Source organism: Aptenodytes forsteri, unplaced genomic scaffold, assembly GCF_000699145.1.
Source record: "Aptenodytes forsteri isolate BGI_AS27 unplaced genomic scaffold, ASM69914v1 Scaffold26, whole genome shotgun sequence".
Classification (NCBI taxonomy): Eukaryota; Metazoa; Chordata; class Aves; order Sphenisciformes; family Spheniscidae; genus Aptenodytes; species Aptenodytes forsteri.
The window spans coordinates 5,710,791-5,774,712 of NW_008794125.1; the positions used below are offsets into that span (position 1 = coordinate 5,710,791).

Consider the following 63,922-nt stretch of genomic DNA (forward strand, 5'->3'; position numbering starts at 1 on the left):
AAGTCTGAATCAAATAGTGAGGTATCTTACCCCATTTGAAAAAGTAAGTAAGAGAAAAGAGCTGGATTCCATCAGGAGAGCAGCTAGTACTGACGTGTAGGAAGCTGTGAAAATACAGGTAAGTAATGCAAAAATGACACATCAGGAGCACTGCAGCTTAAAGACCACGAATACACTACACAGATAATTATCAATGTGGGCCTATCACCTAGGGAAGGGTGGATATGCTTTAAAACTTACGTAACAGATTTATCTTTCAGGAGGCTGAAAACACCCTATTCTTATTCCAGACTGATCTGCTTTCAAATTCCTTTTCTTTATGAACAGAAGAGGTTGCCTTAGGGGTTGGAGCTGCTACCAACTTTAAGTAGATAATTCTACCAGCCACTGCTCTGTGGCTTGAAAACCATACATCTCTGTCCCCTCTTTGTTTCTGAATTTTGTGATCTGTTTTATCAGATCACAGTCCTGTTCCCTGAAATGATGTCTATGGGCCAGGAAAACAGAGAAAGTGATATATTTTCTTAGCCATCTGGTGTTTGCGCAAAAATAACAGTATGCTGGGGGTTTTCCAAAGCATGCAAAGTGTATAAAACAGAGAATATTGTCCTAAACAGTTTCTGTGGCTTTCAGACTCTTTTTCTGATCTGTGGGAGTAGGGTTCTGTACTGCGTCCTTGTATTAGACTGTTTGTCTTTCTTTTTGCAAAATATTTTACTGTTCATTTCCCATCTCTTAGTTAGCCAGACACTAGAAATTCCGCAGAAGAGTCGGGTAGGAACCTTGGTTATGTGTTGCCGTTCTTGGTTATATGGAAGAAGGTGGTTGTCTCTCTTGCTCTCCAGTGGAGGTATGTCTGTTTGCAGCAGAGAGAACATTTTCAGAGAGTGTGATTTTCTTTTGAAAAGAAATCCCACTTTTTGCAGCATGAAGTTTATGTTCTTCCGTCCTAGTTTGTGGATTTGGAGTATTTTTGTATTTTGTGCGTGGCAGCTTCTACAGTTGTAAATTCTGTTGAGGAAATGAATACATGTTCTGTCTTGGGCTGGATAGTCATTTAATTATTTTACTGCACCAGCTAGCAGCTGATCTCACTAGCTGCCTTTGTGAAGGTATATTGCAGTCGCTTCTGAAGCTGTACTTCTGAAAGCTTGACACCTGCAGTGTCAAGGACACAGGTCTGCCCTAGCGATGAACTTACTTTTTAAAAAATGATAAAGCTGCACTCTGCTTGTTAATGTGAGAAAGCACTAAAACCATTCAACTAAAAGTACTGCCTTGGTAAACGAATGCTGCCAGCTTGAAGAAAAGGGCCAGGAATGTGAACTCAGTTATTCAAACTTAAGTGATTCCCCTTTATATTGTCTATTGCAATTATTGTAGTGAATCTCTCTTTCACGCAGGAAAAAAGCATTTGCGTAGATAAGTGCTTATATTGTGCTGTGTCAAACTCTTATTTTGGCCTCTGGCTGAAAGGCAGTCTACTATATAACTCTCTCTGTGGCAAGGTATAAGGCACTTTAAAGGCAATAAAGCTTCAGACTTGGTGAGTTTCCCATTTAGATTTTATGATTTCACTGAAATACAACTCAGCATTGGCAGGGAGCGGAGCTCTCCAAGAAATGTTTATCTTCTTGTGACTCTTGTGAAACTCAGAAGTTTAAAAATTAAAATCTAATTCTGATGGTGTTTCTGGGGGCAGTTTAGAGTAATGCAGCTTGCTAAAGATTTCATGTAAAAAGTCAGTATGTCTTAAGTACACTCCGGGTGACAGGATGAAGTGCCAAACTACTGGTTTAGCTGTACAGCTGTAATTCTGAGAGTAAAACAATTTCTAAACCTGTCTCCGGTTTTCCTTATCTCAAACACTTAAAAACATTCCTTATTCCAGATGGAATTTTCCTTGCCATCCCCAAGCAAAGTTCAGTTTTTAATTTTACAAGTGAAAATACGTTGCTTTGCAACTGTTGTACCCATATATAATTCTATTTTACATAGTAATTTTCTAGCAATGTCCTTGAAATGCCTGGTGTTTGAAACCTGGCATAGTTCAAGTACTTTTTTTTTCTTTTTTTTTCCTTTTTTAAATGCATTCCTAGCTAGATCTGGAGCAGAAAATTGCCTGGATAACAGCAAAGAGATTGAGTAATCACTCTTTGAGCAATTCTCACCTGGCACCTGCTAAAATACACTAGTAGAATCCGATTTAGCCTTGGCCTGTTTGGGATATGACAGTGTACCCTTTCCCAGCCTAGCTTGGCAGGCGCGGGCGGCTGCTGGGAGCCTCTGCACAAGGGCGACGGTAGTGGGAGTGCATCACTGAGATGGGGTCTTCCCGAGCAGAAAGCTGTACCTTAGCCACAGGAGGAGATGGCTGTTGTGGAAGAAACCTGCCTGGCATAGTCAAGTACTTTTTTTTTCTTTTTTTTTCCTTTTTTAAATGCATTCCTAGCTAGATCTGGAGCAGAAAATTGCCTGGATAACAGCAAAGAGATTGAGTAATCACTCTTTGAGCAATTCTCACCTGGCACCTGCTAAAATACACTAGTAGAATCCGATTTAGCCTTGGCCTGTTTGGGATATGACAGTGTACCCTTTCCCAGCCTAGCTTGGCAGGCGCGGGCGGCTGCTGGGAGCCTCATGCATTCCTAGCTAGATCTGGAGCAGAAAATTGCCTGGATAACAGCAAAGAGATTGAGTAATCACTCTTTGAGCAATTCTCACCTGGCACCTGCTAAAATACACTAGTAGAATCCGATTTAGCCTTGGCCTGTTTGGGATATGACAGTGTACCCTTTCCCAGCCTAGCTTGGCAGGCGCGGGCGGCTGCTGGGAGCCTCTGCACAAGGGCGACGGTAGTGGGAGTGCATCACTGAGATGGGGTCTTCCCGAGCAGAAAGCTGTACCTTAGCCACAGGAGGAGATGGCTGTTGTGGAAGAAACCTGCACATGCTTCCTTTGGTTTATAGTGCACTCGTATTTTGTGCTGACTCCCTTGTGATACTTTTTTCTGAGTCGGCTGAGAGATTTGGGTTCAGGTGCCCGGGTAAAAGTCTGCTCTCTCTTCCCCACTGACAGTGCCGCTTTCATCGGCCGTGTTTGTGAGCATGGATCATGGCAGCAGGATCAGCGCGTCTTTCTCGCGTTTCCTTTCATCTCTTCTGCCATCTGCATATCACGAGCACCAGATTTTCCTTCCTGAAGCCTTTTAGCCTGCCGCAGTGTCAGCATGACATACTCTCTGTTTCTTCTGGTCACATAGCTTTCCAGCCCTTGTGTTTACTGGTACTCTCTGTTTCTTCTGGTCTTCCCACATAGCTTTCCAGCCCTTGTGTTTACTGTGTCTCAGATCTGTTTTAAGGACTCTTAGTCCTACCCGTCAGCTCTAAAAACAAGTGCTTTTGACTGGAAGACCGTTATAGCTCTGTAGGAGGTATAGCAGAACGTACGCTAGCCTGTTGGATGGAAGACTGGCTCGTGTGGAAAGGGAAGCTGGAAGGGTGGACAGGGTAAACTGAAAGAAAAAGTGAGGAGAGGTGCTGTCCTGGCAGCGATGTTAGTGGGCATCTCGGCCTGAGTACACAGGTTACTTGTGGGTCAGTTGGATGGCTAGAAAGCCCTGTGATATATTTACGGGTGTGGAAGAGTGTTACCGAAGAGTGTGGATTTCCAGCACAAGGTTTTCTTTCTAGTTGTTTGTTGGGGGGTTGTTTTTTGAGGGCTTTTATTTTTTTCCTCCCCTTGTAACCTTGGTTTCATCACTGGTTTCTCACAGAACAAAACAGTGGGTGTTGGGAGAAGACATAAATTAGTAATGATGTTTTCATGATGTCCTATTTTTGATGTTTGGCTCAATTCTAAAGTATCTAGCTTCCATCTGTAAGCCTCGTGCCAGGCAAAGCACAAGGCAGCAAGCTCTTCATGGAAATCTGTACCCTAGTGCTGGATGATTTCATGCTAGGTTTCTTGCCTGTGATCTTGGTATTAAATCTCCCCTTCCTCTTCCTCCTTCCTACCCAGCAAATGAACAACCCTACAGATTTTTTTTCACAAGAGATGTCATCTCTTGCCCTTCCAGCACTTTTCCTTTCTGAATGAAGTAATGCAAGAATATGGGCTTGCAGAAGCCACTGAGGATAACAGGGAGGTGGGGAAGTCATTCGCAGGGAAAGGAAAGAATAATATCCCTCATTTGTATTTGTATAGCATCAGGCTTAATCTTGGTTAAAGACTTTGAACATCACAACAGCATGCCAATTTTGGCTTCCTCTTTTAGCGAAGGATAGAGGTTCTTGGCAGCATCCGTTGACAGTAAACACGACTGAAATCAACTCGTATGTTTTAAATTGGTCTGGCAATAATACAAAAATGTGAATAAGTAACATAAATAACATAAAAATTAAGTATTTTAAATAAGCTTGGTGTAACTTATTAGCAGTCATATTTTTTGTTTGTATTATGTTTCCTCCAAATCTGTCTGTCAGGCTTTCTTCATGTTAGATGCCAAATAATGGGAACCAGCCATCTTGTTCTTCTCTGTCACTTCTCTTTCTGCATCTGGCATGAATGACACGTGGTGTCATTCATTTTGCCAGGTGCTTGTGTGGTGGGTTGACCCTGGCTGGACGCCAGGTGCCCACCAGGCTGCTCTATCACTCCCCTCCTCAACTGGACAGGGGAGAGACAATATAACGAAAGGCTCGTGCGTCGAGATAAGGACAGGGGGAGATCACTCAGCAATTACCATCGCAGGCAAAACAGCCTTGACTTGGGGAAATTAGTTTGACTTACTACCAATCAAATCAGAGTAGGATAATGAGAAATAAAACCTAAATCTTAAAACACCTTCCCCCCACCCCTCCCTTCTTCCTGGGCTCAACTTCACTCCCCATTTTCTCTACCTCCTCCCCTGCAGCAGTGCAGGGGGGACGGGGAATGGGGGTTGTGGTCTGTTCATCACACGTCATTGTCTCTGCTGCTCCTTCCTCCTCAGGGGGAGGACTCCTCACACTCTTCCCCTGCTCCAGCGTGGGGTCCCTCCCACGGGAGACAGTCCTCCACAAACTTCTCCAATGTGAGTCCTTCCCACAGGCTGCAGTTATTCACAAACTGCTCCAGCACGGGTCCCTTCCACTGGGTGCAGTCCTTCAGGAACAGACTGCTCCAGTGTGGGTCTGCCAGCAAACCTGCCCCAGCGTGGGCTCCTCTGTCCACGGGTCCACAGGTCCTGCCAGGAGCCTGCTCCAGCACAGGCTTCCCAAAGGGTCACAGCCTCCTCTGGGCTCCTCCACCTGCTCTGGTGTGGGGTCCTCCATGGGCTGCAGGTGGGTATCTGCTCTACCGTGGACCTCCATGGGCTGCAGGGGGACAGCCTGCCTCACCATGGTCTTCACCACGGGCTGCAGGGCAATCTCTGCTCCGGTGCCTGGAGCACCTCCTCCCCCTCCTTCTTCACTGCCCTTGGCGTCTGCAGAGCTGTTTCTCTCACGTAGTCTCACTCTTCTTTTCAGCTGCAGTTTGTTGCACAGGTTTTTGTTTTTTCCCTTCTTAAACATGTTATCAGAGAGGCGCTACCACCATGACTGGTTGGCTCGGCCTTGGCCAGTGGTGGGTCCGTCTTGGAGCCAGCTGGCATTGGCTCTGTCGGACATAGGGGAAGCTTCTAGCAGCTTCTCACAGAAGCCATCCCTGTAGCCCCCCCGCTACCAAAACCTTGCCACGCAAACCCAATACAGCTTGCTTGATACTAGTGTTGTGATGTACACCAAAAAAAAATTAGGACACTGGGAGCAGGATGGAGGGAGTAAGTTTGTATTGAAGCATTTTTAACAGCTCACTGTATAAATCTGATGACATAAATTATTGCCTCAGTGGGAATTAGAGAATATGGCAGGTTAAAAAGCTGTTTAGAAACCAAAACAAACTGCTCTGGCATGGCAGGACAGATTTCGGGCATAAGATGCTTCCTGGCACCAGGCCAGAGCGTAATCCGGCCACACGGTGCTGCGGGCAGGCTAGAGGCCATGACTGCTGAATCCTTAACGATTTTATCATTTCAGGCGAGGCATGCTGCTGAGCACACTGACAGTGATGGTCCCCAGGCGGCAGGCATGAGGGATGTGTTTTACCTCTATGGATCATACTGCCATCCACCTCGATGTTCTCTCATCCCCGTTCCAGTATAAAGCAAACCTGGTTTTTTGCTCCACAGCTATTGCTGCAATGCAGCTTCCTGGAGAGGGAAATAGGATTACACAATCAGAATGTGCTGGTGGAGGTAGGAAAGCAAAGGATGAGCTTGGCTCAGATGAACTCCGCGCTCCTTGTTTGCAGTGCAGTTTTACAAGGTCATGGAGTTATGGGGGTGAAAATCTTGAGTTTGTTCCGTGGTTTGGGCAGCGGGTATTGTAAGGGGCTGGCATAACTGCTGTAACGTGATGCTTCTGCCTCGGCTGTTGTAGAAAGCAGCTGAAGGAAAACATAAAAAGGGCTAGCATGTGTCACTAAGAGAGGGAGTAGAGGCAAATGGAGATAATGACAAGCAGTGCTAGGGGCTGGATTCGTGATGTTATGGGGCCTTTGACTGGGAAGAACTTTTATGATCCCAGCAACCACCTGTGCATTGCAGTAACTATAGCTAACAAGTCTTGTGCTGTTTTTCTTCCAATCATGAAATCAAAAATGCGAGTTCTTTTAGAATTGCCTTTTAGCAGTAGTAGGAGATCAGTGACTACTTGCTTAAATTCTTATCAGTAATCTTTATTTTTCCTTGGCCAAGAAGGTGATTGGAAAATACCTCTTCTGATGCAACCTGTAAGATTCCTGGTTTTAATTTATTCATAAAAATTGGACCATTATGTGATCGTGAATAAGTTCAGTGTTTGTTCTTTTGCTTCTCTATAGATTTTGGTGTAGTGGGACTTTGTTCAGTCAAAATGGTAGTCAAAATGGTAGGACTGATGATGAACATGGGTTCATGGGTAAGTGATGTTTCAGTAGTGAGTCAAGCGTGGTGGCTACTCTGGTTGGACCTCTCTTGTTCCTCACATTGCTCAGTTGTTTCCTTTCACTGGTGTACCTTGTTTTTTCTGAGCTGAACTTGTGTCTACACTGGATGCTGTGAAGGGTTTGGTGATGTCCCTTCTCCAAACTGGGAATCTCTGGTGTGGATGGGAGACTGAGCCATGCAGGTGACAGGAGAGCTAGATGAAAGTGGAGTTCTTTAGAAAAGAGGCTAAGAAGATGCTACTACCCTTGCAAACCCAAGGTTCGTTGGGTGACACCATACATCGTTTCTGGATGCAACACTTGCATGACGTGTATTTATTTTTGCAGAAAATACGCAGGGAAAATCATGTTCCAGAGTGATCTGATAAACAATGGGAAACAGCTCACGGGTCCAGTTTTACTGTTCTGAATGGAAAAAGGAGGAGAAAGGGACTGTTTGTTACATCTGGTCAAAATCCATATGCAGCCTTGCATAACTGATCCTCTGCTCTGGCTGGTAAGCGAGCTTTGCAGGCTTGCAGCCACGTTCCTCTCATCTGTTGCGAAACTTCAACTTCTGATTATCTCTTTCAGCTACTGTCACTCGTTACCAGCAAAAAGGGAAAAGGGACAGCTTGAGATAATACTGACATAGTGCTTCTAAAGGCTAACAAAGCACGTGCTTTAGTAACCTCTGTGAAGAATTATCTGATTACTGATAAATCCTGCAGTTGCATCCATTTGGTGAAACCCTGATTTTATGAAGGAGAAGAAAAATTTGCCCTTTTTTTTTTGTTTTTCCTTTTTCTGAGCTGCTGTGACAGTGCTCTCTTGGGGCCTCTTGAGAGGGAGAGGTTAAGTACCACTGAAGGAGGATGGAGGACAGTGCTCTGAAGGGAAGTGCTCTGCTGTCCCATTGTGCTAGCGCTGCTTACTTTCATGAGCTATCCTTAGAAAGATAAATATTTCCCTTAACAGATTTTTGTTAAATAAATAAACAAGCTGTTTAACCTAACTACTAGCTCCTTATTCCATACTGACTCTATTCATCCTGGAGTAACTTGGGGAAGCTGCTTAAAATTACACCGGCAATAGACTTACCTTGATCTCTTTTTGATACGGCAGTCATTCCTAGTGTTTATTAGTGCCTTTGTGGCAATATTGTAGTCACAGAGGCAGGCTTGTCTGACAGTGCAAGAAGGGAGGATAGCTGCTGCCCCACGCCACTGGACAGCTTACGTTAAGATGCCTTTCTCTGCCCTTGTTACAGCATTTCTGTGGTATTTGACAGAAAGTGCAATCTCCTACCTGTCCCAACACACTAAGGCTAGTGGTATTGCCAGCTGATTTGTTGCTTAGTATTCATCGTTACAGCCTGTATTTGCAAGATATTTCCTTGCAGCACCCATGGATGTTCCTCATGGGATATCTGCGGGATGTCCACTGGCTCTCTTGGTTGCTGGAAATGAATAGAGCCAGCACAGAGCTGCTCTGAAACTGTTGGTACGGGAGGTGAGGTGTGTGGCACTGACACCGGCTGGTGGTGGCACAGACGCTGGCTTCGGGTACTTCTCACAAGGTTTCAAAACATGCTTGGAGTGTGGGTGCAAGTAGATATTCCAGAAGAGGTTATCTCCCAAATCCTTAAAAATCAGTTGTTTTCCATTCCTGCTTTTAGCTTGTCTGTAATTCCAGTCCAATAGGCCTTCTCCTTTATGAAGTGGAAATAGTGGGTATCTTCTGTGATTCCAGAAGCAGCTGACATAATATCCTGGCTTTGTGTCCTCACTCCCAATTTGTGCAGCCTCTCTGAACATCGCAGTTACATGAGGACTCCTTCAGCAGTTTCTTGATTGCTCTTCTGTGACCCCAGCACAGCTGGACTTGCTCAACTTGTAATAGAAACTTTTATAAAGATTTGCCCAGTACTAGCAGCCTTCCTAAAACTGTCCAACCCCTTTTAGCTACCTAAATGTGACATACAGAATCTTCACATTCATGTGATTGATAGCTTGTATGTACCAGACTGAAAAAACAGCGCTCAGTCTCCTGTGTGGGTGTCAGTGCTATCGTGAGAGTAGAGGGTGCAGTATAGAGGTACCTCGACGAGACTTTACCAGTGAGTTTAGCCATTAGCACACTTAGTAAGGTCTAATTTACCTCCTCAAAATTGTGTCCAGGTATTTAGTACTTGTGTGAAATGTTGTAATGCAGCAACTTCATTATTTTTGTCAAATAGGCAATATATAAGGAGTAAATGAGCACAGTTTATGCAGTAGCCATGTGTTTCTTTTCCCTAATGGGTAACTTTCAGATTTTGATAACCTTCAGTGAGTCTTCCAGTTACCAGTTTTTCTACCTTGCTTTTAATTCAACAGAGTGCTTTGGCTCATTCACAGCTACAGTTTTTGTGAATGGGCCCAGTGAAGTACAAGGGATCACTTGAGAAGTATGTATCTTGCTGAATCAGATTGCTAATAGTTTGTTTGTCCGTCTGGAGCCCAAAAATAATTTTCAAAACATACTAGGGAATTTAGCCACAGGGTCTATTGATTAACACTGCGTATGTATCTATGTTCCCTAAACTGTTTTGAAAACTGACCAGCTGCTGTTCTTTTTAACCTATTGCCTGAATAAACAGGCAACAGTAGGACTTTTGAATGGTAGAAATTCATAGTGACTGTGCTTAATTCCTACATCCCTTTCCTTCTCCTCCTTCGAAATGTGAAGTTCTCATGTTTCATGGGAATTAAAGTAGTTGTCATCTGAAGGACAGAGGGGGGTGATCCCACTCTCCCTGTGTCAGTGTAAGTTATACCAGTTACTGATTTGTAAGTAATGCAGGTGCAGTTCAGGTGTGCCCTTGCACACGTGCAGCCTCTGGTATTTCTAAGCTAAGCATCTGCCCACCAAAAGAAATTCCTGGATGTTAGTGGTATTGATTGCAGTGAATTGCACTCTGTTCATGAGGCTTTTTACTTCTTTTAAAGAAGAAAAACTTCCTCTTCACACATAGTGTAATGTTACTGAATGTGCTAGGGTAGGAAGCAGTCTCCTGGCTTGCCACAGGTTGGAAAAGCTGCAGTGTGTTGGGTTTCCTGCAAAGCTAAGCAATCCCAGTCCTTCCCTTTATTTTCTGTTTTGCCCTGCATGATAATCCTCTTCGTCCAAATAAGATTCTTATCCTTCTGTCTGCAAATCATTTGCTCAGATTTTTATAATTAACTTGGGGTCAACATTTATATAGTCTTATGTTTTCTTCCAACTGCATTGAAAGATTTTTTTAATATATTTTAAAGTGAACCTAGTAATTACTGTTGGCAGTACCTAGAAGTTGATTTGACACTCCAGTTAGTGCTTTATTCCTTCTCCGAACATGGCAAGCCCTTAGGAGGGGTGTTGCTTTTCCTCTTCGTGCAAGTTTGGGGTCCTGAGACCCTGCTTTTTAGTCCTGTGGCAACTCTGTTTTTTGAAGGAGGACTAGGACTTTGTGCTGAGTATCCTGGCGTGCCTCGCCCTCTGCTTTGTGATACTGATGTGTTTTGTTCCCATTTCTTGCAGGCGTATATGACGTTTAGGATTTTGACATCTTGTCTCTACCCGAGAGCTGCTATTTCTGGATACTGAATTTTTCTCAAGTACTGTAGCTCTGTGTTGTTTGAAATGCTTTGTTTTTCCTAACAAATTGTAGCAGATGCTTTCTAGAGTGTGAGGCAGGGATTAAGGAGGACTATAGAGTTGCTTCTGGAGGAATTTGCTATCATTTGCAGTGAAATCCAGCAGTTGATAACATAGTTAAACCTTCTAATATTTTTCCATAAAAACAAAATATCCTTTATACTGACCTTGTGCTTTTACTTGGTCTTGTGGACCAGTCTGGCCAGAATCTGATCTCCATTTTGACTTGTATCTTCATAATATATTTCAGAAAGATGTATTCAGTATTGATACATAAAAAAAAAAATCTAACGGTGGAAAGACATGCTTTTGATTCTGCTGAGGCAGGAGATTATTTTCTAACAGTGAAAGATTGTGTAACGAGTCTTCCTTGGAAAACTGTGTATCAGTGCAGATTGTGTACTTATTGTGGTTGGTGATGTCCTTTCCAATGACAGACTATTCAACTAAATCTCGTTACCAATGTTCTCTTGACTAAATCAAATGGAAGTCCATAGCTTTCTTGGGCAGTTCACAAAACTGTGGATTGTAACATTTTTAATACATCTTAAATAAGTGTTTAGCAGTTATAGTTGCTTCAAATCACTGACATAAGAATGACTGGGACTTCTGCATTCTTTGCCCTGCAACAGGACTTACACGAGTCACTGTCATCCTGTTTGTGCATCCAGCCTGCCAGGCAGGATAATTATGGATATGGAGGGGCTGCGCTGTGAGTGGAGGGGCTGAAAGCAGCCATACGTAACAGCAAGAACTTACGTCCTACCTAGGAAGCCGCAGTAGTGTCAAGCCATTTGATGCAAGGGTTAAAACAAACAAAAAAATCCCCTACAAATAAAAGTCTACTACTGAATTACTCTCTCTTGGGAGGATGAGTTTCCAAGCAGTTGGACATGACATGGCTTAGCATGATGGGGCACGATGCTGACTGGAGTCTCCAGATGATGTTGTTAGCACCACTGTAGCACTTCACAATAAGAAGTACTTTTTATCCAAGATAATTTTGTTGAATGAGTTTAGCCTCACATCATGTAAGGTAGGACTCAGCAGAGGCACAAGAATTTCTTTGTCATACCTCGATCTCCCCGGAGTGCACCCTTAGGAGCTGTAATCCTGATTATACACTGAATAAGTGCAGTAATAAATTGCTGATACAAAACATTGCCTTTGAATCCAATATTTTATATGTGGTGAGTGTAAATACCTACAACTTTTCTCAGTCATTCCCCCTCTACTTTGTGATGTGTCCCTGCACTAACCATGTGTCTGAATAGGATTATTGCACTTTCTGTGATAGATTAGCTAGTTAACAAGTTCAATTTAGAGTCAGCAGTTTGTTTTACTGTCTGGCAACCAGTACAGGCCAGTTTAAATATGTCATTTACAGTCTGTGTATGTAATTAATAACAGATTTTAAATTATGAAGAAGGTGAGGGGTCAGCTTCAGTCTCTAATTTGGATCAAATCAACAGCTTGTTACTTAGGAGTGGTAAGGTATCTGTCTTACAAATGACTGCAGTTTGGGTTCCTTTCTTGACAGCTGCTAGTACTCACATGGGATCCCAGGCCACAGTCTTAGGGCGAAGGAGAAGGGAATCAAAACAGTTAGCCATGTCTGATTCCCTTCCTTTTTGGTGTTAACAGCATTTTCATTAGCAGTTTGTCTGGATGGTGATCGATTGTCCATTTTGTGTAGAAGAGCTCTGGAGAGCAACATGGTGACTTTAAACCATGTATTCCTGCAATGGATATATATCGGTTGTGTGGATGCTGGCATCGCATCTGTTGGTGTGTAAATTATCTGTGTCAGGATAATGTTATAATGGAGAGAGACTGCAGAGTGTGTTTGGTCTACCTGAACGACTTTCTGTCCCTCCTCATTGCTGTGTTAGCATGGTAATCATCACAACATCCACCCCAGCCAAATAAACACTGCTGCTGTTACTGCACTGAGAGAAGGTGGAAGAAAACGTGGTGCTGTAATAGCAGCACAAACTGGAGTCACTAAACTGCCAGGGACCTTAGCCGCATCCTATAAGCATTGCATCTTCTATCTTTGTTGCTTGCTTCCGATATCTGTCCTTCCCTCTGTCTGAGACCCTTCCTTATGCTGCACTGTGCTTGTGCTGAGCCAAGGCAGCACAAGTCTCTGGCTCGCTCTGGTTCCCTGAGGACCAGGCTGCTCCCTCATCTCCCTCCTTGGAGCATGTGGGTGCAGGTGCTTTGGTCGCAGCCCCTCGGGCAGGCTTCAAACCCTGCACTTAGGAAAGCATCCTGCCAAAATGTCACATCCCACAGCTGGAGCCTACAGGAGATACGGTGTAAAGCAGGTCCCACAGCTAGGATCTGGCTCCTGGCTCCCTGCGGCAGTGCAGCCCTGCCTGTTGGGGGTCCGGAGCACTCCCTCCTCTGCTCAAGTCGTTTTAATGCCCTGATTACTGAAGTGGGTAAGTCACCATCTTGCTTATAATAATTACAGATTTCCTCTGTGATTTTTTCACTCGTCGGTTGCCACAGCAACGGTGCAGTGGCTCAGCCGAAATGCTGTCACAGGGATTTAAATCCAAAGCGGCTCAGCCTTTTCCTGTGCTCTGGCGCACCTTCCCTCTTGCCCCCCGGCACCATGGCAACCTGGCGATGGCATCCCTGCCTCGGCGATGGCACCCTGTGCTCGCTTTCCCTGCGTCCACGGGCCTGAAGGGATGCTGCTGTTATTTGTGCATATCCGCATCTCTCCCATTCCCTGTCTCGAGCAGTGCGCGGCGGGAGGTGGCGTTAGGATGCGTGCTGGCTGCTGTACTGCCTGCGCCTGTGCACGACCTGAAGGAACTGAACCGAACCAAGGTTATTTTATGACAGTTGCGTGTCTGGGTGTCACCCTCGGGATATTTGCAAACCAGAGTAAAATGAGGGGGTTTTATGGACAAAACCTGTTCTTCAGCTTCCACAATTCTTGAAAACTAAGGGGCCATTTCAAATGTTAGTACAGTCTGGCTCTGCATCTCAGGAATTTGTTTTCAGAAATCTGCCAAGAAGGCATTCAGGTGAACTCAGACTCCCAGGGGTCTGAGCTGACGCGCTACACCCACGTGCCAGAGGTGCTGGAGTAGCAACAGGCAGAGCCAGATGATCTCAGTTTGAGGCGAGTTGGGTATTACTCTCTGCTGGGTTTGGCTGAGCACGGGGTATAGCTTGTGGGAGCTGGTTTCATTAACCTTCATTAACTGGGGCATTCCCTCCAGCTAAGCTGCAGGGTCGCAGCTCGGGGGTTTCCTCTGGGTGATGCCTGTCCTCGCTGCCAGCAGTCGCGAGCGGCTGCTGGAGGGAGCTGACAGCAATGGCATTTCTCACGAATGCAGCCAGCAGCAGCCTACTCTAAAGTGAAGGAGAGAGCGGCGTTTTCAACCGGCAAGCTGGCTGCGGGGAGTTTTCATCCAAGTCGTGTAAGTGCCTTTGCCTTGTGCCTTGCGTGTGGTAGGGCTTAGCACAGACTCTGGCCGAGCCTGCAAGGGCTGCGCTCCCATGCTTTCTGCTCAGAGGTGAATGCGTGTCTCTATGTGTGTGTGCAGGCATGTGTGATGTTAAAATGTCCCTGTCATGCATATGCACGGTTAGCTGTTCCCCGGTTTGTTTGCTGGACCCCTTGTAAAAGAAATCTCCCGCATGTGTCTGCTTTTCTGTGTTTTCAGCTGAAATGGGGGTCACCTTGAGAAACCAGAGCACTCGCTCCCGTTTAAGATGTTTCCCTTGGTTTGGTCCAGGCTGCCTCCAAGTGAGCTATTTTATGACTTCAGGAACCAGAAGAATAAATTGTGCTTTTACAGTACATTTTATTTGATGATATTTATCTATCTATTTTCATGACCTCTGAGGAGGCAGTGGTAGGATGCTGAGGAATGAAATCTTACACCTGAATATATCTTACAACTGAATTTCCTTGGAGGAAGCTCCACTTGAGGGTATTTTGCAATTTTTTTTTTTTTTTTCCAAAACCGCAGAATGCTTGTGGAGCAACTAATCTGAAAAGCATGGCTGTGTCATAATTTAAGCTGTTTAACCTGTTGAGCGCTGGACTCTTTTGGTGTGGGAAATGTGTGGAAATTAACAGGCATGGTTTGGATACGTTGTTGCCATCTGCATTTAAAATAACGGATTCAAAATATGCAGGCTTGAAGAGAGGTTCTTATGGGTAGCTCACTGGTAAAGTTCACTGAAATATCAAAGTGCAATTTTTTTCAGTGGGAACTATTAAGGTATGACAAACTAAAAAAAATTAAGATTTTTTCAGCTAACATTAGTTTAGTTGTGCTTGGTTTTACCAACATATATGTACAGTTGTGCCATTCATGTAGGTATTTTTAGCTGTTGACCTGGAACTTGCCCAACTTCTAACAGATGCTCTTTAGACCCCATTTTTTCTTTTCCTGAGACAATGTATTTCTTTCACATGGAAGGTGTAGGCACATCTCATCCCAGCTTAGCTGTACCAATAGTTCTTGAATCAAAAATGAGCTGCTCAAAAGCTTGGTGGGTCACCTGAATCCTAGTGTGCCATAATTGCAACATTCCCACCTGTTCTTTTTCATTGGATTATGGACCAGGAGTCTTTTTTGTCCAATATTTGTTGGAGAGAGGGAAAACAAAGAGAGACAAGGGCAGAAAGATTAAAAAAAAAAAAAAACAACGAAAAAAAAACCCACAAAGATTTATTCATATCCAACCAACAAACCCTGCTTAGAAGACATCTAAAGAGAAGAACCTGGACACATGAGTGTAATGAGGCTTCTGACTGTAGATGAGTTTTAAAACTCGATGGAAGGTCTGAAGGTTTCTGTTCTAGCTTCACTGTTGGTTCAGCTCTGACCTAATTGTTGGTCTCATTAGGCAGGTGGGTATTGCCATGTCATGATGGATACTGTACAGTACTTTCAAGCTATAGACATGAGGTTTTTGTCTTGTGCATTGCGTCTTGCTTTGGTTTTTTGCTGCAGTTTTCAGAACAGACTGACTTGAACGCCAGCTGAATGTGGAGTGAGATAAGGTAGCTGTGCAAAAAGCCAGTTTATTAGGGAAGACTTATACTGTCGTGTGCAATATTTACTGTTTTGTCAAGACTTGAAAGACAAAACCAGTCTCCCCATTTCTGTTCCCAACAGTAGTGGGAGTGTTTGATCCTGTTGGTGTCAATAAATAAATAAGCAACCATGAATAACAGACACTTGAGCTTTCCTTGTAACTATGACAACTGTGTCCTTGACAACTTAAGTACAATCATGGAGTTTCCAATTACATCCTGTTCTAGACAAAGCTGTTAAGGTTATTAGAGGAATAAACAGCAAAAGCAACTGTCAGCTTGTGAAGTGTTTTCTGGCAAAAGCCATTTTGGTGGTAGATAGATGTTTCCATTTGCAGATAGCTGTGGCTTGTTTTGTTGTCAGCGTTGCTTGGTGGGAAACGCCTTGGTGAGCTGCGCTCTCCAAGGACAAACCCGCTGTTCGTTGGTGAGAGTCACTCTTTGCCCTGACTTTTTCGGCTGCTGCCTGTGAAATTGCACCAGATAAGTGTTGAGCTTCAAAGTGCTCAGGGGTCTCTCTTCTGATGTGTGGGTTGTCCCGTAGACCCAGCAGACCTCTTCCACAGAGTGTCGCAGTCCCTGTAGTGATCCTGATACGTGGCCTTGGTGTTGTGGGGTGCTTGTAACCTCCTTTGCTTTTGAAGTACGAGGCTGTGGCCTTTGGTTGACCAAGTTGGGTGAGGAGCAGCTTGTTTCTCTTTTCTGTGCCGTCTCATGAGGATGGTGCTAGGTACTGTTCTAACTGAAGTCGAGGGTTTCAGCTCTGTTTTGTGCTGGCTTTATATAGCTGCTGGATGGAAAATCTAATGCCGGCCTTATATGAACACTAGATGTAAATTTTCTTGCAACTACCTCTTAACAGGACTTTCCTATTCCCGTGATGATTTGAGATAGCCTTAGTCTAGCTAGCACTAGAAATTCTTGGTGTTACTCTAACAAACTTATCTTGCAAATGCTGTCGTAAGCTAATTCAAATTTTTTTCAGAACTATACTTTGAAAAAACACCTGTTGAAGTAAAAGGACCTGTTGTATTTCATTGTGTGCACTCAGGCTTTCATAACTACATAGTCTATATTGAACTCTTAACTCTGCTTCTGGGACCAAGTGAATTGCAGTAAAATACATCAACATGCTGGCAGGCTTCTTTATTTATTTACTTTGTTGTTTACTACATTTAAGTGGCTAAAGCAGTAAGTCAAGATTTCTAATGTCACCCTGCGCTCTGTCAATAACAACTGGTTAAGTCATTCAATTTTTTCCTGCTTTGATCTATTGGATGTGCACATGCCCCGTCGCCCCAAGGGAGGGTGGGGTGGTGCTTAATGATTGCAGTGCATTTTCAAACAGCGAGTGCTGTATACACTGAATCTTTTTATGTAGATACCACGATGCCGTTAGGTTGCCCCGTTCTTCCTCAAACGTAGACTAAGGAAGGACATGAGTATGTTTAACGGATGACAGACTCAACTGTCTTCCACCTCACCCATACTTAATACTTCTTTGTGAAATTGCAGGGATATTCCAGGCTCTGGGATCTCCTTGAGCTGTTTTTAGAAGTAAAACACTTGAGCTGCATCACCTAAGTCATGAAAGATGCTTGTTCACGAACACTGCAAACCAGGAGACTTGCCCCCCTTTAAAAATCCAAGGCTGTTTGTTACTATTTTTTTTAAGATAGGGCCCTTCAACTCTCTGTTTTGTGGGCCCCAGACACAGAACAATATCTGCCAGAAGTTGGTGAAAAAGTTGGTGAAAACAATAAAAAATGAGTAACAAGGGATTTTCAGGAGTTTATGGGGTGCAGAATGTCGAAGGACTAGTTAAGATTTTTCCTTCTAACTTGTCACGCTGTTGCAGAGTAAGATGATAAGGCTTGGGCAGCATGAATGAGGCTTGAAAGCTTGTCCCTGCTCAGCTCAGAAGCTGCAGTCCCATCCAGCTCTGGTTTTGGCAGCCTTTCTGTCTTTTCCCTCTTTCAGAACTACTTATCTCATCTCTGACTTACCATACGGTAGTCACTGCTTATGTGACGGGGTCTGTGACTCCCTCTTCTTAGTGCACATGTCCTGGCCCCATTAGCCAAACTGTTTCCAGCTTGCCCCTGATATATTCCAGTCTGATTCTCTTCCAGAAAAGCTGTTTGAAGAGCCCTGATGTGCAGGTGTGGGAGCATTGTGGAGGTTAGAAAGGAGAAACAAGAGCTCATGGAAGATAAACACCACAAAAAAATGAACTACTAACACTTTGTCATGTTGTGGGTCTTTGTAACAGTAGTTGGACTCACTGTCCTATGAAGCTGAGGAAATTAACTTTTAATTCCAAAAGAAAGTCAGCTTTGCAGTGTTTTCCCACTTCCAGCACGGCTACCTGAGTACTGCCAGTCTTTTCAACATTGTTCTTTTGTTTTAGTCACAGGAACCATAGCTGACTTGGCCTCTCAATTTGCAGTTTCTTCCACTGTTAAAAAACAGATGCAGAAAATGCAGTGTCAAAGCATGCTGAGCTGTGAACTGAAGAGCCTTCTCGCCGCTTTGAAAAACACCCTCTTTGCAAACTGTCTATACCAGCTCACCTCCAGGATGCCAGGGCAGGCTGGGGGTGTGGAAAGGGTGGTTTGGCTTTCAGGCGTAATGCTGGTGCTGCCTGTGGGCTCCCGACAGAGGAGAAGGGTCCGCCACCGTCTGCGGGATGGCAGAGCTTCAGGACCTTGGGCTGCTGCCCCTGCACCCACCAGCAGACCCTGCGCAGCTCGCAAAGCGAATAAGCCTTGCGCTGTTTTCACATTGAGGTGGATCCAAGCACACAGGAGTAAAAGATAGTTTGAGATGTTTTAAATTTCATAACAATTAACACGTAGCACGATCATACCCTCGCTGCTGTGTGTCATAGAAAAGTCAAGTGAAGGAAAACAGCAAAGGAGGAATTAATTTGCCGTTACCTCCCTGCTCCCCTGCCCCCTCAAATATGTATTGTGAAGACTTGTGGAGTAATTGCAGTGTGCAGCTTGTGCTGCTGTTTCTAAACCACTTAATTGTTCCAGTTAAATGGGTTTGGAGCAGCTGAGGGACAGATTAATGTGCCCCCATGAATTTAAAACAGGCTTCTGTGTCTTTGGCATGAGTTGCAAGAAAGAGATGCAAATCTGCAGCGCTGACTTCTCATCCGTGTCTTGCAGTCTCTCTGTTTCACCTCTTACCTTTGCATCTATCCCGAGGATGCTTTCAGAGGCAGGTTTTTGCAAGCTGCAGTCTGAAATGCAGATGTCATGCTGCATTAGCTTCTCTGCTAGCAAGTGAGAAAGTTGTATGAACTCCTAGTTTGTATATTTTCGCTCTCATATCTGGATCAAGCCCCCCTGAATGTTGGGATCTCTCTTTTTTTTTTATTTTTTCAGGGGTTGTCCCTAAGAAACATGATCGTGTTAGCTCACAGAAACAATGCGTCTTTATATGTTGACAATAGGCTACTGCTGCTGAATGACTGTTGTCATTCCTAGTAACTAATTTTGCCTGTCAGAAATAATCACTCAGTACAGAATTTTAAGAGCTGCTGTTGAAAAAAATACATCCAATTTCACATTGTGTGCATTTAAAAAATCCACATATCCTTATATTTCATGTGCTCAACGAGCTTCCTCTTTGAAAACAATTTTTCTTACTAAAAGAACGTGACTGTGACTTAAACCGTATTTGCCAATGCATGTGTTTATGTAATGCAAAATTACATACAAAGATATATGCAAATACAGCTGTTTTGTACTATTATCTGTAACGACGGCCTTCGCCAGCTCAGACAGTTGCCATCAGAAGAACAATATTTAGAGAAGACTTTTATGAATCTCTTTTTCTGGAAAAGCCTCACTTCTCTGAGGTCTAAGGTAGCTAGCGTTTAATCACAAATCTAATCCAAACACTGTCCTTCACATCCCCTTTACAGTCCGATATCTGAAATTGGTGGATGTATTTTGCCTAGATTTTAAAGAATCTGAAACTGTATGCAGTTGCTCCGAAGCAGCAGTGGTGATGGAGCGTGGCTTTGCTGCAGTTTTGACATGTGCACGAGAGCCGATATCTGCTGGCTTGCAAACTGTGCCGCTGCTGCTTGCAGTGCTAGAACAAGCTAGGCCTGTGGGAATTGATCAAGAGATGGATTATGGAGGCAAAATTCAATTGGTTATTATGATAACCAAATAACATGTGCTTAGACAAGTATACCAATCGCATCGGCTGATCTCCTGTGAGAATTTGTATGCATAACGGAGACGGAAAAGAAGTTGATTTTAGTTATACTCAAATGTGAAATTACATGATTTATTCTGACTCTGGACTAGAAAATGGTAAAACTTTTTATATAACAACTGTCAAGGAAAATTAGGGCTGAGCTACTTTATTTTTAAACCTCTTGCAACAATTTTTTTCTACGAGTATTTCAGAAAGCCAATACCATTTCCAAATACATTTTTGAGCCTTTTATGAATATTGCATTTTAACCATTGAAGGATTTAAGATAAACAGTAAATATAAGTAAAAAATAAAATAACATTCTGGGAGCAAAGACGTAGGAGTGGTTCACCTAGGGAAGGAAGAGTAGGTACCACTGCAGGGAAACCTGGACGCTGGTGGGTATGACCATGTAGCGTGACTTGAAGGTATGTTTGATTTGTATGTGAAGAGGCATCTCATCATTGTGGGGAAGGTAGACTAGTCAGTTTGTAGCACAAACGCCCACGGGAGATGACTGAAGGGGACTAGAACAACAAAGCAAACCTCGGTGGGTTGTTTTAGCTTTCCGTCCTAGGTACGTTTGCACCGCACCCTGTGTTAGTTCCTGCAAAGCTGCGTTCACATTAGCTTTTAACAGGCTCCTAGACTTTTAAAAAGAAATACTTTGCAGAGCAAACTTAAGGAGGGAACTGTAGATTGCAGAAGTACAGACGAGATAAATAGCTCTGAGCAGAGGACATCAATCAAGGTGGTTAATCATTGTGAGAGGTGCTGGGCTGATTCACCCTTTAACAGCTTTTTTCCACAGTGGTAGTCTCACTGACTTAGACTCGCATTTGTTTTTTCCTAGAGGATGGTCATGAGGTAAGCAATTTATGGTATTGGGATATTTCTTTACACATCGATTATGCAGAAGTTAGCACAACTAAAGAAAGAAGCTGAGAGTGAAAAATTAATGAATGAATTAAATTAACCTTGTCTTATAAGTGAATTTACTTTTTTCTGAAAAAAATTAACTACTTCCCTCTACGTGTCTGACCCAAAACCTTACAAAGCTAATCTAGCTTTTTCCAGCATGCGCATGAATGTTGTGCAAGTGTTTGCTCACCTTGGCAGATTTCAAAATACCTTGAATTTTAAATTGAACTCAGAGCAAACTAAGTGAAACCAAGTGCTGCGTCGATTGTCTGGGAAGGCACGGGGAGTTGTCTTTGTACCTGAGTATTAATAGATCCGTGAATTAATAGATCTGTGTAGGCAAGGAGTTTTTTGTTTTCTTCTGCCAATTTTGAAAAAGCTCAAGCATGAAGGAAAGCAAATGGTATCTTGCCTAAAGACAACACAGAAATTAAGTTTCTGATTCATTAGTGTTGGGTAAGAGATCCTTCCTATCACGGTAGCAATAGATCAACTGCTTCCCTGCATCTAGTCATCAACATCTGTGTGCATGTTTTATTGGTGGCACAGAAATTATGTAAGCAGAAAGCTATGATCTCTTTCTGCTGGAAGATCAGCTTCATTCTCAGAGTGTATTTGTTAAATAGAGTTTTTCCCAGGAGGTTTACAGGTAATAGTGACATTTCATTTGGGCTGCAAGCCTCGGTCCTTTGCTTCTAGATGGTCTACACCCACTGGGGGTGGAGGGACATCCAGTGAAATGAAAAATGCCAGCTTGGTCTCTGTACAGGCAAAAAAGGCTTCTAATGTCCTACATAGAACACAGGGTACCACACTCCTAAGTGTAAAGTTTGAATTTAACCTGTACCCTGGATAATAATTCAATGACCTGTTTTATCTACTTAGACTTCCAGCCAGGCTTTCTGCATAGGTGATCCAGAGTGAAAAAGGAGTCATATTATCGTCCATGCTACTTGACCTTACAAGGTCATTTATATTTAACTAGCTGAGGTGGAATCACAGAACAGTTGAGGTTGGAAGGGAACTCTGGAGGTCATCTGGTCCAACCCTCTACTCAAGCAGCATCATCTAAAGCAGGCTGCTCAGGACCATGTCCAGTTGCGTTTTGAATATCTCCAAGCATGGTGACTCCACTCTCTGGGCAACCTGTCCAGGGTTTTTCTGTGTTTAGATGGAGCTTACTGGATTTCAGTTTGTGCCCATTGCCTCTTACCCAGTCACTGGACACCACTGAGAAGACCCTGGCTCCTTCTTTACTCCCTCCCATCAGGTATTTATTACACATTGATGGGATGCAACCTGAGCCTTCTTCAGGGTGAACAATTCCAGCTCTCACAGTCTTGCTTCATAGAGATGTGATTAATAGGTAGAAACTGTTTTTTCAGAGGATTGATTTTCTTTTATCTGCTGTCTTTTTGTATTAGATGAGATTTTTCCCATAAACTTAGGTCAAATCAAAATAACAGATTGGCTTGAGAGACTGCCTGGAAACAATTTTTAAAAAGTTCAACGTAGTCCACATACATAGAGAAAGTAGAGAAGAAGAGCAAGGGAAAACAGATAATGATCTTTACCCCCTGGCCCCGCTAAAGCTGAGAGATACAGATTTAGCCTAGAAGTCATTTGCCTCAACAAGACCTAGCATCAGACTTGGGTCTCAATCCTGAGACAGCTCTGAACATCAGCTGTAATCCGTCAAAGCATGCTTTGAGTTTCTTTGGGTTGAAATGAGTGAAAGGGGAAATTGAAATGAATGGCACAGTAATAGTGGCTGCATCCACAGGGGCATGAATAACTGTTTGCTTTTCTTTTTTTCAGAACGTTAGCCAGAAAGAAATCTCTCAAGATTGAGTGTTTTGAGTAAAGAAAAGATAAAATGGCGTCAATGTTGCTTAGTCGACAGCTGACCTGTTGCCTGCAGCAAAGCTCCAGGCTGCTTGTATTTGGTAAGTGATTCTTTTATGTTTTCTTGGTTTGTATTTGTTAAGTGTTCGCTTCGTGCTCATGGAGAAAATTCCAGTGTGAACATTGCTGGGGTTTGTCTGTTGGTGTTGAATCTTTCAAAACTTGAAGAATACGATATTCTGCATCTTAGATAATGATGCAGTTGTAGTCCAGAAGTGGCCCACAAAGGTGCTGTGGTTTTTTGTTGTGGGTTTGATTTTTTTTTATTATTCTGCAAACGAGAACTCATTTAGTTAATAATTTGTGCTGTGAACATGCTAACTGAAACGAAGCTCTTCAGCCCTTGGAACTCCGCTCTTACAGAGCTACTTTCTGATGCTATGTGGTGCAGAGATGAAACAACCATCCATCAAAATCAGCCTTTTTTGTCTTTGTGCTATGTAGCGTGACCCTGCCCATCTTCCCTTGTGGGGAGGTTTTGTGTGACTGACATGAAGAGGTGGCCCTCACTGGGGATGTGTGCTTCTGCCTGTAGTTAGCTCTAGTGTGAAATAAAAACCTACCACACAGCATCAAGCTACTTTCTCGTAAGTGCATAACAACGAGTTCTTGCTTGGCCCCGGCTTGTAATTTAGCATGCATATGTGTATATTAAGCCTGCAATCTCTGTGAAATAGATATAAAAACTAAATTTCTGTTGGCTGCTTTGGACAAAGCAGTGTAGACTGTAAGATCTAGCATCCATTTCATGTGCTCTTATACTGAATGCAGTATGGCTGAATGGCTGTTTCTGTGACCGAGTAAATATTAATGTCTCTTCTCTCCTCCAGCCCTTCTTCTGCAGTGCCACTGTGCTCCTTCTGCCACTGCCAGGCAAACACAGAACCCGTCCATTTGCTCAGAAACTTAAACACGATTGATTTCCTTTTAAATAGTACACTTTGGGGAGCAACTGACCTTTGGCTTAAAGAACACAAAGTCTGGTCTTGTAACTACTGGAAAAGTATTAGGTCAGTGTTTCAGTACAGGATGCGCTTCTATTTATAGGAGTGACGCACTGATTTTCTGCGCTGTGCAAGAGCAGTGATCGTTTGGTCGATAGGGGACAACGGAAAGTGCTTGCAGCAACCAGGCCTTCGTTAATTGTCAGTCCTTTGAGCTAATCTGTCATCTCAGTATCACTTAATGCTTCCTGTCCCTCCCAGTATCTTGCACACTTCTATGCTGCTTCCCAACCACAAAGACAAATATATTGCAGTTGTGCAAAATACTTGAGGTCACTGGAGGGCAGATGCGCTAACTCACTCTTCCTTTCTTAGCGTTGCAATGAGGGGGTGTAGATCTTCAATAAGAAAGGAAAGCACCTCCGGGCTCCATTAATCCATCCTTGCTTTCAGGAAACTTGGAAGTGGGAAAGCCTGCTAAAATATTGAAGCAAAGAATAGAGGGCCTTGGCTGCGGGTTGTATAACAGACCTGTGGCCTTGGGGACTGAATGCTTTGTGTGTGTGTCCAGAGATTAGAAAAGGTGGAGCAAGAGGAGAACCCCTCACCAGAAGGAATTGTATCCTGGCAGTTTTTTAGCCTGCAACATTCTTGGCTGACAGAACAGTCAGGAGGCTTTGATGCTTATAGTAAAAATCAGAGCTTCAGGCCATTTTTCTGGTGAGCCCCAGCCAAGGTTGCAGTGCCGCTGGTCTCTGCTGGCTTTTAGGGAAATGCTGAGGGCAACGTCCAGGAGCTCTCTGCTCCCGAGTGCTCTCCTCCAAGGTGTTTTTGAGCACTCAAGTTCAGAGCTTTACAGACTGAAAAAGACTTGTACATTACTCCCACAAAAATCCTGCAGTGACATTTGGTCTGCTGATTTTTTTTTCTGTGAATACTAAAGTGACAGGGTTTGCAAAGGGGAGATGGAGGTGGAGAGAAGGAGAGAATAGATTGCCTCTTGATAGAAGTTTCTACATCTGTGGGCTGTCATGTTTCAGTTGTGTGTGTGCATTAAGCACAATAATCCTGGTCAGCTTGAATCTATGATAAATTTATTTACAGAAAGATATTTTTTCATCCTTGATTATTTCTGATTTTTAAAGCAAATGTGGGAGTCAGCGTTGTGCTGACTCTGGGCATGAAGTAAACTGCTGACAAAAAAGGGGCATGTGAAAAGGCAGGATCTTGGCAAGTTTGCATTCACTGCAGCAAAGAATTACATGCACGTTCACTGTTGTAAAACATGTGGAAACAAGGATAACTAAGCTTTATATTAATCAAAATATTTCTAGGAACCTTTTCTCTAGTTGTACATGGGGGATAGTGTTTAATTCTAATTAAGATGGATTTCAAGCCCTCAATCTTTTAAGGAACATGGGACAAGAGGTAAGCATCTGGTTGGAGAATCTTTTTTACTTAACCGTTGCTTGTAGTGTTCTCATTACTAGCACAGTGCTAGCCCATGGCAAGCTAACTAGACAGGGAAAACGAAAATCATTTAAGTTGATCAAAATGCAAAAGCTAAGCAAAAGATATGAAAGTAATATGTAACTTAATTCTTGCCCAAAAATGTGAAGCCTGTAAGTATTTGGAGTCCTTATGCCTTCCTTAAAAATAAGCCTTAATCAGGTATGTTTTCATTTTCCTTATGTATTTGATCTACTTGATAGTTTGGCCTCAAAGATAAAGTTCACTAGAATTTGAAGGATGGCAGAAGAATGACAAGACTGAGTAGCTAGCCTAATCTTTTTTCAAAAGAGTCCTGCGTAGTGCTGTCAGTACGGTAACAGCCAGGCAAATCCAGGAGAGGCGGCTGATGTTGGAGAAATGACGACATGCCTCCGTGTTACGTCTTACCTGAATTGAGTTCTATTGCTACTGTCAGCCCAGTGTGCTGCAAGGTGATCACAACTGATCGTCTGAATGTGAATACTTACTCCGCTTTGTGCCAGCTCTGGTTTTATCAGCTGTGCCGCTGTAGTAGGAAAGCTGTTCGGTTTCCATGCTTTGGAGGCAGATGAAGATGCAGTCGGTTGTTAGCTGGTAGGGTAGTACCATAATTATGAGGACAGGCTGGAACTCCAGAGATCTAGGTTCAGTTTCCTACTGATTACCCCAAGGGGTTGAATTCGTCTTTGAATCTTGAACTGGAAAGCATGCCAAAAGGTCAGTCTTCTGCCTTAAGGTAACATCAATTTGCATTAGTGCATGCCTGTGCTTTTCTAGGATGCTGATCTGTTCTTAAAGGCCCCCAGCAGTGTGGCTCCTGCAGCCTCCCCAGGCAATCTGCTGTATTGCTGAACTGACTTTACCTTTAAAACTTTTTTCTAATATTTAACCTAAGTTTCAAAACAGGAAAAAAATTAAATTCTTGCTATTTGTCCTGCCCTCAAAGGACCTGGAAGCTGGAATGTTTATTTTTTATTTGCAGCAGCCTTTTATGTATTTGAAACCTATTACTTCCCCCAAGACCTCGTATTTTTTTCTCAGCTGGTCTAAATACTGTTCCAGTCACTCCTCGTAGGTCCAGTTCTATTCCTCCAGATTCTCTGCACTTTTATTGCAGTGCCCTAAAGGGACTAACTCTGGTTGAGGCTGTACCTCACCCATCTCAGTCTGTTTCCTGTCTCTCTACAGAGGATAATAATGTTTTATCTCGCAGGTGTGCTGCAGTAAGCTCTGAGAGATGTTCATATTAATTATTGACTTGTCCCCATCACAGTTACCGGAAAGAGGTTGGAAAGCCATGAGAGATTTATTCCCAGTCCTACTTTTGTCTCCAGTATTAATCCTTGCTAAGACTTTTTACTTTTTCTACTCAGTTTGTACATTAGGAACTTCCCTAGGAAATCAGAGGGAACAACCTGGATATGTGTGAGGGATGTGTGGGAGAAGCAAGGATCAATTCCCTTCACTGGATTGTAGAGGACACGGACTTGAGGTCAGCTTGATGCCTTGGGAACTGGCTGTTGATGACTGGCGTGCAGCCTCTCCCACTGGACTGAGGAACCTTTACTTTTCTGCTGATCAAACGTTCCCACAAAAAGCTGAAATGTATAAAAATGTTCATGTAAAAACCTGTTGTTGGAAGGAGGGTCTGCTACAAGGCTAAGTTTGGACTTCAGTTCTCAGTTTCTTGGGTGAATGTAAGGCCTTTGATGTTCCTATCTAATTTTCTTGCTCTTTCTGTGCCTCAAAGGGTGGCTGTGGCAATGCTGGCTGTGTTTTCCCACCTGGGTGTTCCTGGTAGCTGTTCATCTGTAGAGGTGTCCTGAAGAGCTCTCATAGCCGTTACTCTGGCCTGTTGTGCTGCAGATGAGGAAGGATGTTATGACTGATTCAGATCACAAGATCTACAAGAAAACTAGCAGTTGGATGCTCCTGTAACTCTGCTGAAGAGTTGATTTGGGATTATGCTGTGATGGGGAGGGGGAGCTATTCTTACTCTTTCTTACGGGAGCTTCCACTTCTGTACGGCCTGTTTGGTATCGGATTTTTTCTTCATCTTTGGAGAATCCTGTTCCGATAAAATCTCCAGTGTGTATGTGGGAGTACTGAAACACAGAAAATCTCATGTGGAACAGCTTCTGATCTTACAGCACTCTGTAAATAGCAATCTCAGTTTTCACAATATTATGCAATAGCGATGTTCGTTTTCCAAACATCTCTAGCTAGCCTGGCCTTTTGCCATTCCATTTCAAGATCTGTTAGTAACAGATTCTACTTGCAACACCTAAAAGAGGACTTGGGGGAAATCACAGTCCTCCTACTTTTGGCTGTCAGGGCCTCCACGCTCTAAAAATTCTGTCTGGAAGGTGGTTTGATAGGCACCGTGGAGTGGAAGTTACAGGCATGCATGGGAGATTGCCTTTCTGCGCTTGCACAGGGCAGCAGTGCTATGGCACAGGTAATGTGCCTCCTTGGGGACCGGGGAGCTTTCACTTTACACTCTTTCACAGCAAAACACTTGCATTTGAGAGATCTGGTATGCCAGCATGTATTTTCACTTATCTTCTTTTCTTTTTTTTCCTTGGGGTAGTTCCTCCTCTTAATTACACTGATGTAATTTCAGTGTCTCCACTGGTGTTTCTCCCAGGTAATATCCAGTTGTTGTACGCTCAGGAACTGTGATTATATGAGTGTTATTTGTGGTCAAACATACCAGAGGTTTAAGCACTTTCTTTCTAGGCCGGTGTTGAACCTAGCTCTCGTTGGGAGAGATCACTGCTTGGCACAGAGACCTGCTAACAGTAGCGCTCTTTGTGACTACCAACATCACAAAATGTTAGAAGGGTGTGCTTATATTAATTATGTTGCTATGGCAATGTGGTATTTTGTTAAAAATTGCTGAGTGAGACACCTGGTAAGTGATGAGAGTAGCATAGAAAAGAGAAGCTGGAAAATGAGCTTTTCTGTCTGCTAGCAAATGATGACATCCTGTTAGATGAAAAGGAAGGGTGTGATAATTTGCTGATGTTACTCAAGTGTTTAGAAAGACGATGTGTGTTGCATAGAGCTTTGAGAAGTCTGCAAGAGGCAAGAAAAGTAGAATTTAACTTATTGTACCCACCCTCTTTAAATGGGATGGGTAGAAAATTCTCTGCAAACCGTTCAGCTGATGTGCTCTCTGATAATTAGGCTCACTAATAGTACCTACATTTGTTTTTTGACTTCTGCCATGATGTGAAGAGAGAGCTTTGTTTACCAGGGAAAAGAGGGTGCTGTTCTCAGTCATATTAGCTAAATGTAATTTAAGAGCTTTCCTAATGCTTCTTCAGAGACGGACACTCTGCTGTAGCCCATTACCTCTACACACTTTTAAGATGAGAGCTGAGGTCATGTAATTTGGTCCTGTTCTTAAGTTAAGCTAATATAACACAAGAAACCCTTTTTCTGTTGAAGTTTGATCATAGACCTCAACAGAAAGTCAGTGGATTGACTTGGTCCATTGGCTCAAGAGCATAACTTTAATTAAACATCTAGGTACTGATTTACATACAAGTTATAGTGTAATATGAATTTAAGAATATTAACATAAAATTATTTTTTTTAAAAAACTGTGAGGATGTTTAGGCCAATAATACGTTTTTGTTGAGCTTTCACCTTTTCTTTTGAAGAAATTTTAAAACAAAAATGCCACGCAGCCATCAGGCTGTCTGCATGGAGGAGTTAGAGCAGTAGAGGTACATCAGTATCAACGGTGACAGGCTATCACGTGCATATGCTGTCAGTCCATCAGTGACAAAGTCATAATAAACATACACACTGTGGAGATTTCTTGGAGAGTTTCAGCTCCCCCCACTTGGGGAAATAGGGGTCTCACTTGACCTTTGTGGCATTTTCTGTATTCTAGATCTTTTGTTACAAAGGTAATGCCGTTAGTTCACTGAAGGACCAGCCACCAGGGATTCTTAATTCTTGAAAATACCTTGCTTGGACATAATAAGAATCTCAGTTTTTATCTGTCCCATCTCGACTGTCTTTTGGAGAGGCAAAGTGCAGTGTTCCAACCAAGACCTGATGTGCAAACGTCTAAACTCCTCAGTATCGAATTGGAGTAGCCCGAGTTACAGGATGACTTCAGGGTTTCTATTGCAGGGTGAGCTGATATTAAAAAGTCAAACAGGAATAATTTGGGCTAAGTTGTAAAGTACATTGAATACCTTCAAGACACAAATGCCAGCTGAGCAGAGCACGCTGCAGTTTACTAGGGGATGAAACGCTACAGTGTGTGATCTGATTTACTTGCATTTACTTGGATCATTAGGAGAATGCGGTGCTGATACTTGGTGTGGGGGGAAGCAAGAGAGACAGAGGATGGCCTCTGGGCTAAAATCCTCCTCAAGGCAAAACAAAGCAGGTATTGATGTGGCTGTCCGTCACCCAGTGTCCAGGTGCTTGGAAAAGCCTTTGCAGGAGAGCGAGCCACCTCCCGGAGCTATGCTCTGTGTGCAGGGCCTCAGGTGCCTGGAAGCAAGAGGCAGAACCCATGCCCTGTGGTTATTTGGGGCCCAGAGGACAAAGTGTTGCAGAGTATCCAGAGCAAGGGATGCCAAAAAGCTGGTGAGTCTTCATGCAGGGGGTGGCCAGACCATCTTTCACCAGGGCTCTGATGTCTGTGCCTTCTGAGAGTGGTCTGAGCTCCAAGTTTTGCCTGTACAATAAAGGCAGCCTGTGAGACTGTAATGAAACGGGCCGTCTGAAGGGGAGCAGTGCTGTGGCAATACTTCTCTGTTCGTTAAACTGCAGTGTTAAGCTGAGCGGGAGTCCTTAGCTAGTAAAAAATGCTGTGCTTCCTTTCGTTTCCTTCTCACAAGCATTTGGACAGGTCCCTGAGCGCTGATGTAGCGTTAGGCTTCAAAAGTCTTCAGCCATGTGGCAATAAGACAGTTTGTTTTCTTGCTGTTAAGATGCTCTTAGATGAGGAGAGCTTTTTATGTGTGAGTGCCAGCGACTTGCACAACCTGCGTGTACCAATAGAAGTCACACAGAGACTGAGCTCTTTGCCGGAGCCGGCCATTTAGACTATCATTAAATTTTCTGATCGGAGTCCCAATTTACTTGAATAACAGTAGGGGAAGAAAAAAAGAGTTAAAAGAGGGGAAGCAGGGGAACCATGTTTTTGTGTCCTTAAAATTTGGGTTGTTTTGTTTATTTTTAACCAACCCTGTGAACAAGTATGCATATCTGATGAGTAGTGAGTGAAGTGGGCTATTTGGAATAAATCTGTTGACCTTGCTAGAAATTGTGTGAGTTTGTGCCAAACATTTATGTCATACTCTCAAAGACAGAAGAGCTTCATTAAAAAATAAAAAGTTTGAGGATTAACTCCGCTTTGGTTTTAGCTTTTGCTATCAAAAGCTTTGTTAGTATGTTGAGGTTTTGGTTTTTTGAGGGTTTTGATCTAGCCTGTATTCTTCATCCTCTACCTAAGGCGAAGAAAAAAACCACTTTTCAAAATCCTTTGATCTGGTAACACAGGGCATTTTCATTTTATTTATGGCAAGCTGTTCCTTCAAATTCAAACCATAGCATTTCCCTGAGCTAGGAGGTGGAACGACTCTTTGGCAAGTATAAGGACCAATAAATCGGTATAGCTACCATTATACTGGTGTTAATAAAATGAGATACTCTGTGGGCTCCTGAAAACAAGTCTATAAAATTAAGTTTGTATCAGTGAATCAGCCTAGAAGTCACTTGCTTGTGGAGTCTGATGACGTGTAGCATGCTTTAGGAGATAACAAGCAAATGAAGGGAAACCTGTCACTTGTGTTGCTCATTTTTTTAGATGGCTCTGGTTCGCTGACTTACTGAAAATGATTGTGGTTTGGATAAGCTGCTCCTGATGCTGTTGTTTAAAAAAATAACGTCTCACAAATTGACCAACATTACTAACGTGATAAAAATGATCTTTAAAGCAACTCTTCCTCTGGGAAAACCTGTATGTTTTAGTTTCACTTGACCAATCTTTGCTGTGTACGAAAACCCATCTATTGATAGACACGAGCTGTGCCAGCGTGAATTAGTGCAGCACTGCACAGCTAAGTACTGTTTGTTTTTAATCGCTCACATGTGCCTTTAGCAAATATCTAGTTCAACATACCTATGCAAAAGAGGCTGTGGCATAAACAGTAGCAAAAAGATGATGATGATGATCTACGAAGCAGGCTGACCGGTTTTGGTCTTTGTTTATTACACAGCCTGGCTGATGGAAGCAACCTCCTCTTGACTTGTGGTGTTAAACAAGTTAGGACAACAGTAAAATATTCTCTAAATGAATTCCCTGTTGTACAGTTCTGTAAATATGTGTGTTTTCGTAGGGGAGACCGTGCCCTTTGCAATATCCACAACAGAACTTTCTTAGAGAAATAATTAGATTTGTGTTTAATTTAGAATCCTCCTCTGTTAAAATATTTCACAGATTGTCCTTTAGGGAAGTGGAAGAGGGAAATGTTATCCACACCTCACAGGTGATGGCCAGGAAATCTTTGACTGTTGGTCTCAGTTTTAGAGCCTGGCAGTCAGGCATCTTGCACGTTTGCAGGAGTGGCTTGGTTGTTAACAGAAGAGGAAGTCTTTAATCACTGTCCAAACAAATGCATTTTCATGAGAACTCAGTTAAAAAGACTGAGGAAGGCAGTGTGCCTGCATAAGCTGCTGCTCGGGATGGGAGGACCCGGGGAGATGGACAGAGGGGATGTGGCAGCACAGGGTCTCTGGCGGCAGAGCACCAGGCCGGGCTGGGGAAGGAGGAGGAGGAGGAGGACCATGCATGCGGGTTGTAGTTCACCTGTCTTAAATTTGCAGCTGTGTCAAATGATTCCAAGTATGCTGCTGGGTTTCCATATCTTTCCTGTTACTGCTGACTACCAAAAGGTCCTATATATTCTGTGCCTCTCTTAGTGCTTCCTCCTTCATCATATCAAGTAGCACCCAGAGCCTGGGGGGAGGGCAAGAAGAGGACACAGGAGAAGGAGAAATGTTTGCTGCTGGTTTGCTGCGATCTCCACTGGGGAAGGAGCAGGGTGCACAAAAGGGTTAGTTTGGTCTCTCTTCCCCTTTTAGACTTCGTAGCGTGCCTACTAAATCTGCAGCTTTATTGGCTATGAATTGTGTAGCTTTTGATCTTTTATATGCAGTAGCTTTTTTTTCCCCCAGTGGAGCAGTTGTCATGCAGTCCCCAATTTACATGAACGCTAAACAGAATGACACAAAAATGAAGTGGCATTGCTGTAACGAAACCTATTAATAGCTTTGCGGAGAGGCACTGACGCATCTCAGATATAACAGTTGGAATTAAAGCTGAGGAGAATAATCATCTTTGCAGACTGTTTTCCCAAAATGAGCAGTGAATTTAAGTGCTCGGTTAGAGATGCTTTCAAAGGGCTGTGATTTTTCAGATAAAGTTTCTCAAAATCAGGCTTGCTTGAGACATCTCAACTTGGGCTGACACAAACTGAGGCAAACATCTCTAATCACTGTTGGAAATTTTGGCGAAATGGCTGTATTCAAAACACTGCCGAGCAGTATCATAGTATACCTTCTGTTTTCCTTGGTAAATATTTGTTCTATTTGACAACTGTTGTTTCCAAACAAAAAAAGTTTTTAGTACGTTTCTGAAATAAAACCCTGGCAGTGAGAGGTGGTTACGGATGGAAGCGCAGAGCGGCCGGTGCTGCCTGGGATTCCCGGTGGCACTGCTGCACCCTGGTGCTTTTCGTGTGCGTGGGTGCTGGCCTGCCTCCCCATGCGTGTCCCTGTCTGGCCCTCTGACGGGTTGGGGCGTGTTGTATCATTTTAACGCTTGGCAGTCCTGCCCTGGCGTAGCGCGATGCTGGTGAATGGTAACTTCAAACTGCGCTGCTGCGCTGCTCCGAATCCCCCCAGGCAAGAGCTGGTATTGCCTGACTTCCAGTGGCGAGCGAGGCGCTCGTTTTGGGTTTTCAAATTGCACCAACTTAAAATGCCTATCACAGACTAAAACAAGCTATGCCCTCATCTTTCAGGTGTTGATCTGGTACAGGTGTGATACCCCGAAGTTAAGCTTATTAAGATTAATTTGTTGATGATACTGTGCTGGGTAAAGGCTTGCAGGTGCTTCCTGACAAAAATGTAATTGTTAAGAACATTAGTTTGGTTCAACACTTAACCACAGTGTACAGAGCAACCTCTTGCTGGTCACCTTGGTAGAGCTCTTGAGTCTGTACTTCCTTTGTTGCAAATGTACAATTCCCATATTATCCTGTAACCCCGTTAATGGAATATATACATATTTGGAATATATGCTTACCAGAACTCTCTCTGTCACATCAACTATGCCTAAACCCTGTATTTTGAAACAGTTACTTCAGAAATGGGAGCAGAGCCTGTTACTGGTGAAGCACAGGAATTTTTTGCCTTTTGGTTTCATTAAGATATGTCAAGTTTATTACGATTCCTCAATTACACACATGGATAAAGAACAGCAAGGTCAGAGGCAGGATCAGAGGAAAAACTGTCACTATTTTTGACCCAGATTTCAGAGCTGCAGTGCAAGATGCTGGGTTCATGTGAGATTTTGAATTTATTTTAAACACAGCCATTTACCTTTGAGACACAAATCTTTCCGAAACGGTGTTCTTTGAGCTATTGCAGAACATCACAATGTTTTTCACATGTGGACTCCATCAGGCTTTTCGCTTATTACTGATAGCGAGTGAGACCAGCTCTGCATAGGAGTAGGGAGTGCGCGGCAAAGGCTTGCTCAAGGCGTAATGGACAGACTCAACAACAGAGATGGAAACAGATGTGCTCTTAGTCCTCCTGTCCTTTACAGTAGGATTTGCGTCTGTTTCTCAAGGGTTGCCTTGTCGTTTCACTTGAATTTGTTTTTAAAGCCACCTCACTGGTATTAGTTTTATTTTAACACTTGGCAAAGATGAGGTACTTCGTTCACTTCAGCCAGTACAATGTAATTGGTCTCATCTGTCAGGTTATGGATATTTATTCTGAGAGAAGAGCACAGAAAATATGGTCTGTACTCAGGTTTTCATTATTTCTTACAGGACACAGATCTATCAGTCAAGCTGCAGCTAAAATTGATGTGGATTTTGATTATGATGGACCTCTAATGAAGACAGAAGTTCCTGGACCACGATCTAGAGTAAGTTCCCAAAGTATAATGGCTTGTGTTTTTTTTCTTACAGGACACAGATCTATCAGTCAAGCTGCAGCTAAAATTGATGTGGATTTTGATTATGATGGACCTCTAATGAAGACAGAAGTTCCTGGACCACGATCTAGAGTAAGTTCCCAAAGTATAATGGCTTGTTTATTTTTTTTTCTTTAGCTGTGTTTAACTGGCTGAAAACAGAATGAAAACAAATTTCATTCCAAACCTTAAATCTGATATGAATAAACATCCTTTCACAACAGTCTAGGCCTACTTTTATCAAGATGCTGAGAATGAAAAGCTGATGAATGAAACGCCCCTCTCTGCGGGAGAGATCTGAATCTCAACTGCCAACTTCCCGTATGAAGTAATTGAAAGCAAAAGAGCATCAGTTTGATGAAACATCTCATCAGACTTGGTTACTTGTGCTCCTGCTGAAACAGAAACTTAGTTGGCTTTTTATGATGTGAAAAAATGCTTTTGTTTTGAAATGAAACGAGAGTTTCAATTTGCTGGACATTGTTTTACTCCGGCAGAGTCAGTATTTATATGTGTGGTGGTGTGTTTTGTTTTGTTTTGTTTTTTAAAAAAAAGGAGCTGTCTTTCTAGAACCAATGTGCCAGTATCCATCCCTTCTGTGTGTCTCTGGCCTCTCTTATTTTCTGATTTCTTTCTTGTTTTCTCAGTTCAGTTGATCAATGTAGAAAAGGCAGCTTTCCCTTTTTGGAGATTTACAATTAAACTGTGTATGCAGCCCATGTAGCTCTGCATGCCACGGTTAATAGTTTTGACTGTCATATTTGCAAGATGCACTATGAAAGTTCACGTGGTCAGTAGAGTTGCGTGGTAAGCACATAGGACTGCAAGTTTTGCATATGATTTGTGTGATCATAAAAAAGAAACATACATTATTCTTCAGTATTTGGTAATTAGATACCTGAGACTTTGATGTTTGTTTTTCTACAGGAATTAATGAAGCAGCTGAATGGAATTCAGGTAATTTGTCAAGTTTTCTGAGTTTGGGGAGTGTTAATACTGTGATTTCAGAGTTTGTTTTAAAATCCTGTTTTGTATGTTTAATTCCATACCAAAAAAAAAAGGTGAAACACTGACTCTGGGTTTGCATGCTGAGTATATTATGTATGGTATATACGTGCATTTGAATAAAATCTTTTTTTACTATATTTTGAATACTGCAGAATTATTTTGCTAGGATCAGTGATTTTTCTTTAAACACTATATGTGCCTTTTGAGTTGTTATGAAGTGGCCAGCAAAAACATAGGTATATTTGAGCTTAAAAGTATGTCAACCTAAGTGCATATTGTCTTCCCAAGATGAGCAATTCCTCAAAGTCTGTGCTTCATTTCTATAGAAAAAGTGCATACTTGCCCTTTTAACAGTCCCTCTTTATAAAAATAGCTCTACAGTTAATTCCTATGCAATGAATATAATCTAAGAATAGTTTGGGTTGGAATGGACCTCTAAAGGTCATCTAGTCCAACCCCCCTGCCCTGGGCAGGGACATCTTCAACTAGATCAGGTTGCTCAGAGCCCCGTCCAACCTGACCTGGAATGTTTCCAGGGATGGGGCATCCACCACCTCTCTGGGCAATGTGTCTTTGTATCTTATCATTAGGTATTTTTATCAGATTTCGCTGTATAACCATTAGTTGCACCTTCCTACGCACTGCTACTTTTTAAAGCATTAATTGTTTGTTTTTTCCTTTAAGAATGCAGAAGCTGTACACTTTTTTTGCAATTATGAAGAGAGCCGAGGGAACTACCTAGTAGATGTAGATGGTAATCGCATGCTGGATCTCTACTCTCAGATTTCATCCATCCCAATAGGTAGGAGACAGTGGTACCAAAACTTTTTGCTTTGTTCTCAACCTGTCATTTTCTTATCTCAGCCACTACCAGAGAAGTTGGTTGATTAACTAAAAAAACCCCAAAGCTGACATAATGTGTGCCTCGTTGCGATCAGGGTACACCTCACTGCTGTGTATTATGTAGTGGTGTTTTTGAATAGCTGAAGAAACTACAAGTTCAATACTTACAGCTCACTTGAAGTACATAGTGGTACCTGGAAGAAGCTCTAGTATTAATCTTAATTTGAATATGCAAGTTCCACAATTTAGGTTGTCTTTGCTTGGATTCGTGTACTTTGTGATTCTGTAACAGTATGTTACTGTTTTAAACATTAACAAACATAACTTAAACATTTTAACATTAAATTACGTGCTTTAGTTAACATTCCTATCTCAAAAGAACTGAAAAAAGGAGTTGGCTATGTGGACTCCAGTAAGATGAAACAAGACCAAACAGTTCCAAGACCAAACACTGAACTGTGGTGCTGAGTGAAAGCAAAGGTGGCAGGTCAGTTGGGCTGAGGAACCAGTCAACGGACTTGTCAAGTGCTTGGGAAAGTCAGTCCATTTTTTTTATGAGGCATTTCAAGAAGGAACAGAAGCAAGGCAGAGATGTAGGCCCCAACTGGAAGGAATATAGGTTTCAGTAGGTGTTCAGTTTGTTTGTTCCTCGTCCATGGTTCCTCTCAGTTGCTTAAAAATACGTTTCTGTAGAAGCAAAAAGAGCAGAAGTGCTGGGGTAATTTAAAAGGTACATGTTGTGCTATGTATAGAAACAGTGATGACTCAAGATCATCCCTACAGGCCTCTTTTATTGGGAAACAGAATTTAGTGATGTTCAGGTCGTTACCAAATTTTTGGCATCTAAGACCTTGTGAATGCAATGGGTTTTCAGTTATCCCAGTCGTCTTTGCAGACAGTTAATATTTTTGCTCTCGTGTAGTACCTCAATAAATGTGTAAGCATTCCAGAACTCTTCAATGTTTGTAGCTTATTTTCATCAACACAAGTTCTAGATATTTTTTATCTTTTAGAGGCTGCACTGAGATAGCTTTGTCAACGCTAATGTGGAAGTAGGGGCGAGACAAAGGAGCACACTGCTTGTATGCCAATGCTCATCTAACTTAAATGGGATTGGATTTTAGGTTTCTAGGAAAGGAAGTGCATTTAGTGTTCAAGACCTCCCATTCTTCCCACAAGAAGTGATTTGGAGAAACTAGTGCGTGATCATGTAGTCAAAAGAAAGTCAGTGCATACTCCAAAAGAAAGAAATGAAGGTTGTACGGACAGTGCACTGAGACACTCTGACCTTCTAGCGCTTGATGGTGCAAGCATACCTCTTTTAATATAGTTTTCGTGTATAAAATATTTAAGTATTGGGGGGGAATATTTTCTTAATGGGCAGAAATTCTTTAAAAATATGTTCAGCTATTTATTAACAGCTGAACAACTTCAGTGTTTATGCATCCAAAATGCCATATAGCTTTTTCTGACCTTTTTTAGCATAATGGTAAGTTAAAGGAGCGTATGGCTAACCTTGTGGGGTTTTTTCCCCCATTTTTCTCCTTTTGTCTAAACGACAGTTAACATATACTGCAGTTGTCTGTTAACAGGATCTGTGTGATGACCAGAATCAGAGTAAGATACTGGCTCTTGGAGAGCCACCTCTGTTTCATTTGGGCTTTCTCATTTCTTCTCTAGCTCCTGTTGACTGCCACCCTTGTGCCAAAGGTTTGCTGTTTTTTCTAGGTTCTGTGACAGCATCTGCTGTTGGGGTTTGGACATATTTGTATCACCTTTCTGGGAATCCTTCCACTATTATTTTGGCTCTGATAGCAACCATGAAATGATTTATTTCTGTTAGCTCCTTGTAGCTTTCTAACGATGGAAAATGTGTGTAAAAGGAGGTTGACTGAATGGATGTTAGCCACAAATATGAACTGTAGCTAACTCTTCCTAACAGTCTTGGTTGGAAAAAGGAATGAGATTTCATGGTCTATTCATTGAAACCAAGAGGTGAAGCTGCTTGATACATTGACTGTAACATCCCATCACATATTAAGGCATGGGACAGTGGTGAGTTTCAGGGTTTGAAAGGAGTGAAAAATTAAGTAAACAAAGTTCATGTCTTTGAAATAATTTTTCCAGGCTATTTAGCTAGTTGTGTGAATTTGTTTTTCTTAAATCCTGTGATTTAAAACGGGATTTTGACAGTTCTCTTTCAGCTCAATTCCTTCCCTCCCAATGATAGCTAAACTTTTATCAAAGCAAATATTCAAGAAATAAAATGCAATCTGGAGGGGGAAATCTACTTGAAATACATTCTGGATGCTGACAAGTAGAAAGGGAAATTCTCAAGAATGCAATATGCAGTCTTCTTGTCAGCTGCTGCTGACAATATAATGTAACTTATAAGTGAATTAAGTATTGGAGAAAAGATGCTTTATGCTGCTTTATGCTAGATGTTGAGAGACTTGCAACCTCTGCTTACAGCATTAGTGCAGCATAGGCAGCAAAATTGCAATTCCTACTAACCTTTGCTTCAGCTGTGAATCAGAGAGGGGCTGAATTGGTACTGTCTGCATACATTCATTCCCAGACAGCTCTTCCCAAGCCATGGAAATGAGAATGCAGCTCTTAGATTATGATGCTGAATTCAGTGAGAGTGAATTTCAAAAGCATGTGAATATATTGCCTGCAAGAGTTAACATAACCCTTAAACATTTAAATTGAACCTGCAATCAATTCCAGTTGGTCTAAGAGATCACTTCGTTTCTTGGAACCATCTGTGATAATGCCTGATTTGGTTAAAATTGTCTAAAACCCAATTGTTCATATCTGTAGCACTATTAGATGTGCTCATAATGTCATACGTGACCATAACTGAACTGAGATCTGTTAACTCTCTTGAGATATATATACTAGTCATGGGATATGATAGCAGGGGCTTCTGCAGTTTACTTTGTCTGGTTGATTGAAACTGGTGACATAGATATAAGACTCCAGTACCTATAACTGATCCTCAGCTAAGCTATCTTGTTCCTTCTTCATGTGTGGCAATGCCTTCTTGAGGATAAGCTGGGGTTTTTTTGTCCTAGAGGACATGTTCCCCAGTCACAAAGGAACTATAGTAGAGTGCTTCATACAGCTTCTCAGATAATGGCTCTATGATGCAACAAGATGTAACAAGAAGTAAATGGAAATTTAATACTTACAGGCTGACCTAAGTCTAACTGAACATGCAGCATTAATTTATTTTTTTTTAAGTTGTACTGAATGACAAGACTGACTATCAGAAGCTGCAGAGGTTGCTAATAACGGCCCTCTTGGTGAGAGAGGTTATAGACTGGGACACCAAAACAAGACCACAAGGTGCTTGCTAGTCATCTGTGCTTATCTCTCTGCAAGTAAATCCAATAAAACCTTTTATGAATCTGTCAGGACTCCCCAAGATTTAATAATGATCTGCTACACTAGAATATATTTATCAGCAGTGGTTGAGAGGTAGTAAGAGCCTGTGCGGAGAGATAAGAATTAAAGTATAAAAAACCTCTAGGTAAAGATGTTCTGGGCTGCTTCTTGCTGAAAAACAAAAATTAAAACAGTGTTTTACCACATGGTTTTGGGGAAGTTGTAGCACAACATATTTCTTTAAACCTGTATCTAATCTGCCTAATAGTTAGAAACCCCATGGAGCCAAATGCAAGAGGGGATTCTATCGATGTGTTTACTAGCAAACATCCTGGAACAGCAAATGGAACAATCTGTTTTTCAGTGCTGGGAAGGTCTGTTTTTGTTTGGGGAGATGCAGAGAGGTGTAGTTTGGTATTACTGACAGCACCCTGCTGCTCAGTTCAAATGGATTCTTTCGCCTTTCTCCATCTCATTATTTTAGCAGCCTCCTTTTTTTGTTTTTTTTTTTTCTTTTGCAGACAGGCACATTCATGAGCCTGGAGGACATGTACTTTCCTGTCGCATTGATCTAGACACAGAGCAAGGGCGATGAAGCAGGTGCCCTTCTCTTAAGAGCCAGCTCTGTCACTTCTTATAGGAGTGTATTTGAGAGTGGATTCATAAAGCCTACAAACCCTTGCATTGGTCATGGCAATGAGACAAGTTACTGTCGGTTTGCCATCTTAGCCTAGAGCTTTTTGACTTTGTCTACCATAGTTATTTAACCATTTAGTTCTTCCTGGTGTTAGTTTTATGACTATGAACCCACATACCAGTTCAGCATCTTTCTACACGCAGACCTACTCTTTTAGAAAGAGTCGGGCTTTAAGGATTCTCTCTTGTTGCACTGGGGCCTGTTTGAGGATGCACCAGCGGACCAGGGAGTGTTGGGAGGAAGACCGGGCCACTCGGCCTGAAGAGGAGAGAATAGGAGAGACGTCTTGTGTGGGCGGGAGAGGATAAGTTATGGGTAAGAGAAGCCTGGAATCTGTGTTACCTAAGAGAAGATGCAAAGATCTCGGCGTTCTTCATGCATCTTAACACCAGCAACAGAATTACACATTTTTACAAGCAATGCCAGAGGTAATGGTTAAGCTTCCTAAGCAATGGTAGCTATTTATAAAAAAACTTCTGTAAAGTTTAGTTTTGAGATTTCTAAAACAATATATATACTCTTAAAGGTGCTGTCAGCAGTAGCCACAGGCACAGCTCTCAGTGACACAGCTTTCAACTGTGTCATTCCCTCTAGCCTAACAACAATTCTTCCCATGACAGCAGATGCAATGCAGATTTAGCTGTCTGTGTCCCAAATAACTGCTTGTATTATCTTCATAATAATTTTAACAGATTCTCTGCAGCACAACGTGCAGTTAGAACAATCTGGATATTTCCTTGTTTTGAACTAAAATATTCAAAACAGAATTTATAATTGATTTGTTAACGCAGTAGCCTAATGCTCCATTGCTCAGACAGGATAATCAGGGCTATTGTCATTCAACTAGAATGAGGAGTACAGAGCCTTGGTAAGCTTTTGTAATAAAATTAGAGCCGTCTGACTTCTTGAGCAGTAGGGAAGATGAGGTTTCCAACTGTTTCTACAAGGGAATATAAAAGATGATGTTAATCTCTGGCTTTGGCATTTCATACATTAGAAATCAGGCTTAAAATGAAATTTTCTGGGCTCCTTTGGTGAAGACTTTTTTTTTTTTTTTTTAAATCGCCAAACCTAAAAATATAAAAAAGATATATGTTGGTTTCTGTAAGCAAGCAAGTTATCCCATAGAATGTCAATGGGTATAAATTAAGCACCTTTGTTGTGTTAAACCTGAAGCATCCTTAGTATCTTGATGTTTCTGGGTAAAAAGGATAAATTGTTGCCTCTTTTTCCAACTAAAAGTTTGTCAAAGTAGGGAAAACAGGAAGGAAAAAAAAAAAACTGGTCTTGAGAGAAAGTGAAAAGTGCAGAATCTCCTTCTTTAATACGAGACAGCAATTTATCAAACAGGTTTTTTTATGGTGATGCACAGCTGAGGTATGTAAATCTGTGACTGAGAAGGAAAGATTTCCAGACAGATGTCTTGGAATAACTAATGGGTTGTGGCGGGTTAGAGATTTGGGTGCTTATTAGTCCCTGAGTTTCAAGTGTATGGCTGTCTATGTGGACAGCCTCTTCCTGCTGGTAGGATTGTTAAGGATCACGCATGAACATCTGCAGTATGCAGGGATAGAATATGCATCTTCATAAATAAATGTGAGCGTGCATATGTAAGCGAAAGCCTAGATAATGTGGAGACCAGTACATGCACATCTCAAAACAAGTTTGGCAGCGTCTTGCACAGAGAGAGTGTTTAGATAGCATTGTAGAGGGTAGCAGTGATGAATGCCATCCAACTGCGACAGATGTCAAGGAGTGCTGTCAAGCCATTGGCAAGATTCTGAAGTCCCAGGGCTTATCCCTGCTGGGTCTGCCAGAACATGTGCTCATTGCACGCACCAGCAATGAAAAACCATCTCTGAGAACAGCACTGCTGTGCTGTAAGGTTACCCTGCACCATCCGGCTGTGTCCCCTGAGGGACAAAAAGCCCTTGCTGATATTTTGTTAGTACATTATCATGCACTGAAATTACAATTGCTAAATGAGCTTTCTTTGGGAAATTGGTAAATATGTGGATTTTTGCTTGTCTATTTCTTATGGTCAGCTGCCAAAGGCTGGGGAACTGCATGGAAGAAAAGCATAAAGGGGGGAATATGTGTTTCTAAGTTGATTTTACAATGAGGAAAAATCCAATCAGTTAAAAAGCACCACTGGGGGGAAAAAAGCTCTGTTACTCTGTTAGGAATAATCAGTCTGATATTCAAGGAGGGTAAAAATTGCTGTGAGACTAGAAGTGTAGCATCAGCTACTGTAAGTGGCCACAGCTGCATGGGGAGCGTCCCTCTGTGGTTCAGGGTGTCAGAAGCTGTTTCTGAAATGCACGTTGGGTGGTCGGTGCTCAGTGGGAGCCATGTAAGTCAAGCAGGTCAGGGTTACGGTGAGCGAGCACAGTAAGCAGCCTGCTTCAGGCAGGAGAAACTGGAGACGCTTCTATACCACAGCTAAATGGTGACTAAGAGAAACAGTGGCTTGTGAGCTGCATTGGCAGAAAGTGATTTCTGCTCTTAATTGAGGGAGAGGTTCACACGTTGTACTACAGAGAAACCAAATATACGTGGGGAACCTAGAAAGGAGAGCGAGCAAGCATTTAATAATGTCGGTCCCGCAGTACTTGGTAGAAACTATGATGTTTCAATCAGGCCCTATCAGGCAAAAGATCCATGTCATGTTCATTTATTTTTGTATTACATTTTTAACTTTCAGTACTAAAATATGTTTTGCTATCGCCTGACACAAAATTTGTACCAAAGTTCCAGATAATATATTTTGTAAAAGAAGAGAGGTTTGTCCTACTTCAAAAGAAGTTCTATTATTAATAGTTAAAATGTACACAAGTTACACAGAAACAGTTAAGCATTAAGTTAAGGTTATTCTCCAGGTTATGCTTTACATGAGTTTATTGAAACCAGATAGAAATAACTGTTTTCTTTCTTTGTTCTTTTTAATTAGGTTACAGCCATCCCTCTCTGATAAAGCTTCTACAGCAGCCACAGAACTTGGTAAGTGAATTAAAACATTAAGTACTTGAAAGAATCTTCTCCCTCCTTGTGGCAGGGTTTTTTTTTTTTTTTTTAAATTCTAATGAAAGCCATACCTTGTCAGTTTTTTATTACTGCTAATGAATGCTTAATGATTCAATTTGAAGTATGGTAGGGTCTGCTTTCTTTATTTCTCACTAGATGAAAAGAGCTTGGTGTAGTGTTTAAGACAACACCAAAACCTCTGTGAAGCTTTACAAGAAGCAAACATGTGGGTGATGCAAGCACTTGATAAGTTTGCAGCCAGTTTTAAGTCATAGTTCAAGCATAGTGTTTCCAATTAATCATTTTGGAAATGTTCTTGAGTGAAGATTTTTGAGCCTGAAAGCAAGCATAAGTCCTTGAGAGAGAATACAGTATTTTGAATATGAAAATGGTTCCCTAAATCCGGAATGTTGTGGGTGGTTGGGTTTTCTTTTGGGGGGGTAGCGACTGGTTCCCATCTCCTAAGTACTAAGTTGACTAAACCACTGACATGTCCTTGAAAAATTAAAATCATTAGACTAGAGCAACAGGATTATTTCAAAACAGAGTTAACTGCTTCTTAAATAAAGTATCTTCCTGTTTTCCCTAACAGTATACTGATAGTGACTGGAAATAACCTGGATTAAATTATGGAAGTTGTTGAAATGAAGTTGCATTCTATTTCAAGCTTCATTTTTTCACTGTTTGGACAGAAGTTTTGGATTCCATAATGATTTTTTGCAGTTTTTAAAATTGTAACTTTTTTTGGCACAATAGCTTATGTGTACAGGACGTGGATAAACTGAGCTCACTGGCTTTTGACTGCACACCAGTAGATCCATGTTGGTTGTACTGATTTCACTGACTGAGCCCCTGGTTCTGGAAACCGGTAACAGGTGTCCACGCTGCCTGCAAGGGCATAGCTCAAGTGTGGGCCAGTTCCCTCTCATACCTGCATTCCCCTTCCTAAAGAGCCTGCTGGCTCACTCCAGCAGAGTGTAAATCCTGAGCCAGCATGTCAAAGAAGTGCAGACATTTGAGTTCCCTGAGCTGATTTGCTTTATGGAGTTCTCATTTCTTCAGGATGAGAAATTCTGCCTTCCCCAGAACTAAAATACATCAAGTTTTTAAAAAAAACCACCAGAGCTAGAAATGCTGGAGTTATCAAAGGCAGATCCGGATATCATGGAAGCACTAATATTTCTAAATACTTACATTAACTCGTAAAAATTATTTCTGAGGAGATAACAATACCTTCATTATAATGCAGCAGTGGGCAAAGTCAGATTTAAAAAACAAACAAACAAAACCCCCAAAACAACAAAAAACCAAAACCACAAAAACCTACCGTCTGGTGGCAGTTGCCAATTTGTCCACTGGAAAAGGGAAGTTAACAGGCTGCCAGCTAGAAGCCTGCAGTAAAAGGAACTGCCTCCAAAGTCCAAAACGAACGGTGCAACCAGGACCCCCCTCTCCCACGTGAGCATCAAAGATGTTATTGGTACCCTGTTCCGATTTCCGAAACCTGCGCTAATTCAGTGGAGAGGGTGGCACTAAACCTATTAGTCTGCGCCTGACTGCCCACTTAGGATTTCTGGCAGGCTTTAGCCTGGGCACAGTGTAGGCAGGATGGCAGTTCTGCAGTGAAGTTTTGCAGTGCCGAGGCCAGAGAGCTGTGAAGAGCCAGAACTTGTGCAAACCCCGCTGCAGACAGGAGCGTGTGCTGGGGTCTGACTGCAGATGAAGTGCCAGCTTTATTGTGAAAGTACTTTTTTTTTGAGTAATACACACTGAGGTAGGGCCCTCGTTTAATGTTAACGATGGGATCGGTGTTTTCTGGTAGGGATTTTTTGTTTGTAATGCTCCATGTACCATCTTTATAGCCAGCTATAAGGAACAGGATATGCACCCGTTCATTTGAGACCGTAGCAGCTTGATGCCGATGTTCTGTTTTTCTCAGTACTGAGTATCTCATTAACAACCAAAGAAAAATACACTTTTCTGCTTAATGGCAAATGTTGTCAATTGACTGTGACAGTCCATAATCAAATTCACAACAAATTTATGGTCTCTTATCTCTAACTTTATATGAAAATTTACTTCTAAACTGAGATAAAAAGTCAAGTTCGATTTCTCATACAAAACAAAAACTTTGTGTTAGTCTGTCAGTAACATCCTTGCTTAGTTTGTTTTTTTTTAAGCTTGAGTCTGTTGAAACAAACATTGTTTTGGAAGTAACACAGTTGTACAAGTTACAAAGTCCTAGCTCATACTCTGTTCTATCTTGTGTGATATTTGGTTTTCCCTAAGAAATCTGGTGAAGTGTTCTTACAGGTACAGTGTGACCATTCACACCTCTTGTTGTGGTCCACACATCTGAATAAATGAGGAATGTATTGAGGAAAAAGATTGAAGGACGCTGGTAAATGTGCAAGCTTGAGTTGCACTGAAAATACAAATGTTTTGGGGGAGGCAGTCTGTCCCCTCTGGAGACCCATAAAGACTTAAGTCATTGAAGCTCGGCCTTTAATTTCAACGATGACTTGTTACAACAACAAGAAGAAAAACAAGAAACAAAAAAAAAAGGGCAAATGCTGCTGCTTTGCAGTTGGCAAATTTATTGAGCTTGTCCTTTTCTGAGCATATTTAATTTAAAATAAAAAGTAGCACATTGTGAATCAAATAAGTTTACCTACAAAGACTAAGAGCAATGATGCATCAATTTTAATCCATGACACTTAATTTAAACTCATTGCATAAACATGACAAATTCATCTCCGTTAGTGGACTGGGGAGACTGAGGGGGTTTTTCCAGAGCTGCTCTTTAGAAACGCCTGTGTGGGCAGCAGGCTCAGCTTTCCCACCAGCTGCTGCTCACTGACACCAAAATTACCTTTCTCAAAGGTGTGAATCCTGATATGGCCAGTTCATAGGACCAGTGGGACAATTCAAGTTGGAAGGGACCTCAGGTGGTCTCTTGCCCAACCTCCTGCTCGAAGAGGGTTGGCTGTGAGATCAGACCAGGTTGCTCAGGGCTTTATCTGGGGGGTCTTGAAAACCTCCAAGGAGGGAGACTGCACAACCTCTTTGGGCAACTGTTCCACTGCTGCACTGTTTTCTTGGTGAAGAAGCTTTTCCTTATACCCAAATCAGTACCTCTCGTGTTTTGATTATGTCCCGGCTCCATCTTCTCAGTAACCTCCACATAGGTATGGGAGGTTGCCCACACAGGTGTTTCTAAAGAGCAGCTCTGGAAAAACCCCCTCAGAGGCTGCGTTCCTGTAGCCACTTCTGTGATTGCCAAGGCTCTTGCAGCAACACAGATTCAGTTCTGCTGACAGACAGGGAAAAGGAATGGTTAGAGAAAAGAATTCTGGGAAGCAGACATGAGTTCAACCAGGTAGTTTCCCGGTAGGCGATGGAATTCCACTGTTAGGAGGGATCGCCTTGCATCTGTGAAGACTATTTCAGCATGAGTGGCTCCTGGTCCACGTCAGACCTCAGTCAGGAAATGGAAAGGAGAACTGGGAAGCTAGAAATCTGCTGCTGTAATGCACAATAAAGAATGTACCTACAATTCAGGCTGAGGCACTGCGAAGGGTGACTGTGCAAAGTGAAGGCCCTAGAATGGGAAATACTTACCTGCAAATCAGCAAGCTTCATGAAAACAGTACACGGTTGAAAAGGAATTTCACCAACATGTCTGGATGTATCATGGTCAGTGTTCTTGAGCTTGATGAAACGCATGTTGCTGAGTAGTGAGGTAATAACATGCAGGGGTAGCTTCTCACCGATCTCCTCACTGCACTGCCCGTTACAGTACATGCCGGAGGAGTCTGGAAGGGAGGCAGCACGCCTGTGTGCACAAGTTTTTTGTCAGGAATCTATTTTATTGTAATGTTGTGTTGCTGGTCCTTGCATGTGTGTTATCTTTCTCAGATGTAGCCCCTATCCTTTACGTTTACCTTTGTCTTGTTCCCCCAAATCCCATTGTAATCGTATCTGGAGGATGTTTATAAGCACAGCGTTCTGAAATGGTCTGTCTTGAAGCTCAGCAAGGAAGAAAGTGCTGCTATCCTAATTGAATTTAGATTTAGCTACTCAAACCGAAGGCAAGTAATTAAGATTTTAAAGTGTATTTCCTGTGTATAAGCAACTAAAATGGCAGTATTGAAGAGGAAGTGTCAGTATCAGTTAGCATGCACCTTTTCTAAGGTGTCCTGCAAGAATGAACTATTAAAGATTAGGCAGAAAAACATAGACATGAATATTATTCCCTGTTTTAAAACTCCTTGTGCCACAACTACAAATTTCTGGTTGGTATTTGTAATTAGAATAAAATGTAACTGCCTTGATACCAACATGATATTTTTCATGTGGTAGTAAAACCTAACAATTTCTCTTCCTTTGTCTTTATAGAGCACTTTTATCAACAGACCTGCCCTAGGGATTTTACCTCCAGAGAACTTTGCAGAAAGACTGAAGGAATCTTTGTTATCAGTAAGTTTGAGATAGCAGTGATGAGTTACCATGTTCTGTTTAGGGACACGGGCATATCAAGGGATGTTACGGATTTTAATAGGGAACATTACAGATTAGCTGTTTGTCCACCTGCCTTCCCACTGCAAGTAATGAGGTCGAACCTTTTTCCCCGACTTGACAGCTGAAGAGAGAGTGACGTGTCTGCTCTGCACAGATACTGCCTCTTTCATTCTGGATTCAAGAACTGATGAGAAAACACATTTTCACTAACTTCTGTTCACGGTGCTTTCATAAGAGATAGTGGAGTAAGTGGCTTCTGCTTGTCTTGATTTAAATTTGAAGATCCTTGGGACTGAAACTGAGTCGAGCCCTCTCGGCTGCAGTTGAAATTGGCTTTCCTCATCCTAGGCACGGTTGATCTCCCATTTTACTGAAGCTCATGATGTTAAGGACTGATCAGTATTATCATCACTTTGCACTATACTTGTGCTTAATATTTTGGAGTAATTTTCTGTCTTCGTTGACAGGTGGCTCCTAAGGGCCTGCCACAGGTGATCACCATGTCTTGCGGATCCTGCTCTAATGAAAATGCCTTTAAAGCAGTATTTATGTGGTACAGAGTGAGTAAAATATTTTTTTTTGTAGGTTTAGATGTAGAAATGAGTATTTATTCACCATCAGAACTGTTACTTTAAAACAAAGTAAGGCTTGGAGGTTGTCTTATTAATGATGTTATTTATATTCAACCTAGTATAAAATCTTTATTAAAAAGTCTTCATCTAAGCTTTCACTTTATATTGACACAACTTTAGAAATTATAAAGAAAAGGAAATAAAGAAAATGCAGTCAGTATGTAAGAGCCACAGTCAGTGTCTTCATCGGCTCTAATTTGGAATACCAGCATTACTAATTTGTGGTTCAGCTGTAAATGCACTGGTTAACACTACAGGAAAACTATCTGTTGGTTGGTGTTTTTTTGCAGAACAAGGAGAGGGGCCATAACAATGTCACAAAAGAGGAACTGGAATCTTGCATGATTAACCAGGTAACATTTGTTCTTTACCACACCTACAGATGTACCTTTGGCTTGGGTTTATAAGGAAAGATTGGGAGGAAAAATTGGCTTTACTATCTTTGAAGTGGAATCTCGGTTTTGTAAATTTAGGAAATGGTGACATACGAACTGCTCCCAACAAATATCAAGACCGGCTGCTTGTATTCTTTTGCATCCTTCCCAGTTGTGAATCTTGGGAAGATCTCCCTTTTTTCATGACATATCATTTGCTAGAGAGGGGCCCACATGATGGATGGGTCCATGGAAATCATTAATACATGGAAAAGTTTACAAATAATAACAACAGACCTAATTTTTTTTCAGAAGTTTTGATTTTATGGCTTAAAACTGATCAAGGGGTTGGTTAAAATTTGACTGACTAAATGTTAACAACAGGCAGGATGAGGAAATTGAGATGCAGCTGATAAACCTCTGAAGTCCTATTCACCTTCAACTGAGGTGGTCTTGCTCTTGCCAGTCACAAATCTTAACACGTAATAGCAAAAAACTCCTCTTTGAGATAAACATGTTAAAAATTAATAACCTGCTGGTTCCAGCCTGATCTTTAGCACTTCTGTAGTGGCAAGCATTCCATTAATTCACATGGGATTAGGGAACTCATTTGGCTTTAAAAATGAGGAGGGTTCTTATAGGGGCTTTTTTTTTGTTTTGTCTATCTTCAGAATTATTTTTTAAGTTCTGTGATGTTGCTTACAGCATGGTCAGACAGATGGCTGTGCCAATACAAATAAGAGGATGGCGCATCATGGCCTGAAGGAACAGGAATTTTTTAAGATGACCAAAGACTTGTAAAACTAATGATCACTTTTTGTCCAAGTTTAGCTATCTAAACATGAGGATTCCTCTTTGAGCTAATTGTCTGAGTTCTCCTTACAGTTGGGGCAGGGGATGGATTTGAGAGGGCAACTCCATCCCCCTTTTGGGGGGGGATCCTCCAGAATCCAGTTACAAATATTGGAGCCTTGACCCTGTAGCTGAGTGTGGGGTACAAGACTAAAGGTGTAAACAGAGTGTGTAAGTGATGACAATCCTCTCACTTGCAGGATAAGAGAAGAGGCATAAAGAAAGAGAATTTGTATTTTTAGAGGGGGCGGGGGGGGGTAGCCCAAGTATATCCTTTTATTAAATTCCAGATAGTATACAGTTTGCATGTCTTTTGTCATGGTTCCTTCTCATTCTTGGTACAGCAAGTCATCAGGAATGCATGGGGCAGCCCCAGCCTCTCCTCGCAGAGCCCCCGGGCCTCCTCGCAGAGCCCCCGCAGCCCCCGACGCCACGCCTGGGCTCGGCCACCCCGTACACGTGTGCTAGTAGTTTGTACAAAAAGGGGCTGATGGTACTGAATGTTCAGCCTTTGTGTGAGCTCATGTGTGAAGTGGTGTTATGATACAGTATAAATTGCCAAGTATTCATTAGTATTAGTGATGTATTTCAGGAGGTCAGGCAGTTGCAGAGCCCCCGCAGCCCCCGACGCCACGCCTGGGCTCGGCCACCCCGTACACGTGTGCTAGTAGTTTGTACAAAAAGGGGCTGATGGTACTGAATGTTCAGCCTTTGTGTGAGCTCATGTGTGAAGTGGTGTTATGATACAGTATAAATTGCCAAGTATTCATTAGTATTAGTGATGTATTTCAGGAGGTCAGGCAGTTTTTAGGGGACAACAAATGTATTTGTTTAAATGGGTAAATATAACAATTTGCGGTGCCTGATGGTTGAGGAGGAAACCGATCAGCGTGCTGTGAGAGGCAGCAGCTTGGATCCAGCCGTCCCACTGGGCTCTGGCCGTAGGTTTGTGTCTGGGTTGCGTCAGGCGCCCGCAGCTGCGCGGGCGGCAGGGCCACCTGCCTGCAGCACCGCACGCTGACTGCCCGCCTGTCTGCTCTGCTTGCAGCCCCCCGGCTGCCCCGACTACGCCATGCTCTCCTTCATGGGCGGCTTCCACGGAAGGACCCTGGGTAAGCAAAGCACTGCCGGCAACACCTCCCTTCCCTTTCCCTCCTCTCAGCCGCTGCAGTGAGCTGTCAGCTTGCTGTAGTTTCTAAAAGGTGGGTTTTTTCCTTAGACAGATAGTACCGGTGGAGAAGCTGTAGGTTTATTGAAGGTTTACCTTGGAAGCCCCACCAGTATTTGAGTGACAGTGGGAATTAATTTTGTATTTTTTTAAAATTTATTTTCAGAAGGTCTCTTATTTTCATTCTGAATCCAAGGTTTCCTGTCTACACTAGTAAAAATCGCTGGCGTAAAATCACCACAATATACAAACAAGATGTCACTCATTTTTACCATTTTACATCAGGTCAATCCCTGTTCTAAACATGTTTTACCCAAGAGTGCTGTAATTCTGAGCTTTATGAGGAGTTGTCTTTGGACAGGTGAAACCCATCTCGTCTCAGCATCCTGTTGAGACTGACAGAGGTTTTCCTGTTCTTCTGGAACAGTGCATGTGAAAACTGATGCTTAAAAGCTAGAGCAATCCACTTAAGCTTGACTAAATCTAATTACGCAGTATTTCAGAAAATAAAGTAAAAACATAGAGCAATTAAGAGAATTCTACAGTCCTGGTGTCAGGCAATTTTTCACCTCTTGGTAGCCTTTTTCCTGTATTGTTCCTAGACAGGTATTATTTTAATTTTTGCTTTTCTGGGTTTAGGTTGCTTAGCTACAACTCACTCTAAAGCAATTCACAAATTGGACATTCCATCGCTGGACTGGCCTATTGCTCCATTTCCAAGGCTGAAGTATCCTCTGGAAGACTTCGTGAAAGAGAATCAACAGGAAGAAGCCCGTTGTTTAGAGGAGGTAAAAAAATTCGCTGGCAGCTTTCTGTTGTTTTTGTTTTGAAATAATGAATGGTGTTAGTAGGATTAGCTGCTTTTCACTAAAAGAATGTTTTCAGGGATTGAAACAGCATGTGATTAAAACAGCATTCGCTGTTGTTTACGGTCAGAAGTTTGTCCCTGCCTTTCAGAAGAACAGCCAGCTTACTGTGAATTAGAGGTCTACGTGAATCGTACCAAAGTGAAATTTCACACGCAGGAGAAGTTTGTTGTATCACAGTGAACTTGTCTGCCAGAGCTTGCAAAGGGACGTGGGCTAAGAGAGAGCACAGTGTGTATAATCCTCTGCAAAGAGAACCTGTAAGAACATTTCAGGTTTTTCAGCTTGTCTGTGGTAGCCTTCCGGCATAAAGCTCTGGTCCTACCTATGGCTGCAGGGAGTGAGTGGGCAGGGACCGTGTGCCTTCCCTAGCCCAGGAGAAAGGAAAGGTGGGCACAACAGAGTCTAAGGGAGGCAAACCATCTCCGGGTGCCAGAACCATGGGACTCCCTGTTGGGCTCACTGGGCTCCAGGATCTGTCACGTGCAAGGGCTCACTCTTGACAGCCGGTGGTGGGGAGCAAGGCACGGTGTGCCCTGTGACTGGAACCGAAATAGCGCACCATCTGGAGCATCATAACCGACTACAGAGGAGGGGGCTGTGGTGTGCTGAAGGGAGCACAGCAGCACTCTGGATGGCTGTGCAGAGCTGGATCCAAGAGACTTCTCATTCAAACCCGCCTAACTTCAGAGAAAATGGAAAGCGTAGCAAACTGCTTCCCTGTGTTTGCTCCACAATAAGCCTGGGGGTGGGAGGAGGAATTGTGATGCAAAAAATCAATCCACAGACTTGAAGCCATTATTTTAAAAAACAAAATAAAAAGCCGAATGCTTTGTTTGAAAGTCTGCAAATTGGCTTACTGGCACCCTTTGGAAGCCATTGCTTTATACAGCCTACAGAGGTTGTGGGCCCTGAAAGCCGTCAGTGGTATTTCAAGTACAGATGACACTACTAATCGCAGCAACTAGCGCTACAGGGTTAATTAAAACTTCTCTGTAAGCCCCTTATCAGCAACAGGATTTCTGCACTATTTCATCTGATGAATTTTAAAGTGTCTGAAGTGGGTGACTAGAAAAAGCAAATTTACCAGATTACCTTCTTTAATACATTAGCTGAGTTTTGTTTTCTGACACAAAATCTGTTTTCTTCTATATTGCTTAGGTAGAATGACAGCACTGGCATAGCAAGCTACAGTGGTTTCCACCATACTTTCAGCTGAAATTTGCTAAAGCTTTCACACATTGTAGATAAATATGCAACTAGTTACAATGTGTTTAGGATATGATTTAAACTTAAGCATTATTCAGGAACAAGAGGGCAGTGTTAAATCCTGGAGGAACTACTTGTTAATTCCTTACGCTTCCTGACACCTTTATAGCCAGGAATGTCTATGAAAAGTTCAAGTTCTGTTGCTGAGATTTAATCTTTCTGGGAGGAAATGTGTGAATGTCCTGAAAGGAGAATGTACCATAAATGTTTGATTTACAGGTGGAAGACCTGATTGTAAAGTACAGGAAAAAGAAGAAGATTGTGGCTGGGATCATTATAGAACCAATACAGTCAGAGGGTGGGGACAATCATGCTTCAGACGACTTCTTCAGAAAGCTACGAGATATTGCCAGAAAGGTAATCAATCATTTCACTGTTCGCTCAGTGGTAGCTAAGCATGCAAATAGTTGTTGGTGTCTCCAGAGGCCTTCCCCCCTGCCCCAGGCACTTTGAGAGCTTCGCAGGCCTCCTTAGTAGCAGCTGGGGTAGTTATGTACACGTACTCCGATACAAGGAAACCCTTGTCAGCACAGTATTTTCTCTTCCATTTGATGCACACCTAGTGGTTTCCTCCGTCCAATAAATTTTCTTCTAATGTCCAAGTGAGAGAGAAATTACTCTGATTCATTAACTATGGATTTCACAGAAGTGTTCTTTAAATGATAATGCCCATTTGTTGAGGGTGTTCAAACAATTTCAGAAGAGGCAGGTTTGGAAAAGGGTAACTTTTTGTTGACATATTTGTTTTTAATTGCAAAAAAAAGCTGAAATAAACTGAGTCCAACCGTAAGTGCTGATGTTCCAATAAAACAATGAAAAGGACATATGTCTTGATACTTGGAATGTGAAGTTACCTGTTTGGAAGCAACGACCCTCAATAAGACCTACTCCATGCTTTTTTCACCCTCAAAACATTTGTGTGCTTACAGAGAAGAGCATAGGTGACATGGAAAATTCTGTTCTGCCATGAGAAAAAGCAGCTTTCCCCATTGTTAACAGCTGCTCATGCAAGGGTGATACAGTAAATAAGGTGAAAGGAAAAGGTTTGCCTTGTCTAAAACGAGATGCTGCCAAAAGTACTTACCAGTTGTTTTTAATTACAGTATCATGATATAGCTCGATCTCCATGTCCCAAACTTTCAACAAAATAGTCCTTCACATAAAAAACCCCATGGTGCAAGCTAAAATGAGTAGCTCTTTCAGCAGACTCATCTGAAAAGGCAGCTCATTTTAGGCCCGTAAACTGAACAGATCATGCTGCTGGTATTGCCTTTGTGCCACAAATGCCTGACTCGGATTGGAGGCAGAGACTTCTTGTTTAAAACAAACAAAACTCCTAGAAATTATGTTCTGCTTCCCTCAGAGGCTTTGAAAATGCCACCCAGACTCCTCCCAGACGTTTTCAGGTATGCTCTAGAAATGTTCAAGACTATATAAAAACATGTACTTTGTTTGTGAATTTAGGTAGAAAATATGTTTCTAGTGCCTTTCTGAAAAAACAGCTGAATTTTTAATTGTGAAATCTAGTGCACAGTGAGTGGCACTGGTATGGGGGGATGCTGCATGTAATTGGCTTGTATTTATCTGTTCACTAAGGGAGGTATTTTTATTTTGGAAATGCGGACTCACATTCCCTGCTCTTTACATCCATCTCCGCAGCATGGCTGTGCGTTCTTGGTGGATGAGGTGCAGACAGGAGGTGGCTGCACAGGAAAATTCTGGGCACATGAACACTGGGGCCTGGATGACCCAGCTGATGTGGTAACATTCAGTAAGAAGATGATGACAGGAGGATTTTTCCACAAAGAGGAGTTCAGGCCAAATGCTGTAAGATTTTCAGTGAAACTTGAACTCTGTGCTAGTTGGTGGCCCATTCACGGGTAACTGTAATGTCCATGGGAGAGACGAGCTTTCCTTCAGTAATGCAGGTTCAGCTAGATGGAGCTGCTATTTCATGGATACTTGCTCTGTGCTTACACAAAAGTTGTTGTCACTTCTTCACTTGTATTCCAGTTGCTGTCAGTCACAAAGGTCATAAAGGTGGTGGGAGAGAGTGGAGAACTGGGTTTAGCCTAATGAACTAACCTTCAGTACAAAATCCAACCACAAACCGACACCTTTTCCGTAAGGCAGCTTCAGAGCTTGTGTGTCAGCATTACGGATTCTGTCAGCAAGACTTCTTCTTCACATTAATGATATTTTAGGTGTAATAAATGAAAAAAAAAAATTGGGGGAGAACATAAACCTTGAATGTAAAACCCATACACATGATGCGATTTCTGTGTCATCTATAGCCATGTTTCAATGAGATGTCAGAGCAGCAAGACAGAATGCGCTAAATTTGTAGCATAAAGTAGTTGCCCTTTGTTTCTGCTCAGCAGGGCAGCTGTATTTTGCTCTTCCAACAAAAAAAAGGGGGTTGGTGAGATTAGTGCATGCTTTTTCATACACCCGATTTTTGCATTACCAGTTTGATGGCTTGCTTTTTTTTATGATAGTGATTTGCCTGTTTAACATGTTCCACAACTCTCTTTCCACCTTTTCCCAAGCCCTATCGGATTTTTAATACCTGGCTTGGAGATCCATCCAAGAACCTTATGCTTGCTGAAGTCATTAAGGTTATTAAAAGAGAAGACCTTCTAAACAATGCAACCCACGCCGGGAAAGCACTACTGACCGGGCTGCTGGATTTACAGGTAAACGTCTGGAAGGATTGTAGATAAGGAGAAATTTGCTGATCAGGTAGGATCTGACCTAATCCAGTTTAAACACTTGGATTGAGGAACTCCAGCTGGGGACCAGATCGTAATCATAACTTGCTGGTTTAGATACTTCAATGCAAGCCTGAATAACTGTGTCCCGTTTTGAATTGAAGTAAACTTTCTTCTACTGACTTCAGGATGCTGGTTTTATATAGTTTAATCCAAAATAAAGGGTGACCCCCCCCAAAATATCTAAAGGTATGAACTGCAGCGAGTTAAACTATTTTGCTAGAAGTCTCTGTTATCACAAGCAGCTAGCATTTCATTGTCCCAAAAGTTCTTTTTAAAGGAAAGTGCCTTCATATTTTGTTACAGTTCCATTGGGCTGTTGAAACAAGAAAATTGTAGCTTTCATTCCCTTGACTAAGAGCAATTCATTCACAGCTTCAACGATGGAGCCCCACATGAGAAGGAAAATCAGCCAGGCATTTCAGATCTCACCTCTCAAAAGGCACTTTGTGCACCGCTAGTGCAGGATAAGCCCAAATACAGTCTCTGCTCTCTCCACAACTTCAAGGCAGAGAACACAAAAAAATTATAATCCAAAAAAGGTTGCTCTTTTAAAAGATGAGGATTGTAACTGATAGTGAAGCAGATAATACTAGCAAGCGTCTTAGTGCAGCGTAAGAACGAGCTGGTTTCTAGCCCCATTCCAGATTATTTATGCTCAGGTTTTCCTGGAGTGCGTTTTAGATGTGAGGTGCTTTACACTCGCTTCAGGAGGCTCCAAGAAGGATTTTACTTGACCCAGCTCAGGGGTGCAAATTCATTCTCGCTTCCTGCTCAGATGTTTACCTGCTTTGTGAGGAGAGAACCTGCCTGCTGTTGGGCTCTGCAGTCTAACGGCTATTCAGACCATTGTCAGGAAGGGGTGAACGGGACACAAGGTTATGTGAGAAATCCAGACTGTGTGATAGCTCCACTCCACCAGAACGGAGGAGGGAGGCAGCAAGGTTTCCATGTGGCAGAATGCCTGGCAGAGCAGAGCTTGCCACCAGGTGCCCTCTGCTGCAGCAGCCGCCATGCATACCTCCTCACCTCTCTTTGCAGGCTCGTTACCCTCATCTTATCAGCAGAGTGAGAGGAAGAGGAACATTCTGTTCGTTTGACACTCCAAATGATGCAACTAGAAACAAGTTAATTACAATAGCCAGAAACAAAGGTAAGAAAGTTTGTGTGTGGATCAGCTTCAACTGACAAACAGAGCATATGTAATGCTTTAAATTCTCCTTTTTCATATGGTGTATGTGTACTACAATATCAGAGGACAGCAGTGAAATTATGAACAAAGCTGTATTTAGGCTTTTCTGGAAATACTTGTATTTTTCAGAGACATCAGACCAGTCCGTTGCATGGTGTGTACGTTTACCTTTCTCTCTAGGTCTAACGTTACTGGAAGAGATATATCTAGGGCAGGAGTTTTTGTGACATCGCTTTCATAGTCCTCTGCAGTGACCTTAGGTGCACCTAGGCATGGCTTACTTGTAGAAACACATCAGGAAAATTGGAAGAAAGTTAATGTAACTGTCACTCAGGAAGCACAGGGAGAACAACTATGAATTTTATGGAATACCTAATAATGACATACAATGAGTTGCCTCAAATGGGCACAGATCTACAACTACATCCCTCTTTTACTACAGAACTCTTACCCAGCTGTCGACAAGCCCAGGCATCAGGAGGGGAACCTCGTGATCCGAAGCCTAACATTCTCTTTGAATTTAACTGTGTGGGGGCCCTGGGTTTGCTGCTGTCAGTTTTTGCTGTTACTCTTATCTCTTGAAAGAAGCAGGCATCATGCATCTAAACTATTGTGAAACCAAAATTTTAGAGCGTAGAAGACATTGATGTTTTTTGTTCTTGGAAACTAAGCCAGCAGGGAGAGAAGGCAAGCTGTTTGTTTCATAGTAAACCAAGGCTATGCTTAAGAGGCAAGGTAAGCTCAGCTCAATGGTATGGATTTTTGTTGCCCACAAACATTTCAAAGAACTAACTGATTTTGGGGTAAAAAAAATACTGTACATTTAAAGTACTGCAGGAAGAAGTTGGCCAGCGCCGAGATATTTTAACTTCTTGTAATTAAAAACAAAATTGCAAACAAACCTACTGTGTCTTATTCTGGCATTGGGGTACTTAACCAGTAGAGTACTGCAGCTGTGAAGTGTCAGATGCTGTTTGAGCTCTGCGCTGGATGGAGTCTTTCCATTGATGTTGGGATTAGTCCCAACATTCCAAGTGTTTTACAGAACAGCTACAGCCACCCACAGCGTTCTTCTGAGTTGTTGTGAAGCTCAAGGCCCCTTTGCACCACTGACTACGTGCTATATCATTGTGTGGTTAGCAGTGCTTTGGGGAGCTTCTGTTGGCCCTCCACAGTGAGGTGAACCTCGTTTGGAGACCTGCATTTTCTGGATATTTGGCAAAGATGGAAATGACTAGAGGACCTATTCTATTCTCGTTTTAGGTGTTGTGCTGGGAGGCTGTGGCGACAGATCGATTCGTTTTCGTCCAACGCTGATCTTCAAGGATCATCATGCGCACCTCTTTCTGAACATTTTCAGTGACATCTTAGCAAATTTCAAGTAAAAAGCAGTTCCCTTGCACTGAACAGCTGATTATGAAATTAGTTTGCATTAATTCATGTCTTCTCTGCTTACAAGATAAGTGTAAAGTCATAAACTAAGGTTTGTGTTCTGTCTGTAATCCTGCCCAAGGCAAGCTGCTCCATGCAAACTCGACCCAGGTGGAGCATTGGTACTGGTCACCAGCAGGTACATGATGCAGCTGTCCCACACTGCATTTGTAGAAGCTATGGCCCTCCGTCTATCTGGCTTGGGTCGTATTAATTGCAGAGTCCTCTCTACATTCATGGCCCTGACTATATGATTGTCTAAATATGACCTGGTACAGTGCATTTTCACAGGTAATCCCAGCAGATTTACTCTTGCGTCCAGAAGCAGCAACAAATATGGCCTAATACGTAAAGCCACATGCCTGCCATACAGAAAGTGCCATTCTCTAATGGTAGCTGGAATAAAATAGGTGTTTCAAGGAAAGCTCTGCTTTCCACCCCTGCCAAGTACAGTATTTTACAGAATAATGTCCAGCTTTATTCCCCTGAATACAGACGTCTGCCACACCAACGGGATCAGGATGCCATCAGCTACGCTATGTCCAGCCTACACATGCTGCTCCAGAGGCACTAATGCACTCAGCCACAGGAGCAGCGCTGTAAGTGGAACTGAAGTACTTGTGCTTTTTTTCCTCATCCTGGATTTTAAAACTTTTGACTTCTCTTACAATCAGACTCGTACAGAGAAAACTATACCCTGAAGTATGTAATTTGGCAAAGCTTAGAGAATCATGTGAAGCACATTATTTCCACCTGTCAGCAATCTAGAATGATTTGAGATTATTTTACCATTTGCCCATAACACACAATAGCCATTAATTTATCTATTACAAGTTCTACATGAATACTTGAGGTATTTTGTAAAACTACATCAGAATTACTTGACCTTAGCCATTACCTGACATTAGAGCCACTACAGTGAAGGCCTAGTCCTAATTGCACATTTATAATGCAAAGTAATTCTGGTTTTGTTCTAATAGTTAATTCCAAGTCATTGATACTTCAGAGATCTTCTAGAAAGCCACAGGATCAAAAAGTGTCAACGGTTCATTAATTTGTTTCTCTTCAGAGAATTGTTTTGGACGTCTCTTTACTATGTACTCTTTGCTGTTTGCTTGAGGCTGACTTGAACTAGGTCTGGTGCCTTTTATTCTTTTTCTTGGCTAGCAAGCATCTGGATTTTGCTTACTAAGTTTAACACTCTGTTGTGCACCAAAAACCAGGGACCACAGTGGACTTTACAGTTGCCCTATTAGGAACTGACCACAATTTTTAAGTACATAATAAGAGCCAGAGCAGTTAAAAGACTTACAGGTTTAATACAGCTACCAAAATGTGAAGGGTTTCTTACCGGCTTTGAAGTGTTAATCATGGTTTTCTCATTCATTTTTTGAGTGCTGGTATTGGGAAACTCAAGTACACTCACTTCTGGTAGCTTAAAAATAATGGGATTTCTGTAAACCTCTCTGCAGAAACCAGAATTCTGGTACCAGCTGGTCAGAACCTGAGCAGGTTTTTAAACAGAGGTGGTAGAAATCTGGGGGAAGGACTGGTGAATTAGTGTTCAAGAAAACCTCATTGTCATCGCTGTCCTCGTAAGTGTATTATCAGCAAGAGGAAAGTCAAACCGAGAACTGTATTTGACAGCGTTTTGGGAATTGGTTTGTTCAACATATCAGTGCAGTAGTTTTAGTACATGTCTCTAGCAAGTCTTGTACTTTTACAGAAGCAAAGGTCCAGTAATTAGAAGTCTTACCACATCCTCACTTTTATTATGAATACTCTAGGTGTTTTTATAATTTTTACTGACACTCAGTAACTGTATAATTGTGTACAACATGTTGATGAAATCATCTTAGAGAATACATAGAAAGCACTGCAGCTGAAGCATATAAAGTTAATATTGTTTACAGCATACTGTGGACAGTGCCAAATAAATGTTTAAACAAATACTTAACTACACTTCATGGTGTAACTAGTAACTGTACACAGATTCATAAAAAATGACATCTCATGTGTAATCAATATTCTTAAATAAAATATTTGTAATTGAACTTCTCCGGGACTTTTTATTTTACACCTAGTATATACATAACTGCATCATTAGTGCATATTAAATATATTCTTATGAAGATAACCTCCAAAAAACATGTTGTATGCATACCGTCCGCTGTATTTTACTGCCATGGTGTTTAAGCCAAGGAACATTTCTCTTTTCCTTTTGATACTGCTGTACCACACAGTGTCAGCCAAAAATTTAAAACAATAGAGCCCCCATTTTTTTTTTTCAACACAAATAAATAGTAAATCAGGGTTACCCCTTGCACTTAAACGGCAATTGTACTTAACCTGCATCTGCCAATCCACCAAGAGACAGAGGTTTCAGTACGCGTGAGGAAGAAACAGGGAAAAGAACACTCCAAATTTCTCTATTGGCGAGGGTCACTTTATTTGCCATTGTTTCAAATGAAATAACAGCCAGAAGAGCAGTGTAAGGAGTTCACTTGCTTCTGGCAATTCAAAAAGTTTTACATGTTACAAGTGATGAGGTTTGATTCTTTCTCGGGTTTAAATCCTGCTCCTCACTCCTACGGAGGATTTGGAAAAGGAGGAATCATACTAACACTGCAGAGTAAGACCACTGTCCTTCATGGACGCAGGTGCTGAGGTGATCAACCCTGCAAGCTCAACAGAATACAAGTACGCATATTTTCAGCCTTAATTCCACACAGCTTTTAGGTCTCTTACCTTTTTTCTTTTCATTTTAGGTAAACCCAGGCTGAGGGAGTAGGGAGTGGAAAGGGTATTTGGCAACAGAGCTTTTGATGGTAAAATATGCCCAAATCAATAAACACGTCAAGGGATACAGATGACTTGTTTCCCAGGCTATATGGTAATCTTCACAGAAGACTGCTTAATTCACATAGTCTAAGATAATTTTGGTAACGTTTACTGAAGTTTTTGCAACTCAAGTGTTACAGCATTGATTACATGTCATTCATACATACAAAACAAACACAAACATGAATATATGCAAAGGAGGACAAGTAGTTCCAAATTTTCAGATGATCATTAGGATCCAAACTGAACAAAGGATCACAGACTGTCCCTGTAACTCACAGCAACATAGTTTAGGTATGTTCTTCCTTTATTCCAATGAGAAAGCAATTTCTATGAGAGGCTCCCGAAACGCTGTCCAGCCTTTAACTTACCCTTACAGCTGAACCGTCCATGTGTCTTGCAACATGCACCCTTGTTTTGCCCAGTTATGTTCACACCCTGGAAGACCTTGCCAAGAGACCCCACGCACCTTACACAGCATTACATACCGCTCTTTCAGTTACCTCCATTTTACTAATGCATGAGCGTGTCTATCTCTGACATTCAGCATTATTTATCATATGTATGGATGAGACAAGTTTTAATTTCAAGAGGCTTCCCAGTCAACCTAAAATTCGCTAAAAGGAACAATGAATTTAAAGTGAGGATGCTCTGGCAGAGTTACTGCATTTCACTTCCAAGAGTTTTTCCCATTTAAAAACAATCTAAGAGGCCAGCTGAAACAGTCAGGGTCAGCATCAGTAATTCAGCCTCCTCCTGCACGTTCCACATAGGACAGTTTAGACTTGGAACTGCTGGTGACAGCGCACCACGCACATCACTGTATCCAACGCAGAAGAGACCCTGCTCACACCTTAAACAAGCTGCAAAGACATTTAATCCAGTGGATTGTTCTTTACCATTTCTACTTTCTACACTGAGTGCACTTACCAGCAGGCTTTGCATAGGAAAATGACAGAGGTATGTCAGTTTGGTAAACTAACTAAACTTCACAGAAGAATAAGCACAATGAACACGCAACAAGGAAGATCACTGGAAATTAGCTGCTGTATCACTCAAATTCTCCAAATATTTGGGTAAACTTCTGTCTGTCTACAATCTGGCCAAACTTTATCGTAAAATATAAAATATCTGTACTATTATACCGTTTGAACTGGAGAAGTAGCTCCCCCTTGCTATCTCCAGCTTCATCCAAAGGCATCACTGTCTCTAGGGGACAGTAAATGTCATTCCGTCTTCCCCAAAACGTCAAGTGGGCCACTTTGACAGTACGGCCAGTTTCATTTAAGTAGATTAATCCAATAATTCGTCTCAAAAAGTAGCTCATACCATACAACATTGCACCAGCGAAGAACGCAAGGCCAGTTGTGTACAAGAGGATATTCTGAGAAACCTGGTCTTGCAGATAGAGGTAGCAGATGGGAGGCAGCATGACCACGGTGGTGGCAGTCTGCAACAGCTTCAGTCTGGACAGCACCCTGCAGTACTTAATCCCCGGAAACCTGTAGACCAGTTTGAACTCTTCTGTTTTCTCATCCAGAGCCTTTTGTCGGACCACAGCAGCAGGGGCCGAATGGCACAGACACACAGATGGCTCTCGCTGTCTCCCAAGATAATTATTAACACCATTAACTCGCTGGTTTTGTGACTGCAAACGCTCCCACGTACCAAAAAACCGGGGTGGGCGAGCATCTTCCTTTTTCCAGCACCTTGTCCAGAGCTCACTTCGTAGACATCTCCCAAAAGATGGTGCCGTGCAGACTTTAGTCCTAATTCTGCAGAGCCTAGCCTACAAGGAAATATCCCCACGGGTCATCATTTGAGTCTTCTTCAGAACCGAATCACATTTAGCTCAGCATCTGTTCCTTAGGCACCTGAAGACAGCAAGCACAAGCCTCCCCGCCCCAGCGCACTGCAACCTTATACTTAAAACTAGTGTTACGTTAGGAAACTGGTACTCCTGCTTGCATCCCTCCCTGCAGACGAAGAGGGAAAACACTTTTGATAACATAGCTGGTACCGAAGTTAGCTTACTGAATGTAACCTTATGGCATCCCCTGCCTCTCTCTTTTTTTGAGCAACATCAAAGTGAAAACACCAGCACTACGGGGTGCTTCTAAGCAAAGAGGGTGAGAGAACCTGGGGCCGCTAGCCAGTGAAATAGTGAAATGTTAAATAACCACTTAAATAACAATGTTAGGGAAAGAGAAAAAAGTGGACTAAGCGGCATAAAGGGGAGGAGAGCGTGAGTAATACCGAAGGAGGGACCAGGCATTAGGAACGTGCAGGACAACCGAAGATAAAAGGAAGAAAGGGAACTTCTGTGCTGCCCTCGTGCTGTAACACACACGCTGGCGTTCGTGCCCGGACAAGGACGCGTCATGGGCAGCAACGGCCACAGACTCAGGCCAAGGGGCGCCATCACTCGAGAACCTGCCTCCGGGGGCGGCCAGCGGCAGACGTCGCGGGCAGACTGACGCGGCGAGCGAAGACGCTGCTTCCCCCGGCGCCCTCCCAGCCTCCAGCCCTTCCGGCGGCGCCTCCGCCGTGCCCGGCCCTCCTCCGCCGTGCCCGGCCCTCC

The 63,922-nt window shown here is 42.4% G+C and overlaps 2 protein-coding genes across 2 annotated transcripts; one reads left to right on the plus strand and one right to left on the minus strand.

Moving 5' to 3' along the window:
* The first annotated feature begins 14,034 nt into the window (after window positions 1-14,034).
* Window positions 14,035-60,558, plus strand: ABAT (4-aminobutyrate aminotransferase). Its single transcript, XM_009278050.2, has 16 exons — window positions 14,035-14,108; window positions 22,700-22,827; window positions 34,317-34,414; window positions 35,390-35,419; window positions 36,155-36,272; window positions 43,351-43,400; window positions 47,823-47,903; window positions 48,413-48,505; window positions 48,868-48,930; window positions 50,852-50,915; window positions 51,611-51,759; window positions 53,326-53,463; window positions 54,766-54,933; window positions 55,656-55,802; window positions 56,919-57,030; window positions 58,333-60,558. The coding sequence occupies exons 2-16, from the start codon at window positions 22,758-22,760 to the stop codon at window positions 58,452-58,454; spliced, it is 1,503 nt and encodes a 500-aa protein (XP_009276325.1). The 5' UTR covers window positions 14,035-14,108; window positions 22,700-22,757; the 3' UTR covers window positions 58,455-60,558.
* Window positions 60,559-61,432: 874 nt separating this feature from the next.
* TMEM186 (transmembrane protein 186) lies at window positions 61,433-63,763 on the minus strand. The gene is made up of 2 exons (XM_009278782.1): window positions 63,692-63,763; window positions 61,433-63,130 (listed from the first exon to the last, which is right to left on the minus strand). The coding sequence occupies exons 1-2, from the start codon at window positions 63,761-63,763 to the stop codon at window positions 62,393-62,395; spliced, it is 810 nt and encodes a 269-aa protein (XP_009277057.1). The 3' UTR covers window positions 61,433-62,392.
* Between the last annotated feature and the right edge of the window lie 159 nt (window positions 63,764-63,922).

Excerpts from the sequence above, each read along its gene's own strand:
- ABAT (XM_009278050.2), top strand. The coding sequence starts at position 22,758 with ATGGCGTCAATGTTGCTTAGTCGACAGCTGACCTGTTGCCTGCAGCAA. Across the intron at positions 43,401-47,822 it reads TACAGCAGCCACAGAACTTG|AGCACTTTTATCAACAGACC; the intron begins GTAAGTGAATTA and ends TTGTCTTTATAG. Across the intron at positions 48,931-50,851 it reads AATCTTGCATGATTAACCAG|CCCCCCGGCTGCCCCGACTA; the intron begins GTAACATTTGTT and ends CTCTGCTTGCAG.
- TMEM186 (XM_009278782.1), bottom strand. The coding sequence starts at position 63,763 with ATGGCGCCCCTTGGCCTGAGTCTGTGGCCGTTGCTGCCCATGACGCGT. Across the intron at positions 63,131-63,691 it reads GTCCGGGCACGAACGCCAGC|GCTAGGCTCTGCAGAATTAG; the intron begins GTGTGTGTTACA and ends ATTTCCTTGTAG.